Source organism: Sesamum indicum, linkage group LG7 (genome assembly GCF_026168435.1).
Source record: "Sesamum indicum cultivar Baizhima isolate 11 linkage group LG7, ASM2616843v1, whole genome shotgun sequence".
In the NCBI taxonomy this organism is placed as follows: domain Eukaryota; kingdom Viridiplantae; phylum Streptophyta; class Magnoliopsida; order Lamiales; family Pedaliaceae; genus Sesamum; species Sesamum indicum.
The window spans coordinates 9,592,271-9,653,218 of NC_142663.1; the positions used below are offsets into that span (position 1 = coordinate 9,592,271).

Below are 60,948 nucleotides of genomic sequence, written 5' to 3' on the forward strand. Positions count from 1 at the left end.
ATGAGAGAAAAAGGACCAGAGGACCTGACAAGACAGCTCTCTGGTTGGAGCCAGTATCAGAGCCACAGGGCAGGCAATGCCGCTTGCAGCACTATGGTTGACAATCCTTTTCCTTCTCTGCATATCCATCACGCCATTGATGATGGGAAAGCAGAAGGCCGCCGTTTTCCCGGACCCCGTTTGCGCGCATGCCATCAAGTCCCTCCCCGCCATGGCCACGGGAATGGCGTAGCTCTGTATAGGGGTGGGCTTCACGTACTTGCACCTCCTTATGTTATCAGTCAAGGCGTTTGTAGAGAAACCCATCTCCTCAAATGACGTCACATGAGAGGGAATGTCGAACCCAGTCGCCTGCACGGGGACGTCTTCGTAGGCGGCCGCGACATTGTTCGTCTTATGAGATTCTTGATACTCCCTTTCTTCTCCATGTGGGATGACACCCAGCAGCCCGTCGGTTTCCTTCGAGATGCGAGGAACAAAGGAGGATCTGTTGGGAAGAGTTTGAAGGGTCGTGCGGCTTCTGGAATCAGTGAACCAGGGACACGACATGGTGGAGAGAGAGAGAGAGAGAGAGGAAAGGAAACAGGTCTTGTTTAAAGTGGTTTAGCGAGTAGCAGGAAAGCAGAACAAGAGGGGTGTGAAATTCTTACAGATGTGCATGTGAGCATATGGATTTGCAAGATTGGTAATATTTTATAGTTTGAGTTTGTTTTGGTGCCATTAATTAACAGAGAGAGAGAGAGAGAGAATTGGAATTTGGGAGGGAATTTGATTGATAGTAAAGAAGAAAGAGGAGATGGGTATATGAGGAAAAGGGAAGGAGAGTAATTGTGAAAAGAAGTTTTTACTTTTTATCTTTCGTGGTTATGATGAGAAGAAGATGGAAGGCCAAAGGTCTGCTCATCGCTGCTCTTCCTGCCATGCTTCCATCATCCTTTGCCTCCTTTGCTTTTCAAACTCCATTAATCTTTCCCAAATTACATCCAACTTTCTTCTAATTTCATATGCCCATAAATATATCTCATTATTTGAATAATTATTGATTGGGATAATTATACATTATTTGAAAAATTACATTTAATACTTTTAAGATTTGCTTCCGTCTAACAATAAATTTCTCCATTAGTTGAATTTTACTGATATTAACAAAAGAATGGAAAAAAATTCTATATGTACCCTCAATTGACTTATTATTGACTTATATACGTCAAATAAGTCTTTTTATAACTAAATTACTCTCATACGCCAACACACAATAATGCATTTGAGGAGGTATATCTTCACTGTTATAAGGGTAGTTTAGTTCAAAAAAATTGTTTGACCTGCAATAAGTAAGTTAGTTTAGCGTAAATATCAATTTTCATTTAGATTTTTTGTTGATATCAACAAATTCAGTTAATTTTGACTAACGAAATGACTTATTTGTTAGATGGAAGCAAACCTCAAGAGTGTTAAATGTAATTTCTAAAACCGCATATGGTCTATATATAATTATTCCAAACATCAAAGAAGGAAGGTCTAATTATCCCTTATTGATAATTATAGTCGTCCAATAATTGATTTAAATCGTTAATTTATGTTGGGGTTTTATTAAAATTTGGATGTTGAATTGTAGATTTTAAAAAGTTAGAACTTAGAACTTCAACATGCGATCACAGAGTGCACCCAAAAGATAATGAGAGAAATGAAGAACTCTTTTACTGTTTCCAAAAATGGCTCAAATAAATAAAAGAGCCCAAAAGGATATTTATTCTGTTGCCTTAATTAGACCACCATGATTTGTGCCATATTTGAATCTTCTATTTCATTTGCTAGATATACGCACTATTTATAAAGATTATATTATTTATTTCATTTTTAAAAAAATATACACATAACATATATATATATATATATATTAAATGGTAGTCCTAACCTATTCGTAGGTGATATACACAATTGTCGATATTTAGTCCAATCAAACGTGATTTTGTGGACCATGTTGTCATTCCTCCAACCGGTATTTTAACCTGAAAAGTAGTCCAAGTGCAATATGCTAAAAGATGTTTTTAGGCTGAACCTATTTGAGTTGTTTTTAGAGTGCAATGTGTACAGTATTGGTAATTATACAAACATTGTATTAAAGCTATGCAAGGAAAATAGTATTTTTGGTTACATATATTAGAATCATTTTAATTTTAGTTTTATTTATTATGGGATTAGTATTTTTAGTTCCGTATGTTATAAAAATTATTTATTACCTTTGATCCCTATCTAAATTTCAATTTACAGTTTAACAACGTAGGTCTTGTGCAAGTTAAGTACTTCTGGATGGAGAGAGAATTGATGCATTTTCCATCTTGGGATCATTTTGAAGGGAAATATAACTACGGACATTTGGGGGGGGGGGGGGGACAAATCCTTAATAAATTAGGGTAAAGGAAGGGGGATTTATCTCTTATCTACAAAAATTGAAGCCCGCGCTTTACATATTACTGTAAGTTGAAGGAATCATGTGTTCCATTAAATGAATCAAGTAGGTCAAATGAAACATTCATATGTTACTGTGATAAGAAGGGTCAATTTTTTCTACAATCAAAATAATACCAACCACGTGTTGGGTAGGTGGCTTACACCGTTAAATTGTAAACAGAAAAGTAGATGGGGACCAAAAGTGTTAATATTTGTATGTTACGAGACTAAAAATGATAATCACGTAATGAATGAAACCTAAAACAGACCTGACTTATAAGATTAAAAGTGATATTTCCCCGAGTATATGACTAATAAGTTTGATTAATAAAACTTTAGTATGCATGAACGAATTTAGGTGGAAATGGAATGAACTTATGAATGGAGTAAGAGTAGAATATGAATTATTTTAGTATATTGTTCCCATATTTAATAAAATAGAGGAATACGAAAATGAATTTAATCAAAAATATTTTAATGAGTTGTTTATATATGTGGTGAATAATAATGAAATTTAAAGGGAAAAATATACACAGACAAGTTCGTTACATAAAAAATATTTTTTGAAATATTAAAAATCATAAATGTATAATATTTATATATTATTGAAAATTGGTGAATGATAATTAAAAAAATAAAATTAATTAATATTTTAACATTGATAAAATTAAATCGTGACAAGTGATTGATTACGATGTTGCATAACAAACTCGTGACATATGAATGATAGTTAATAGCGCCCAATTCTCATAAAATCATGTGAAACAACACGTCCATTTGTGTGAAATGATATTTTCCTTTAGGTGAAATTATGTGTTCATTGGAATGAAAAGTCATAATCTTTTAATCATATATTTTCTGATTGGACATGTCCATTCAACAATACATTTCCAATTAAATCACCTAGATACCAGGGATATGATACGATGTAGAAACATTTTCAATGGATATTCCCACAAGTTAAGTACACCAACTATACGGGTATATAATGTTATTCATAATATACTTGATCTCTTTTTACGATATAAATATTTGAATTGTATATCTCACGGAAGACTGCTCGTTAATTTACACTATAAACAGCTCCCCTCTCCAGCCTGACGTTACTATCAATACTCAGAGCCGCATTATCGGGGTACTCTCGAGGTTTGGGGCTCAGCTCAAGCCCCACACGTGTTTGCGACGGAGCATTGTGATGCATATTTTGGCACAACAGTAGTGAGTGCATAGTTCTCAGAGAGGCGATCGAGATCCCCCCATTGTCATTTCGGATTCCCATCCCCCTTCCGTATAGTTACATATCCATGTTGGTAATTGAGATGCAACAGGACGTGTGGCGTATGTGGTGGATGGTGCGCCGATGAAGCAGAACATGCCATCAGCACCTTGCCGAAGCCTATACATGGGCTTGGCTGTCGTCGATATTGGAATATAGATCGATTTCATCAATCATTTTGAGGGTACAATCAGACAATGAACGCTACAATACCATTAAAGGGAATAGTACCACTCGATCACGCCACCCACTTGAACCACGACAAGGCCACCGTGATGGTTTTTAGGCATATACTTGAATGCATATGTTACAAACTCACAAAACCAAGGGATGATGAGGACATGAGTTTGTGATGATTAAATGTTTGTCAATATGCGTTTGAGCTAAGCTTATATTTGTAAATAACTTATTTTTGATTGATAGTAATTTACCGTCCATCTTAGATGTATCCATTCTTTTTATGCATATTATTTTTGTATTTAAAATATGTTATTATTTTAACCATTTAACCAAATTTACTCCAAATGCTCACATGGAATAATTTAGAATTTAGACAAAACTTTTCAATATAAAAGTATTTAAATAAATTTGTTAAATATATTATTGAAATAGTTTGAATTGAGCGTCCATAAAAAATCTTATCTGGTTACCAATGTGCATAAAAATATTTATTAAATATATACTTATTCTTTATGAAATAAAAAAAATAAAACCAAACATACAACAATTATTTTATGCTATCTTAAATTATTTTAAAAAATAAATTTTAATATACATACTATTTCTAACATATATATATATTTATTTTGTCTCTATTTCGACAAAACAAAACAAACACTTCAAAAATAAAAGCAAATACAGTATATTGTAAATGGTTATTATATCCATATCAGTGAGATTCGTTGGGCCTAAACATAACCAATCAAACAAGACACCCTCTGTTCGCTCCTTTGACTACGTAGATTTCTACTCTTGCGTTCCAAATTTTGGGTTCTGACAGTCCTTTCCTTTCCTTTTTTTTCTTTCTTTTTTTTCGTTTTTTTGAATCAAAATTAAATATGCCTTTTGCTTCATTCTTGGTCTTTTCTTGAGCAGACTCTTGTGCTTGGTAGGTTGTTTCGAATGGGCCCGATTTTCCACTGAAGGTGTTGAGTAATGGTGTGAAAGAGAGAATATATGAGAAGTGAAACGAGAATTGAGAGGAAGAGCGGTCTCCATCTGACTTGATATCTCTCTCCATTGCTTTTTCATTTTTGCCCATTTCTTGCTGGCTCGCATTTTGGGGGCTTAGGGTTTCCTTTTCGAGGATTAGACACTTTGTGGGGTTTGCATTTTCTATTTACTATTCATTCTGCGAAGTTTCTGTATCTGGGTTTTTGATTTTTTACATAGCTTTGCTCGGTGGATCAGTTTATTCTTTCAGTTGATGTTTCGATTTGGGTGGGCTCACTGCATACCTCTCCGATATAAATTGATGTAAGAATTTATGTTTTATTGTTGCTTTTCTGTGAAATTATGTGTGTTAGATTGCTAGATGGTGGATTTCAAACTTCGACTTATTCTTTGCTCTTTGTCAATTCTGGTAGCATGTAATGTGGCAGCACGTAATGTAGCGTGCAGGGTGAAGGTTTGAAGATGAGAGTATATTACCCCAATTGAGCTTTGAAGCTGCGCATGCTGTTAATTTGGAGGAATTTGGTATTGGCAAGTGGTTACATACTCAAATGGATAGAGTGATTCAGCCTCCCTTGGTAAATATGTGGATGTTTTCACTACTGCTATTTTACTAAATTTGGTGTGGATTTCTGTGTTTTACTGTCCTTCAGCCTCCTTCGGTTCGTTCTAGGTTTCTTTTACAAATTCTTGTGTTTTGCTGTATCTATAAGTTTTATGGTTTAATTCTTACTCCAAAGCACTGCAAATTCTGAATTATATTGAGCATCCACTAAATAGAAACCATTTCAGTTCTATTAGCAGGTTATAGCTCTTATTAAGCTGCTAATTTATCTCAAGATTTAACAATGTAAGCTTTACTGTATGGTAAATACGAATTGATTACATCACTGTCCCCTGTTACTATGGATGATTGAACATTTTCCATTACTAAGGTTCTAGAGTTGCTGGGTGACAGGGGGTGAGGGGCGTCTTAACTGTATTGTTTTCTAATGCAAAAAGAAAGAGGTTTCTGTTATCTTCACCAATATGGTTTTTATAAATGAGTTGGTTCCTTAGCAATTAACAGAAAATGTGAAGGTGGTATCTATGAAAACCTAAGTAATGATCAAGCAATAATAAGATTTGAGAAAGACAAAACATGCACTTTTTGAGCTGTACATTAATTTTAGAATGTGAATATTTTAAGATAAGACATCGAGCACGAGAGGAAATATCATTGAATTCATTATTATGAAACAAAATCTAAGTTCAATGTGAAAGTAATATATTTTATCATGTTAAAACTATTACCAAAATAAAAACTTAAGATAACAGTAATAATAGTAATAATACTAATCTACATCTTTATCCTTAAAAATAATAACATCACAGGGATAATTTTGTCTAACAAAAAATTCAAAAATAATACTGATGCGTTTATAATAGAATAGATACAATGCCAAACTTTATACGACAAACATTTCCAGACTGATCTGTTCCGTACTTTTAAGAAAATGGCATGGAGCTTAGTCTTTAATGAGTTGCTTTTCTTTACTTTATTAGGCTAAACCCTCTATCTAGAGAGTGTAGCATCCAAAATGGTTTTTTAGAGTTGAAACAAAGCAGGAAGAAGGTGTGTTTTATAGGAATGTGAAACCCAGAAGTGAGGCCTAGTCTAACAATTGAGCTACTGAAAAGAAAAGTAATCTGACATGAAATCTACAATTAATAAGTTCTGCACCAAATCTTATGCCAAGTCTTAGCAAAAGAACCCATTGATCCTACTCACTCTATAGTAAAAGCTAAGTATGATTTGTGGGCAGCTGGACCCCCTCTTGTGAAATAACAATTGTTTTGGTTACAGGTGGATACAACAGCATGTCTTTGTAGGGTTGATGCAGGCCTCAAAACTATTGCTGGGGCTAAAAAGTATGTACCAGGGACAAAGCTGTGTCTTCAGCCCGACATTAAACCTTCAATTCACCCCACCAGACAGAAGGCGCCACGTGACAGGAATAGGAGTCAGTCCCCTCTGCTACCTGGACTTCCAGATGATCTTGCAATCGCTTGCTTAATCCGTGTACCAAGAATTGAGCATTTCAAGCTCCGTCTTGTCTGCAAAAGATGGTATCGCCTTTTGGCTGGTAATTTCTTTTACTCGCTTAGGAAGAATCTTGGAATTGCAGAGGAGTGGATATACATCATGAAGAGAGACCGAGATGGAAAATTATCATGGCATGCGTTTGACCCAATGCATCAGGTTTGGCAACCTCTACCTCCTGTACCAAGAGAATACTGTGAAGCTCGTGATTTTGGATGTGCAGTTCTCAGTGGTTGTCATCTCTACTTGGTTGGCGGGAAAGATCCAGTTAAAGGCTCCATGAGAAGAGTTGTCTTCTACAGTGCTAGGACTAACAGATGGCACCGTGCTCCAGATATGCTCCGGAGACGACATTTTTTTGGTTGTTGTGTCATAAACAACTGCTTGTATGTGGCTGGTGGGGAGAACGAGGGGACTCATCGGTCATTGAAATCAGCTGAAGTTTATGATCCCAACAAAAATAGATGGTCCTTCATTTCTGATATGAGCACTGCAATGGTACCTTTCATAGGGGTTGTTTATGGAGGAAAGTGGTTCTTAAAGGGGCTAGGTTCTCAGAGGCAGGTTGTTTGCGAGGTGTATCAACCTGAAACTGATAGCTGGAGCCCTGTTTATGATGGAATGGTTGCAGGTTGGAGGCATCCATGCACTACAATTAATGGGCATCTCTATGCTTTAGATTGTAAAGATGGCTGCAAACTTAGAATATATGACGAAACAAGTGGTTCTTGGAGCAAACGTATTGATAGTAAAATGCACTTGGGCAACTCGAAGGCTTTAGAGGCAGCAGCAATCCTTCCTCTTAATGGAAAATTGTGCATTATAAGAAATAACATGAGTATATCTCTCGTCCATGTCTCAAAATCCGACCATGGATCCACTGCTACTACTGATCATTTAGGGGAAACTATACCTGGGAAAGGACACTTGAAAACTTTAGTCACAAGTTTTTTGTCAAACCTTGCAGGTAGAAATCGCCACAAAAACCGCATAGTTCAATGTCAGGTTCTTCAAGCTTGAGGAGGGGTTGTAGTTCTGGTCTTTGCTTTTCAAGATACAGGTAATATAAGTAGTTCACATGTTTGTTATTAAATGATTGTACCCATTGCCCTTTCCTGGCCGTCGTATGTACTCACAGGCATTAGATAGGTAACAAGTGTTTGTTTTTTCCTCCTTAGATACTAGACATGTTTTATGCCAGACATTGTTCATGCCCCTTAATGAAGAGCACAGGCAATTGTTGCGCGATCCCCATGTTTTCGCTGATCAAGTTTCTCTTGGGAGATTAAACCTTTGTGATCCTCTAATTATAAGAAGTGCTACTTGTATTTTTCCCTATGTTTTATTATCATTACAGTAATATCTTCTGCAAATGTTCCAAATATAGAAAGTACTTTTCTACATGAACAGTATTAGGGATTTTCTTTTCTTTTTTGTTTGTCCTCCAAATATGCCATTTAGTCATATTTGGTCATCTTGGAACACATCAATTAATCTAATGTGGTTCCTGCCGTTGGACTACCGTTGTACACCAACAGTGGGAATTGGCACAAACAATAGCTATTTTCTTCCTTTCTTCACACGAATGGCCAGAAATATCGATATAGGCTTTTCTAATAAAACTTGCGTTTTCTAAAGGTATGATGTTCCCGTATATATTGTGAGCACCTTTTGAGATTTCTTAGACAAATAAGAACTCGAAAAAGGAGTTTCTAGACATGTATAAAGTATTGGGTAATTTTTCAAGAAATTCTTTATAAGGATAGGTCCCAAATTTTAACAAACACAAATCCAATTTGTTGCCATCCGCAATCATTCTCAAACTGTTGGCAAAGAAAAAGTAAGTTGGATGATGAAATTGATGCATTGACGTGAAACACAAAAAAGTGAAAGCTAAATGGTTGGTATACATCATTGTCATTTGCATCTTGATCACACAGTGATTGCTCTCAAATATAACTTTAAACCTTTTTTAATCAACAAATTTTTTGACTGATGTTAGGTACAAAAACACATCTTTGATAAACTTTGTACCTGAAATACTTTCAATTGCCATTGTGCCTTTTTCTTTGACTGCGATGTACTCTCCGTTGCCAATCTTCACTTTGGAAACTATAAAGTATCTAATTCCCTGAAGAGATCACAATCAGATGTCATATGATTAGTGCAACCACTGTCAATCAACCACTTCTCACTTGAATTTGAGATTTCAAAGCAAGTGGCTACAAAAAGCTCCCCCTCCTCTTCATTAGCAATTTGAGCAGCATTTCTTTTATTGTACATCCTCTTGCATGACTATCTGCTGCTGCTTATTACTTCTGCAAATTCTTTGATGATGCCCCATTTTCAAGCATTTTTCACATTGTTGGTCTGGATTTCTCCAAAACTTCAAAGGTGGATGATTTTCTCTTCCACAATATTTATAAGAAGAGAAATTTGATTTTGTTTCAATATACGTATTTTGAGAGAATCAAAACCTGAACTTCCCTTTTTAGAACTTTCAAATTTCTTGCCCTTTCCCCCCATAACTCGAGCTTGCCTCTGCAGCTAATGCACCTTCAACAAATCTTACAGACCTCATGAGTCTTCTCTATTCTTGTGCCTGTAGAGCATTCATCAATGCTGCCAAACTAATTTTTGACAAATCTTTAGAGTTTTCTAATGAAGAAATGTAGCTTCAAACCTTTCAGGAATGGTAACAAGGATTTTTTCAACTAACCTAGAATAAGGAAATGCAGATCCAAGTAATCTTACTTTGTTTGCTATTTTGAGCAGTTTGTCAAAATATCTCTTCACTATGACATTTTCATCTTTTGGAGCTCAAACTCCCTAATCAGATTTAGGATTTTCATTCCTTGATCCTTTCATCTCCTTCATATTCCTTTTCAGGAAATTCCAAATTTCAAAGGCTAATTTCATAGTCATGATTCTGCGAAAGATCTCAGAAGAGACAACAACAAATAACGAAGTCCTCGCCTTTGATTTCCTCTCCTTGTGATTCTTGATTTGCGCCATTATTGGATTTGCAGGTAATGGAGGAACTTCATAGTCCTCTTCCACAGTTTCTCAAAGATCCTTTGCCTCCAGATGAGCCTCCATCCTTGTTGCCCAAACATGATAACCGTCATCGTAAAAAACCAATGGTGCGAGTGCCGTGACTGATATTTCCGAATCAATTGATTGAGATGACAAATATAAAATTCCAGTCACAGGTCCCTTAAGAAAAGGGCTCCCATACCACTTTGTTGGAGTTTTTGAGAAAATGAAAGATTAAGAAGTAGATAAGAACATAAATTGCTGTGTGAAGTCCAACTTTTTATTGCACTCATGAAAACTTTAAATACAATTGAAACTCAAAACAGAAAAATGTAAAAACAACAACCATACATGAAATACGATTTCATGTTTAATAACTTCCTAAAAATCTGAAACTACTGCTGATTAGGTTATTTGAATCAGTCAGACAACTCTAACTAAGAAATTAAATTAATTTCAAATAAAAGAAATAGAAGAAGCTAAGAAATTCTAGCATGGAAAAAATCTACAGCAACTGAAGTACAACTTCAATAGAATTGTTCATGTATGCTGGAGTTACACAAGCTAGAACAATTACTACATCTTTGCCCACAGGAATTAAGTTCACAACTAAAGCAGGTAATGCTTTAGCTCATCCAGAATCTTGGTTGATAGTTTCAGATCATCCATAGACAAGCTTGTGCTCTTTTGTCTGATTATTACATTGATACCAACGTTTTGGTTATATCATGGTTCAAGGTATTGACCGATGATGTTCGATGATATCAACCAATCCAGATATCTGTGCAGATTCGATAAAAACGTTCGATACCCTATATTATAATAAATGATTTGGTATCGTTGATTATATTCAATGTTAACAATGATAGAGGAGTCAGTCTATATTTTGATAGTCCTTGGCTGCAAAAATAATAGAAAAGGTATTCCAACATACAATTGTGGAAGCAGAATCAATAAATATTCGCAATTGTTACTTATAAATCATACTTGGACTGTACTCATAAAATACCCGTTAGGATCTTCTCTGTGTTATACCTAAAATAATTGAGTTCGATTTGGGTCTTACCCATCGTAAAATGAATGAAATAGTTTTACGTGTTGTTTTTATAATAATATTACGAGAACATATTACTAAATTAATTTATTAAATATATTTTATGAACTTATGATGATTAAAGAAATTAAAAGCTATTCAAAATTTTAATATATGAAAAGTGAACATCATTAGAATATAAATAATGATCTTGACTTTGTTCAATAATAGACCGTTTATTAATTAATTTACATTGGAATACAGATACAAACAAAAATTGTAGAACCGGTAGGATAAAAAACAAGTATGAAAATTATATTTTAACTTGGCAACAAAAACTTCTATTCATTTGAAAAATTGCATTCAACTTTCATTTGACAAAGGTTTTTACAATTCAAATTCAAACAAATTTTATCAGTTTTATATATTAGTCTAGCTTAACTAATTTAAATTTCTTATGTATTTTTTTGTTTTCTAAACTATCACACCACGTTCAAAATGATTTTATTTGAAACTTTTTTTGGAGCTATTACTACGAAAATAAAGATGAAAAATCATGGCAATTTTTTTTCAAATGTCAAACACACACACACAAAAAAGAAAACCTATGTACAAAAATTAAGAATTTTAGATGAGAAATAAATCGAGAGAATTAATTTATCAAAAGTTTTACAAATTCAATGTTAATGGATAAATTTACCTATTTAATACCCATACCCCTGTGAGTTTTAGGATCTGAACCCTCTATTCATATCAGAAATGCTTATTGCAATAGATATGAATTCACATTTGGATCTAACATAAAATTATTAGGTCTGAATTTGGGTATTAGTTATTAATATTATAATGAGTCGAAAATCTGGATATTGCCTCCATTAACAAGTCTATAACGCATGTTCAAATTATGAGCAGTATTGAAATGTTAAAATGCTTAACTCACTCAAGTTCGAGTACACATTCAGAAACAAACGGATACAATCCTTCACAATTAAAGAAATGCAATCCACTTTACTCTATGCCAAGAACTAATAATGAATTTTACGACGCTGTTTCTTTTCTGTACAGACAGTTGCTACATGAGTTTTCTGTATGTTCGAAACTATTTGCACTCAGTTATTCCATCCTAATTCTGGTTGAAGAGTTACTGATCTTACACGAGTTATATCCAATCAAATTCCATCCGACAACTGTGACATCTCTAATTCAAACCCAAAAATCTAGTTATTTGTATTTTCGATCATTTCCCTCAATAGAATAAAGTGAAAAGACAATACAATGCGGAGTCATAAACAGTTTTTGCCATCAAAGATTCATACTTGAGGTTTAAACATAGTCACCGCCCAAGGAGTGATAAATCAATCCATGCTTTGCATAGAATTATTGTATATTGTTCAAGTCCATTCTTTGAACTGCTTATGAACATAAAAATCAGGGGTCAGAATTTGTAAACCATGTCTTCGGTGTATCCAAGTTCCTTGAGTATGCCAGTCAGCTGCAAGAAGGCAACAAAGGAATAGGGAAGAAAATGAAAAGAACCAGAAGAGATTAAAAAAACAGCGAGTGGGAAAACAATTTTAGATGATTTGTATGGTTGAAATTTTGAAAATACGCACCTGTCCTTGCGACCGGTCCTTTGCCTTGTCGCCAGATATATGCTTCATTAATCCAGGGGGACCACAAACCTGGAAAAACAACAGAAGCTCATAAGAAGCATATTAAGATTTATCTAATTGCTCCTGGTGGAAGAGTGAAACAATCACATAGTCTAGTGTTTCAGCACGGGTTAGATCATGAGAAAAGAGATACTATCAGTTGAATCCATCTGAAAATTAGAAATTAAATCCACCATCCGTGCAGATGGATTTGCGGCCAAAATTTTGATAAATATATCTGAGATGATAATGGAAAAGAACTTACAAGGATAAGTGTATCATCGCTGGGGCTGGGCAAGCCTTTCACTACCATGTCCTTTGATATATAACCTTTACCTCCCAGCCAATCCTTTGTTGGATTATCAACAGTATAGAATATCTAAAAAGTGATAAAGATGTGAGATGATTTAAAATAGTATCACAAGGGATAAACGTTATGCTGGTTCATTTAGCACCTTTAAGTTAGGGTTGCTGGCAGCAAGCACGTCAAGCTTCTTTTTGAGAAGTATGTCATCAGGGGATACATTAGCATATAGCAGTGAGACCTACAAAGAGCCAAAGTTCATTATCTAAGTCCAAAGACTATATTGACTACTTGTTTCTTGTCAATTCAAAAAACCCCAAAGAATACATTTAGGCACCTGGGTATTATCATCAGGATTCTTAAGGATAGCATCTATTATCTGAAGCATTGGAGTAATTCCAGTTCCTCCTGCAATCTGAATACAGAATTCAGTACTTAAGCAAGTTAATAAACTTGAGCAAGGTTGAACCAATCTATCCTCAAGCAATATGACCACATTCGCTACTTAAAATAAAGGATTCGGATATGCTTTTTCTCTCTCTTTTTTTTCTCATGTTTAAGGTTTCTAGACCTAAGAAATAGAGGTTCCTGGAATAGTTTAAACAAACTCAATAGGATTCAATCGTGCTCCTTTTCTAAAGAATTCCCAGTATATAAAGTCAATTTTGTCAAGCTAAGAAAAAACAGCACAGGTGGACCACATAGTTGACATCACAACCTCATTAGGCTAATGGTGGAACAAGATATTGCTCGGGGTGTCGTTTTACAAGATTATCTTTGATGGAGTAATAGCTAATGAGCAGGCAAGGAATCCCTTTTTGGACATTCTAATTTTGTGGATTTGCTGCATCACACCTGCTTTCAATCTTCTTTGGCGAATAAATAGCATAAATATCTAATTCAATTTTCTCAAGATCACAAAAAGCAGCACCAGGTTATCCTACACCAGAGACCTTGCAAGATTGGAGTGCCTGACAAATTCATGACAGTGGTCAAAACGTCTAAAAACAGCCACTGTCAACCAGACACGAAACATGCGACTTTCTACAAGTCTTCGCATTATGGGGTGCAGTAGGTAGTAGGAATTTCTGAAAATGTTCTTTCACATTTGTATGATCAGGCATGCCATGAGTGGTTGACACACTAAGGGCAGTCAAACCTTTTCAATCCTACAAATTTATTCAATCTTTTATGAAGCATTCCGGAATTTACAGGCTAAAAGTCCCACGCCCATACTTTATTCCACACTTTTTCCTGATCTACGTTGTTATTTATATATGTACAAAAGCAACTCTTAATGATGGTCTTACCATGCCAATGTGTTTCTTCATATTTGGACTGTATCTGAGTTTTTCAATCGGCCTGGGTGAACAAAGCATATTATTAGGCTAATAGCTTACATAAGAGTTGATGCAAGGTTAATCCTGCATTACTCACCCTTTCACTTCTACAACATCTCCTGGTTTCAAGCTAGCAAAATGCTGACTCATTTTACCTTCTGGATACACCTGAAAATGTTCAAATAAGTCAAAGATTGTTCATAAGATAAAAGCTCAAGGTCTGACTAGAATGGCAGGCATATATATATGAGAGAAATAAATGATGAACGACTACCTTAATTAGCAAATCGAAGTATCCCTTGGCATTTGGATCTGATATAGGAGTGTAACTGCAGAATAATGAGTTTTATAAGAATTTCCCCACTACTGGTTGATGTCAGATCTCCAATAACTTGGAAATAAATGATGCATCCTATGAAATACTGATATCTAGCAAGTTTCTGAATGCAATAGGCTAAGTTTTATGTTCAATTTCAGAATTGTCTTAAGAATGTATAGGCTCTTGCTCAATTTCAAGTGTTGCTCGGACTCTGATTTTCCTATTCATAATTTTACAATAACAAGTGCTGCAGAAATATCTAAATCAAACTGATAGAATGTTAGATGTGAAATATATGCTACTTTCTTCCTTTCTTAATACCATAACATTCAGTGAGAATGAAACAGGAGATACACAATAGATTAACATTCGGGGAAACCAGAGAGGAGATACTTGACGAAAGATACCAACTTGGTATACCTAAGTTAAATGTGTAAAATAAACATGTATGGTATCACAAATTAAATGAAATGACTTACGGGCGAATCACATATTTCGTTTTGCCTTCAGCATTTTGTCCCATAGGAGCTCTACAAGAAAATCAATTTTGTCAATTACATGAAAATGAAAATTGTCTACCAGGTTACTATGTAGGAAGGGAATTCAAATCCTTACATACATAGAGAAGAATGCACAAAAGTCAACTTTCTGAGGAAGTACCTTGTAATAATGCAGGATGCAACATCCAGGCCTAACTTTGCACTGGGATCAAATGAAAACCTACCATATTTTAACAGAAAACTGGGTCAACTTCACCACCAATATCAGAGGACAATGAGCATAAGATTATCTAATTTTCAACAAAACTTCTGCAATCAAGCAATTCAAGCCCTTCAAATTAATCTATAACTGCATCTGCTCCAGAAAGTCTACTCTTCTGTGTGGGCATGGCAACCAAATCTACTCTTTACTTGCTCAAAAAGTTAAGAGGCACACTCATCCAACCTCATATGTTACAACTACAAACAAAATTATTTTGATAAAAGGACAAATTGAGGAATAACAAGTAAAGAAACCGACTGAGGAGTTATATGATAATAAACCAACCTAAATAACTGGGAATTGTGGCTGGCCTGCACCTTGTCTTGCAGCTTGAATTCAATCCATTTATCAGGATTTAGGGCTGAAAAGCAAGAAAAGGATTTAATTTACATTAAAGGAAAAATTGTTATTACAGGTCAACAATGAACGACATTCAGCAACACATATAAGCATACAAATTATTATCTTAGATAAACTGCAGGTGCAGCATGTCATCTTAAGTGGGATCAGAGGAAATTATCTTGATTAAATTCAATAAAATTGTGAAGATTAAAGATTAGGTAAATTATCTGGTTTGATTTCCAATATGTCCCATTGAACTATAAGCATCAACTTCTAGTAACAATGCAGTTAAGTAGGGTGTAGGGTTCACACTGAATTCCAAAGGTTATGATTTATAGGTTCAGCAGTAAGATGCCAAGAGATTAAAAAGTACCATATCCAAAGTTCATATCATGCATAATTTGCATAGAAGTACTCAATATCAAATCCGGAATCGAGGTCATGTGGACCAAACTGTTATTAATGTAAATTTTTCTAACAATCTTTGCATTTATTTTAATAGTAACTAAAGATAAGTACTACATACAATAAAAGCTACATTTTTTATTATATCAAAACATGTGAGCAATTATGGACACAAATTTACTGATACTCTGCCGTCTTTTCTTTCATAAATTTCATCTAAAACTGACTCAATATCAAATTTTTCTATAGTTCTTCTCCCGATTGTAAGTATCAGAAAATCACACAGTATTCATATCAGTTGTAGTTGGCTTACCAGATTTTCTTTGCATATAGTCATGTGATATATTAAATAAATATAAAATAACAAAATTAGAATCAAATAAGGAAAAGCACACAAGAATACATATTAAAGTTCCTAAAATTCTTGAATATATATTATGACAAGTTTGAATAGCTCGGATGCATATCTATTGTATCGAGAGTATTATTTGAGAGCTTTCATATATCAACTTCCAATATTATCTAGTAACTAAAATATGAGGACATTTTTTGAAAATGCCCTCATATTCTACTTGAATTCATTATCCCAATTTAACATCTTAAAATACCAAGTATTTTGAGCGATTGCCTTTCTTAAATATATTCATTAAGAGGACCTATTATTTAATAGTATAGTTCACCACAAATCTATCTATAATATATTAAAACCAAGAGAACAGAAAATCAAAACGTAAAAATCAAATTAATCCCAATTTTCATCAATATAATAATTACTAATCCAAAAGAAATATGAAGTACAATTTGATAATATTTTTATCATCGCATGCAGACTTTATATCAAACAAAGACCAACTCTTATCAAAGAGGGGTGGTATGTTAAACTTCAAATCAGTATCCTTTAACTTACTTATTCTTGTCCCTTTGTGTTTCAATATCCATAATCTGTGTAAATGAGTAATTTTGAGAAGTCCTCCAACGGTTCCAGCAAGCAAAAAGGCCCATGAAGCACATGATATTTTCAATTCCTTCCAATTACTTTGAGCAACCATTAATGCACTCCAACATCTAAAATGTTCCCTTAAAAACTTTCATGAAATAAGACTGTTTAAGGGGCTAGCCCATATAAAAGAGTGAAAAGTATACATAGTGCCCCTAATAAAAGTCCAAACCTTGGCAGATCCCCGCCTCTCCGTTCTCCTGAAACCCATTTACTAAAGTACTTGGAATAAGCCTCAACGGCAATTTAGGTTCACTTTTGTTGTTTGTGGTTCTGTTTATCTCATTTATATCTTATAATTGCTTTAGACTAATAAAACAACCGAGGGCAAATTGATTGTTTTCTTTCTATAGATATATTCAGTAAAAGATAAATTCGTACCGTAGTATTCTAACTAAACTAACTGATCTAATGCTCAATGCACAGGTATTTCGATAGTTAAATTTTTTCTTGTAAACTAATCTTCACTTGTGCATCTGAACATTACTCCTCATCTACCTCCTTCGAATAGAAAAACAACTACAAGTTTACATCAATGCTTTAAGCAACAAGGCATCTAGAAAAACAACAAACCATCTCGCATAGTGGATGTTTAAAATGGAAGAGTCGTGGCTTTCTTCAAGGTGAGACAGCAGGAAATATCTGAACTAAATGCTCAAGATTTAGTTCAGAGGGGAAGGAAAATTCATCCAATGGGCAGCCCTATGTCTTCCAACATGAGGACAAGGTCTAGCAATAAAGATTGTACACAGACCATCATAGTGTATTAGATATTAGCTAATACCTAAGCAATAGAACTGTGTAATCCTCTTCATTAGGCAGGTGTTCTAGGCTAAAAATGTCAAATTTCAAAGGAGGTGAGTGAAAAAATTAGGCACTCTACTCCATATCTCATATACTTGTCATGTTATCTGAATCAAGATGCTAATATTCTTAACATTATGCTTACTATATATAGATATATATATACACACACATATAAAGTTTTAAATGTGGTGATATCAAGCATCTGAAAGACCTCAATCTGTCAAGAGTTTTCTTAAATAAACAAAGTCATTGGGGTGGTTGGTGTTTCTTTTAACAGTTGAAGGGACCTGCTTTTGATGATATTATGAGCATCATAGGATATTGGTCCTTAATCTATTTTAATTGGCTAGTAACTATTGGTCTAACTCCATAATTGAATAATAAATTTAATAATAAGACAAAGAAATGTGATGCTAGATAATCTCTCTCTTACAAGTAAGCCCCAGAAACCCACTAACTTCATATTTTGTTTCCGGTCTCGCATTTTCTCATTCGGAGGTGACAGTGCATTTAGCATCAGAACCTATTCCTCCAACTCTATTATTGCATTCTTTTGATTGTCGTTCTGGATCAGCAATCCATGGTGTATAAAAAACTTCAACAGTGCAATTCTTAACAGATCCCGCATCAGAATCATGTTGCATCTTATTTGTGCAAATACTGGGCTCTACACAGATTGAGTCCATGTAGAACAGCTAAATTCTAGTCCTCAACTGTTCCTCATGTCGTGTTCACCTGCTTAAACTTGAAAAGTCAGGCTTCAATAGCATGCTAAAATACAAGCTTATATTTTATGATGCAAATCGACGCAGATATTGCATTTGAGTGGAACATGCATCAGCCAAAAATGTAAAATGAAAAAAAAACAATCAAAAGGAATATCATAAACCTCCAGCTCTATTTGTATAGCAAATAATAAGTGCCCTTACAGCTAGATAATCCTGAGATTGCATTTGTATAATCATCGCCTGGAACCTCTTGGTACACTTGAAGGTTATAGAATCAGCCATGCTTCCTATCTAGCGCAAACATTTATGTTCTTCTTACTTATTTCTTTTTCTTAATTATATGTGAGCAGAAATGTATTTTAAAGTCTCCCAGATTTTTCCCCAAAAAGAATTCTTCGATCTAAGTTCAAAGATAAAAGGAAAAAATTGAGGGGAGCACGTCAACTTAAATAACTCTTAACCACATGACTTCACTTCGGAGGAAAAGTATAAACCCAATCAACCAGGTAACTGTATCACTATTCTTACAACTACAGGTTGTCAGAGGTGTTATAGTCTCAACCGATCACTATGATAGACAATCTTATGGTTATGTCTTATTCTCAGGGATAGAAACCACAAAATCTGTCCAAGATGTTTAATTTGATGAGATGTAGAAAACAACCAAAAGAAATTATTGAGACCAAGTTTAATTAGTTAATAGATACGAACAGAGGAAAAATAACCTACCAACTTTTGGTGCACCATCTTCATTGGGTTGATCCAGATAAACCTGAGTTACAAATAAGAAGGTTATCTACCAAGAAGACTTGCAGACATAGTTCACCAAGTATTTACATATGTGGTTAAACAAACAAACATATAAAGAAATCGTTTATTGCCAAAACTTGCATGTATTTGCTATCAAAGTGGGACGTCTTCCAATCATTTACAAGAGATAATCAATAAATGTTTCTTCAACAACTAGGTTAACTCTATTTAAAAGATGGTTCAAAGACAAAACAATCACAAACACAACTGACCTGTATTCTAAATAGATTATTAGCAATGGACCTGGTAGGTTAGGCAAGCAGGTTTCGGATCTAAGACTGGTTAAGAATGAGTAGGTGATAAAAAGCATGGAGTCTAAAAGGGTGAAAGATCAGGCACGACTCCCCCTTTTCAGCATTTTCTATGTTCCCTGCCACCCAACGAGTGTGAAGGAAAGAGGTAGCTTTAGGGGGTGATTTTGCAAGTGATACACAGTGTCGAGTTATTTTGTCTTTCCATTTTCCTTGGCAGAATACACTTTCAAAACTACCGTTTGCATTCCTTCTCAGTGTTTTCACTTCCCAATTTTTCCTTTTCTGGAACTGAAGTTAGATCGCTGTTGGCATTGGAGATGTATTCAGGAAATCTCACTAGTTAGGTTCTCCAAATAAGGTGGAGTTAAAAAATGTGTTACTAAAGGATGAGGTGGTTGGGGCAGATAGGGGTTTGCCAGAGACACCCACAGAATTGATGTTGAAGAAGGCGACAAAAGGAGAAGGCAAAGTCCAAGTTGAAATTAGTCCAGTTGGAGAAGTGGTTTTGAGGAAGACAACTGAAAATGATGGAGATGGAAGACGAGAGAACCAGAGGTGGCAGTTGGGATGAGATATGAATAGGGTGGGTGGCATGCAAAATTAGAAGTCGAAGCAGAAAAAAGAAAATCAAATGACAATTATGGTGCTCATAAGGAGACCTGTCCTATCGTACGGTTAACAGGGAAAGCTCGGGACAACTTCCTAACAAGTTACCAGTAATCTGGATTTATTTCAATTAGTAGACTGTGGTATAAAAAAATCCAAAAGATTTCATACAAATCAGAACATACTTCAATTCGTTTTTATTTCTAAACAAAGAAAAGAGTTTCTTTGTTAATATATTAATGTTGAATGTATCGCAGACCTATGCAATATCTAAATTTCAAATTTATTCATCATTAAACAGCAATCAAGTAAGGTTCCGAGTTCTACTTTGAGGACTCCTCCTCCAGAACACACAGAAGCAAAGTCTGCTTCCAGAACACAATTCTCATTCCAGTATCTGGTATTTTCTCTTTATGCAAGTTACCGATTTCACAGTCCCAAATCCCATCCAGTACTAGAAACTCACAGGAAAGCAAGATTACACATTTCTAAATTAGTGATTCAAAACTGATCAACATATTCAGTTCCATAATGCACGCATTATATTTTACTTCTCTATGACAATTAAATGTATATACACAAACACACGTTAAAATCCAATCACTAGCATCACCACACTAAAATAACACTGGTTGACACTGTAAGTCCATTCCCAGTCGTCGGAACTCCAAACCCTTATTTTGGGAAGAAAGAGAAACACAGAATATCAGGCTTAGCATGTAAACTAATTCAACACAGTAGCATTCGCAAAGAGAAAAGAAACAACATTTTCATATTAATTCAAGGCACAAATCATCGTTTGTTGTTCTGATTCTATCAGATATCTCCACACGCAAGTACAATTGAATCAATCTCCCTACATTATAAAATCGAAACAAGAAATTACCAAATTCGACGAGGAAAAAACGTAACAAGTGGAGACTCCACCAGAAATGGCGGCAAGGGCTCCGTAGCGGATGCGAGAGTCGGACTTCATTCGGTCTCCGAAGGAGATCCATGCATCCTTTGCCAGTCTTCTGAAGAACATTGCTTTGTCAACTTACAACTCCGAATCACAGTGATGGAAAGGGAAAATCCTACAGAGTGACTGAGCAGTGAGTTTGCGCCGAGGATTTATAGAGTGTTGAATTGATCAACTCAAGAAACCAGCCCCCGCTCCTTCTCCACCAAATTCATTTAAATAATGTGAAATTTCACAAAATAATATGGTGAAATTCATTTTAGACCCTTAGATTCGATTTCGATTTCAAATTAGTCCCTCAGTTAGGTAACTTTTTTATATTAATCTTATAAAATATCTCTTTTTTACAAAAAAAATTATTTTAGTTCCTCATTTCTTATATTTTATTTTTAATTTGGTTCCTGACACATAAATTTAAAAAAATATAATCATTTTAATAAAAGAATTTATCATAAAACAATTATTTATATAATAACTTAATCAATGATCAATAAATATAATTATTGTGAATTTAATGAACTTGATCTTAAAAAAAACTTGAATAAATAAGTTCGAAAAATTAAAATAAAAAAAAATAGAGCAAAAATATTTTTTAAAAAATCTTATGAAATAGAACATACTCGAAAGTGTTTTAATTATAAAAAAATTGCTCTATTTTTTATTTAAATTTTTTCTCCAACTTTATTAGGATAATAATATTTTTTTTCCATAACTTATACCTATTTTACTTTTGGTCCTCTTCGTGATGGGATTAACTCTTTTAGTCTTGTAATTTATAAAAATTAATATTTTTTTCCTCATTTACTTTATGGTCTACCATTTTACGATGTAGGTCATGTACTTAGCACATGACTATTAAGTCTTTTTAGTTAGAGAAAAAATTAGTGCTTTTTCCAGTTTAGAACCACTTTTGGAGAAAATATAATTGCATTCGAGGACGAAAAATCAATCTTGAAGTAAATTAGGGCAAAGAAAAGGGGATTTATCTTTTCTCCCTTCTATATTTCTCTAAGTTGAAATCAAGTAGAACCAACACAAATAATCATGTGTTCTGTAAGTGAATTAAGTAGGCTAAGTGGAGCATCGATATGCTAATTTGGGAAGAAAAATGAATTTTTTCTACAACTAAAAATACTTAATGACCACATATAGGCTAGCTACCTTGCTCATAAACCAACAGGACAAACCTGCCAGGCTAATCAGTGGGAGCCCACTTTTATTTTTTTTAATTTTAGACTTTAAAAAAAATGATTGAAATATTAACAAAAAGCAGTCCTTAAGCAAAAGTATAAATGCCTTTTCATAAAAGAATTAAAATTTGTTTTTAAAGAAATAAAAAAACATAGAGAAATTTTATTTTAATATAAATAATTAAGCGAATCAGATTTTATTAGATAGTTTTTTTTTTCTATTTAAACTTTATTTTATAAAAATTTTGTATTTATATTATTGAAAAGAATGTTAAGTAGAGAGGGTAAAATACCTTTCTATGATATGAACACACACTATTAGCATTCACACTTATATATATATCAAAAGATATAGAAATATATTATTTGATTTTAGTTAATCAAAATATTATTTATTCTGAAATTATATTTAGGTAGCTCAGAAGAATTAGAACAAGCTAAAATGGTTTTCTTTTTTATCTGAATTTTGTGTCTTCATAATTAATTTTTATCTATTATTAAAAAAAATACTTAAATAAGGATATAAATGTCTTTTGCAATAGAACAAACTATAATGAGTTTTTTACTTTTCTATATATAGTATATACATATAGATGTAGATATGCATAGATTATTTTATGTTAGTTTCAATATTTTTCATTTGTTCATTAATTCCACATAACAATTGATATTTTTTTTTAATTTATTTTTAAGGCAAAAGTCTATTATCTCTCGAACATTGAGTGGATTGACCTGGCCTGGAGAAGGATTAGGGTTGGTTTTCTTTAGGACTTTAGTTTGTAAAAAGGCTCGAAAGATCTACTTGACGAATTTTCTTACGAGTTAGTTCGTATGTAGCATACAGAACTAAAGGAACCGTTCAGCTATTGAAAGAAAAAAAACAACTTTGCTCGTAGGCTCTATAGACTCACTCTCTTCACAACAAGAGGAGTTTACCTCGAATTACATCCACTCTCGTTTAGCCTTATTATCTCCATCTTATGTGATAATATCTAAGTTAAATACATTTTGCATCGCTAAACTGTGAAGTGCATTTACACCCTTAAATTATAAAATATAATAAAATGCTCCCTCGTGATATGGAATAATATTTTACAATCCTTGTATTTTTTACACAATTGATAAAAAAATTTACATAATTTTTGCTTGTGTTGGTATATATATTATACACTGTAAAATATGCGAACCTATAATATAATTAATATAAAGTACTCTACAATTATGTGGACATGTAATTGAATAAACAGTTTTAAATTATAAAACAAACTTTTTTTTATAAAATTATATGCATTATGTATTTACACATATTTACTTATCATAAATTATTTACTTTGTAAAAACATATTTGCATATGTTGAGGTAAAATTTTTTGTAATACATAATTTATAAAAAGTTACAAATCTTAAATAATAATTTTCAAATAAATTTGAATAAAATTTTAAATCACTATAAGTAGCTTAGGGAGAATTTTTTTAATAAAACATATTTTAAGAAGTAAAATAAAAAAATATGGGGCATAAATAATAAGGACATTTTTATGCTATCAATGGCAAATTATTTATTGGGGGTGTTTTTCTTATATTTCATACTTTAGGAGGTAAATGTGACTACATACAGTATTTAGGGGGTGTTTTCCTCATGAATGCAAAATGTATTTAAACCTAATATCTATTAAAGCTTCGCTTAACATTCAATAACTAAGAGTTTATTTGGTTCAAGTCAGTAAAATAGAAGTGAAAGGGAGAAGGAAGGGAAAGAATAATAATTTTTTTTTAAGTTGTTTGATTTGATTGAAAATGGAGTGAATTCAAATACTTCCACTTGTTTGGTATGAAGAAAACAGAATGAGAAAAAAAAATTAGTTTTTTTTGTAATTTTATTGAATAACCCTTATTTTTATTTTGTATTAGAAAATAAATAAATTAATATTATACTAATATAATTTTAGCAAATCAAAAATTTAAAAATCTTATTAATAAAAATATTTATCAGACAAGAACAAGCTTTTTTTTATTAATAAAAATATTCATAGTTGACTATGTTAGTTTTTCAACGATTCATTTACTTTTTCTCTAACGACTAGGTACAATATTATTAGCGAAGAAGAAGAAAAATAGAAAAACATTATATAATATATATATATATATATATTATGCAATGGAGTAAATAAAAATAATATATACTTTTTTGTCTTTTTGACCTTATACTATCACTTTTCCGTCCAATTTTGAATGTAAACAAAATTGAAGTTCGAAAGAGTTTCATATACATCAACTTGTACTTTACCTCTATTTATTCCTTTAACCAAACGCCAAATTATCTCATATACATCCCTTTTTACCTCCACTTCTATTATACTCCCATTTTTTAATCCAACCAAACATTCTATGTGCTTGTGAATTGTTAATACCTATGTTTCTCAAAACATTTATTCTTTTAGCTTCTTACATGAAACTTATCTGCAAAGATTCACTGACCAAAGCTACTGATGAAAAGAGAACCATCCACTTTATGGTCACAAAGATGAGACAGTGAAAACATTAGAGGGGTTCAAAGAATGGAAAATAGAAAAGTAATTGAATGACAGCCTTCTCAAGTAACCAAGAAACTGAAATGGTTGTATGGAATGATAATCATCATTTCAGGAGCCAAGCAATATTTTCAAAAAATGAAGGTCTAAACTCAAATCACACCTAGTGCAACATATACATACAATAAAGCCATAGGAAGTGTTGGCTGACACTGAGCAGATCACACAATTAGTAAACAGCTTATATATCACACGGATAACTCTGCAATTTATAATGATACTCGAGACTTCACTATGAACACACAGTACGACGCATGAAATACATATACTGAAACTTGAGGAACTATAGGTCCCTATGCACCGATGAGCAGCATACAAACGGTACCCAATACGACTTTCCCTTCTTCTTCTTTTCTTTCTTAACCTCAATGGGGTATCTTGCCGGAGAATTCCACTCTTCCATGTCCTTATTTGTATCTGGACCTGTAACAGAAGTAACAGTAGTCACAACAGCACCTCTGTCTTTTGGTTCAGTCTTGTCTTTCTCATTTGCAGAAGGAACTTGTTTAGTGTTTGGTGATTTGACCTCATTCAGAAGATTTTTCAGAGGACCGTGCTGCTTCACAGGGCTCCAGTTTGTTATTTTGGCTATTACTTCCTCATTGTTCTTTCTACCTTCAGATTCATTTACTACATTAGTTATAGAAGGGAACCAGCCAGCCTGCAGAGCATCAGATTTTAGCTTATGATTGTTCTGCACCGTCTCAATCTCTGAAGCAGCAGAAACCCGAACCCCTTCGCCTCCAGATTGAACCAAAGTCATGAAAGAAGGGGGCTCAAAAACATCTGATTTGTCGGAATGGGCTTCCTCAGTTGAGGTATTATGCTTATGGGAATTGTTTTCTAATGTGTCCAGTGATTGGGAGTTTGTCTCTGCAACAGCCACATTGGATTGAGAGGAAAGTGCTGTTTATCAAAAGAAGTAGGTGATAAAATGAGAACAGAATACATGGAGTATAAAGCAAAAGGTGCACTCTTGTGATGTGTGTTTAATCGAATGATATCTAGGCGAAGAATAAAATGCGTTGACCATAGGTAGCCCAAAATGAACCAACAAACAAATTAGAAGAGAGCCAATTTTGCTTGCGGAGACTTGGAACTCAGATCAAATACTATTACCATGTCAATTAGTAAAGAGTAAGATTTTTAAGCAACGTATATAATTTTGTATTCTGATCAAGTTAGAGATTAGAGACTAGAGAGTTTACCTGAAATTGATCCACAATTCCCTTCCAAACTATCACATCTGCTACTTGAACTACCCGATAGATCCACTGCAGAAACACCATCCTCCTGCTTAGCCAGCTTGTCATCACCTTTATCATGGAAGCACTTGGAATTGACACTAGTTACAATTTCAACATTAATGATATTCTTATCATCAGCAGTAGCAGAAGTTTCACATAAATCTTCGGAATCTAAAGTTGATGGTACTGGCTCTGTTAAACTTGGGGTGGCAGAACATTTATCTGATGCGAGAACATTACCATCAGAAGCCGGTTCTGCACTCAAGGCAATGCCAACAGATTTTGATGTGTCAACATCTTCACTTGTATAGGTCTCTTTAACATCAGCCGAGGTTTCATACGAAAATTTCTTACTGGTTAAATCTTCTTGCAGCCTCGGAGCAGGGCTCTCTAAATTTTCACTCAATTCAACAACACCACCACCATGATTCTGTTCAGTACTCACTTCAGCAGCATCAGCAATGCAGCTATTGTCATTAGCAGTCTTTTCCCTCAGCAATTCTGAATCAGTGAATAGAGATGCGGACTCTTCTGAAATTGGCAGTTCAGAAGTTCTTTCTGATGCTACAACCTCAATATTATCTTTTAACTCCATTCCTGTTCCATCAGTATCCACCGACCCTACTCTAACAACATTGCTAGTCATATGAATATTGTTAGGCAGTTCTGAAACAACTGGTGGTACAGGATCTTCCAAGGAGGCAGTTGTTTGGGACTTCTCATCGTTATTCTCAGCATCTAAGCATTTCTCAAAACCATTATCCCAGGATACCAGTTCAGTTTTCAATGATTCTTCCAAATTTATTGCATCACTATCTGCTTCACATGGACTTGGATCATCAGTTAAGTTATTCGAGTTCTTCGTAGAATCAAGTATCACTTGTAATTCAGCAGAAGCTCCTTCACCCTTTACATTGCCAGCTTCAAAAAGCATACTGTTAGATGTTTCTTCACAATGATCCACATCTTTCTTGAGATCTTTTGTAGCTTGATCATATTCAGGTGTAGAAGTGTTGTCTGCAGGTCTAGGAGCTGATATTGTCTCAGCTGAAAACTTGTCTTTTTCTTCCAGGTTCCCATTCAGTTTTCCATCCTTATCACACTCCTCTCCCTTGCTTGCATCTAAGTTACCAGCAGTCTCACCTTCAGACAAGATGGTTTTTTGGCTGACTTCTTTGCCAGCAGGAGAGTAAAAAGAATCAGAGTGCTCGGTGGCCTTTGGTTCGATGTTCCCATTCTGATTTCCACCCTTATCACACTGCTCTCCCTTGCTGGCATCAAAATTACCAGCATTCTCATCTCCAGCCAAGATGGTATTTTGGTCGATTTCTTTATCAACAGGAGAGACCAAAGAGACAGCATCAGAGTGCTTGGTTGCCTTTACTTCCAGTTTCCCATTCTGATTTCCATCCTTATCACACTCCTCTCCCTTGCTTGCATCAAAGTTACCAGCATTCTCACCTCCAGCCAAGATGGTATTTTGGCTGACTTCTTGGTCAACAGGGGAGACCAACGAAACCGTGGCATCCAAATTTTGTGTGCTCATATCAGGCTTAACTGAAGGCGTTGTCAGCAGACTTTTCTCAGGTAAAGTATTTTCACCAACAGGTCCAACGTTTCCATGAGTCACCTCGGCAAGAGCAATTTCACCAACAGTGTTGGCTGAGCAACTATTTTCAGCAGAATCAGCAACATCTCTTGATTCTGCAGGAGCATCTAAGTTTTGAAGAGTTTCACTTTTAGGGGGCAGATATTCTAGGACCACTCCAGAAACCAACTTGTCATGTGACGCTTCCTTTGTTTCCACTGCCTTTATTCCAGGACCTGAAATTTTACCTTCAGAGTCCAAAGTTACAGAAGCCAAGTTATCTTCTTCCCCTTGGATATCCGCATTGTGTCCACTTTGACCTTTTAGAATACCTCCATCACCATATTCATTTGTATTGTTTACATCTGTGGGGGTCTCAGATTTTATCAGGTCAGGCTGTAAACCATTTATGAGCTCAACAGAAACTGCTTCAGCACTAGAATCAGTTACTGGTAAAACATTTGCTGACTGGTTGTTTGCAATTGACGCAACAACACGGTTGCTCATTTCCTCACACCTTGTTGGATCCTCCAATTGTTCTGTTTTATCTGCATTAACCGATTTTATATCATAAGATGGCAGAAAACATAGAAAATTGAAGGCGCCAGTTATCTGCAAACAAACTTCCAATAGAAGAATGATTCTGAAGTATATAGCTTAGCCTGAAAGGCTCCCTTCTTTGTCTCTCATGGTGAAGATGTAAATAAATTCTGCATCCTAACCAATGAAATTGAAAGAACAGATCTTTTCTATGATAAGCAGAACAGCATTAGGCAGCAACTTTCTGAGCCAGAAAGCTTTAATAATATCATGATGCTGGCACACGATGCCATGCAGAATTTAGTAACAACTAAGACTTTCGAAGTCAGAGCAATATATGGCTTATGGTTCAGAAAAGGTTGGACAGAGATGAGATAGACAATGGCAATGTTTGATATTCTGATGATTATAAAGCAAAATTTCCTTCTCAAATTTCAAAATTCTTCTTTCAGAAAAATCAATTTCCCAATAGAAAACTGGTACCACTAAAAATTGGATTGCAACACTGAAGCCACAGTTCTAGATTTAAATTGGTTCAGAAGTAATGTCTCCAGAGTTGACTTGCCTACTATGTTATTAAATCAGATTTGCATCTTCATCTGCATGAAGACTCATAATTCTTCTAAGCCCTTTCTCAATATTACTTGAGCATATAGACAGGAGAATACAAAATTGTACACTTAACCTCTTAACATAGAATTCTGCTTCAATAACATTATGTGTCCGCCATGAGTACAATTCTGAGCACATATACTAATCAGCTGCTCCTCATCTTGTTTCACTATAATCAGAACCATACACTTGCTTGAATCCTATCTATGTGAATGACATAAACTAGGGAGATGCTTTAGCAGACGCATAAGATTCATTTTTCTTTCCTTCACTCATCCAGTATATTTTCCAGCAAATATTATTAACGAAAAGATAAGTTAGAAAATGGACTCAATTACAGTAACAAACAAGTTATATCTACTACTTTCCTACAAATGATATAACCCTCCTTCGATGCTTACCCACAGTTTCATCAACCTTCAAGGATTCAGTCCTATAAAGATCACCCTCCACACTCTTCTGCTCCATCCTCTTGTCCAGTCCCCTCACACTTTCAAAGCGCTCCTCCAATCGGGGACTGATTCCACTATCCGAAAATTCGGTGACTGCATCAGAAAACACATCATCTTCTGATCTATTCGACTTTTCACCAGCTCCGCTGCTACTACGAAACTCCTCAGAATTTTTCTTCACCAGCTGAGGAACTTCCATGAAAAAAAATTTCCCACAGAAATAAACAAATTGTTAAGAAAATTAGTCAAATAAAACTCCACAGCTCTAATATAGGCCAAATATGTACATCAAAACCAGAGGTCTCACTCACCTGGTGTATGCTCATCATCATCCGAAGCATGCTCATCATCTGAAACAGCCAAATGGTCATCATGTTCTTCTGAATGAATGATTTTATAGCCTTCAATTGTTCCACAAACCCTCTTGTGGGCTCTTCTGTGTTTAGCACTAGGATGTGCATTCGGGAAAGGCCATCCACATCTGTGGCATAGGTGCACCCCATGACCCTCATGCCCTTCAAGAATTCAAGAGACAGGAAAAAGTTAAACAATTACCACTTGCAAAATAGAAATTACCATTACTAGTTCTAAGAAGATAAAAGACAGAATTAACAAAAGTAAATAATAAAGTACAATCAAGAAACTAATACACACAAGCATCACAAAAAGATCGTCAGATTACATCCACACACAAAAAGTGTTCATCTTTTTGTAAGAAACTACCAGTCTTCATTAACCTGCTTATAGCGTTAATCAATGTGTTCAGCTTTTGTGTGCCTATGTTAATGTGACAGAGAGACACAGATACAAGAAACCCGGAGAGAATACCAAGCAAGATAAGAAAAACCCACAAGAAATCTTGAAGAAAACTACAAAAACATGATGAAGTACCGCAGTTTTCAGTCTAAGTAAGCATAATAACAAGATTTTCTTGGAGGAAGAAAGAAGAAATCTAAAACCTGTAGCGGTCATCTTGTGATCTTGACTATCCATGTACACTCTAAATCACTATAGTGTGTGCAGCGCGTGAGAGACGATGAGAAGATCAACAAAACAATGGCAGCTCAGAGAGAGAGAGAGAGAGAGAGACGGAAAGAGAAGACGGGAAGACTTTGGTTTAGATAGAGAGAAAAAGAAGGGACGGAGCAGTGAGAGACAGAGTGATGATTGCGAGAAAAAGATTAATGCAGTGCACCATGTGCGCATGTTATCACCAGTGCCAGACTTTTCTATGCATGGCTGACTGACGGACTCACATTCTCTGCGGTAAGGTTCATGAGACTGCTATGGGGACATGCTAGTGGACTGCTTGTACCTTGCTTCAATTTCAACGCTTAATGAACATATATAGCATGTACATGAAATTATGGTCAATAAAATTGAACTACCTTTCATAAAACATAGTTAATTACATTTAGATCCCTCTAAAAATATAAAATTATATTTTTTTTAAAAAAAGTTTTTAATATTACACATACATTTTCTTAAAAAATTTACTGTTTACACTTGATCCCTTTTCGTTAAAATATGGATGAAAAATGCTGACACTAACAAAAAATTATATAACTTTAAATTTTACCCATCATTTAATATTCCCACGTAATAATTTTGTACTTATAAAGAAAAAAAATATAATAATATTAACCTCACTCCATATATATAATATATATATATATTACATTTATCCCTTTCTAAGTAAAATAAAATATATATGAAAATATTGAATAATGAACAAAATTAAAATTTGATGTAAATTTTTTTGCTCACATCAGCATTTTTTGTCCAAATCCTAATAAAAAGAGGTCAGATGTAAATGAATAATTCTTTGAGGGAGTGTAAGTGTAATTTAAAATTTTTTAAAAAAGTGTAATTTCATATTTTTAGAAGGTTTAGCTGTAATTAACCCAATAAATATGGTCAATATTCTTCTAAAATTGATTGATGGACATATATAGCATGTATATTAAAATGCCAAGTTCTAATCATTTTATTAAAAAAGTATTTAATTAAGTGAAACATAATATAATTATCAATTTTCTTTGACTGTGGTTTAATGCTCGATACAGCAGACAAAAATGTCTACTTTTATATTTTCATCTTTAGAAAATAGTGATTGATAATTAATATATAATCTCATACATTAATAACTAATATTTTATAAAATAAAGTCCAATAATTTTGGGATGTAAGCAAAAATAAAATATGCATTAATTACTAATATTTTATAAAATAAAGCCCTATAATTAAATGAACAGATAATACAATAATAATTTCTCTTTCACTATTGTTAATATTCGGTATTAAATTAATTCTCACTCACAATTGTCAGTTTTTTATTATACTTTCAAATACCAATGTAATTATTTATTTATTTCAAATGGTCAACATCATCTTTTAACTGTCGATATACTATTACATTTATCGTACACTTTCATCCATATTCATCACATACTCCACTTTTAGTTATATATTAATTTTTTTAGGATAATTACACCGTCCTCCTCTGAGGTTTTGGTGTAAGTAAATCCTCTGTGGTTTGAAAATTACATCTAGTACAGTACCCCTGACGTTTAAAATAGTTTTCACCCTGAGAAGGATAATTTTAAAATCTATGTCAAATATATCTGATTATATGTGTGCAAATATTGCGTGTCATGATAGCTAGTATTTAATAAGATAAAGTCATATTTTGGTGTGTATACCAAAAATAAAGTTATAAGCAACATATTTGGAATAGAGCATTATAAATACTCAAAATTGCATATTATAACCAAATAAGGAGGGGCAAAATATTGTTTTAATCCCATAAAATAAAGGTATAATTCTTTTTGGTACTACAACTTTGATCGGTGATGCTTTTAGTCCCATAAAACTCAAAATAATGTCTTTTTAGTCCCAAAAATATAATTTTGAGACTTTTTAGTCCCAAAAAATGTAACTCTGAGACTTTTTAGTTTTAAAATTACAATGCTTTTTTAGTTCTAAGTGATGCCCTTTTAGTCCCAAAACCACAACGCAGACGACTTTTTAGAATTAAAAATGTGTGATTATAAGTTTTATGGAATTAAAAGCAGCACCTACCATAGTTGTGGTATCAAAATAAATTCTATCTTTATTGTACGAGGCTAAAAAGGCATTTTGTCCAAATAAGAAGGTAGTCAACTGGAGCCAATATATTGTTCAAGAAGATTAAGTAACTAATTTCATTGGAATGAAATATATAATAGTACAAGAAAAAGATCCCCTATAGCAAGAATTTTCGAGATTTAATTTACATAACATGCAATTAAGTACTAAAATAAGTAATGATTTGATTATTGCGTGGAGATTTAATTATTCTTTTATGTATTGTTTCGTGTCAATATGACTAGCTAGGACCCTTTTTTTCTTTTAATGTAAATTTTATTAATGTAAATCAGATTGTACAAATACAATATCAAGTCAAAAGTCTCACACCAGTTCTAATTTTCACGATAACAAGGATGTGTTCCTGGCCGTGTAATTCACGGGATTCAGAACATCGGTGTGTATATAGTTATGGTAATAATATATCCAAACTATTTTTCAAATCTTGTAAGTGGCGACTGAAGCTTAACTTGACGTTTGCATATTCGCAAGCACTCCATAGAATATGCGCAATCGAAGAACAAATGCTGGTGAATTTCATCAAATTTCGATCCACAAAGAACATAATGCCTATGGAAGTGTTGCAACCAAGGTTTGTCCAAAGCGGATAATTGTTCTTGGATAGCAAGCCATGGAATAAAGAAATTCTATTATATTATAGTCGGTCGCTCCATCAAATTATGTCAATTAATAATAGTGCTTTCCAGAATGTAGAGTTAAAGTGCAGAGATGCGGAGAAAGTACCACTATCAAATTTTCAAACTGACGAGTCGAGTTCTGACCGCAATATTGGAATGAACTCTTATTTTTTATCCCAAAACTTTAAAAAAATAATATTTTTTGTTCTTGCACTTAACGGTCGCGTAATTTTATCATTAAACATTTAACAAAAACATATCATCTAAAATTATTATACTTTTAACATTACGAAACCAAAAATAAAAAACTTGTAATTAATAAAATAAAAAATAGAATTAGTATTTGAACACTTAAAGTAGAACAATCACTGCAGCAGCATTTCTTTAATATTTATCCATTTACTCCCACAACAACTGGACCGTGTTACACGCCTCTGCTTTTGTTGACTTTAATGCATTCCTTAAATCAAATCTTGCCCAGCTTTTGCCATGTTTCGCCGTTGTCACGGACCAATCAAAATAGCATCTTGACTTGTAATCCACGTCACAACTGCTTGATAAGCCAATAGCGTTTCACCGTGACATTGGTAGGTCACCTACCCCGTAGTCCATCATCGGAACATCGTAGAGAGAATCCAAGGGACAAAGATGTGAAAGATGATTAAAATAATGATTGCAACCTCTTTATTAGTATATATAAATTTGCATAACTAAAAATTGGTTTGTCCTTATTCACACAAACCCACCCAACAAAAGTTGTTTCTTGGTGTTAGGCCAACCAACATTTTCTTTTATTTTTTTATTAACAAGAATTAAATAGTAATGAGATAATTACGCTCACCTTTCTTTAAAATTTAATATAATTATACGTAAATTTTGTGTATTTTAAAAAGTAAATTTAGTACTCATAAAGTTTGCTTTCGTCTAAAATATAATCAAAATTCATCGAATTTTATATTATTAATTAAAAAAATCAGATAAAGATTACAGGTCAAATAAGTATTTTTATGATTAAATTACCCTTATACATCTTCATAGTTAATGCATGTGAGTAGGTATATCCTTACCATTATAAGGGTTAATTTAGTAGCAAAAGATTTGTTTGACATGGAGTAAGTCAATAATTATAAGTCAATCAAGGGTAAATGTCGATTTTCATTCAGTATTTTTTTTATTAATATCGATAAATTCATTAAATTTTGACTAACAAGAAAATATATTTGTTAGACAAAAGTAAATTTTAGAAGTAATAAATATAATTTATAGATTATAGAAAATATAAGTGTAATTACTTCCAATATCAAGAAAAGAAATTATAATTATGTCAATATTAATTAATGCTTTGAATTTCACATATAAAAATTGGTTAGCATTAAATGACTTGTGTTTTCTCCTTGACTAAAAATTGTGGGCCATAACATTTGACATTTTGTGGAAATTAGATCTTTGGACTATGTGTTTTTATTTAGATAAAATTAAGCCAAAAATTTGAAATTTCGTGACACTTTTATCTAATAATATTGCAAATAGGCAAATTATTCTTTTTGAAAAAAATAGTAATTGCTCCCATGTGTTTCTAAAATAAAGCAATTTATCCCCCTAAACAGTTGTTTCATTTTAAAAAATATAGGGAGTAAATTGTCGATTTTTTTTTCATAAGGAGGTAATTTGCACATTTTCAATATTATGGGAGAATAAATTGCATTTTTTTCATTTGTATATGGTGCGTAATAGATTTTTGGTTAGTAATATATATGGCGTGTACTCTTTTGATTTGATTTCTGTTTTAAAATATATTTTGCTGAAAATAGGTCTTGCTACAGAGAATGGGACTTTGTGGTTTATATAATTGACAAATTTCTCATCTTCATTCGGTATAAGATGATAATACGCTCTTACTCATTATTATTTTTGTCATTTTCACAATGAACAAAATAAAAATTAATCTAGACAATTATTTATATATTTTTTTTAATTGAAAATTTGATATTATGCTTACGGATGTCGAGTAGCAGCATTCAATATCGAACAATTTTTGTTGTATTTTAAGATTATCGAAGAACTAATATGTAAAATAAAAATTAGTATTATAATGTTTAACTCGGTAATTGTCTTAGTGAAGAAACAAAGTAAAAATACTAAGGGTTCGTTTGGTTCAAATGAGAAGAAAAGAGAAGTGAAAGGAGAAGGGGAGGGAGAATAATAGTTTTTTTTCTCAAATTGTTTGGTGTGATTCGAAGGGAAGTAAATCTCAAATACTTCTACTTATTTGGTAAGAGGAAAACGGATTGAAAAGAAAAGACTATTTTTTATAATTTTACTGAATAACCATTCTCTTCATTTTGTATTAAAAAATAAATAAATTAATATTATACTAATATAACTTTAGTATATCAAAAACTTAAAAATTTTATTAGTAAAAATATTTATCAAACAAGAACAAGAATATTTTTTATTAATAAAATATTCAACATTGAGTACGGTAGTTTTTCAGCGATTTATTTATCTTTTCTCTGGCGATTATGTACAGTATTATCAGCATGGAAGGAAAAAGAAATGGAGAAAAATTATATATATACGAGCAATAGAGTAAATAAAAGTAAAATATATATTTTTTTGTCTTTTTGGCCTTATACTTTCACTTTTCCACTCAATTTTGGAGGGGAACAAAATTGGACTCCGGAGGGATTCCATATATATCAAGTTTTATTTTCTCTGCATCTCTTATCCCTAACCAAATATCAAATTTTTCTCTTATATATTCATTTTTACTTCAATTTCTCTTATACTCCTACTTTTCACCCCAATCAAACATACTTTAAAAAAGATACGAAAATTAGCAAGATTGAAGTTGAAAGTGAAGTTACATTGCTTGACCTACTTAGACCACTATTTATAGGAGCATGATGAGAGAAACGAGGATGCGATTGAGGGTGGTTTGGATACCTCTGAATTCCTTAGGATGTCTATTTTACGAGATATGATTGATTTAATTGTACACCAATTATCATCTATGTCTTACGCATGTATAAATAGAATTTGTCACATCAGTAGAAAAGTAGCTTAGTAGGGGGGGTGGGGGGACTCTACATGTTGGCTTATTTACCAAGCTCTAGTTGACAGGATTATCTTTGCTAACATACCTTTGTAGTAACATGTCATCCGAAGTGTGAAATATTGTTGACATGTCAGCTTAGCTAATCGAGTCACCGGCAGATTGAAATTGGCCCTGGGCTAGTTGTGTTTAATATTTTGTTGCCTGCTGATATTATTTTAATGGAACCTAAATTTTTAGATCGATTGGACTGGACAACTCCACTGGACGTTAAAAAATCGTTACCCTCGTTAACCCATTTAATTCTTTTGATAAAATTGAAAACTTCTGAAAACAATATTTACTTTTACAAGAAAAACCCCAAAAGAAGTGTTTTTCATCATTTAAACCTTTGCACCTTGTTGTCTATGTAATATTTGAGACGGAAATAAAGGCGCATTTAAAGAAAAGTTGTTGAACGCGTCTTTACTTGAAATGGTTGTCTTGTGGCGCCCTATACAATAATTGTCATGCTTCCGTGGGGACTCATGCCATACACCATACCCCTAAAATCAATATCTCTAGTAATATGAACACCATGACACAGAAAATATAATATAATTAGAACACGACACTGATACGATTATATATAATATATATTTTTATTATATTTATTATCAATTTATCATAAAATTAACATATGCAATAAGAATAATATTAAGATGAAATATAAAATAAGCATGTCTTACATTTATATTTTTTTAATCATATTTGACTTAAAAATATACATAATAAGTTTATTTTAAAAAGTATGTAATAAATTTTTTTTAATATTTGAATTAATTATTAGTAATTTCTTCTCAAAACTTTTAATTTGAGATGAGGTGATTTAATGCTTTTTATTTTTTACTAAGCTCATTTTTTTTTTTAAAAAAAAGCTCAAAATTCTTTGGAATTAAAAAAAAGACAAAATGTGTCTAAAATGTGTTGGACACGCTTGATGTTGTGTCCTTTTTTATTCTTTTTTTTTTAAAAAAAAAATCGGACACACGATCCTGTTCGAGTCGTGTCCGTGTCCGATACTGCATCATGTAATTTTTCAACGTGTCCGTGTATTACAGGAAATAATCTACACATAAATTAATAATCTCTCACATTATATAATTATCAACTTTTGCAAGCATTTATTTAGTGCTCTCATTTAAAATATATGGGTAAATTATATGACACCATATGAGGTTAAAATACATAAATTTCTCTACTTTTTGTAAAGTTACAGCTATACCTGTTAAGGTTATAATTGTAATTACAACTACACTTCATACTCAATGAAAAATATTACACTAACACCCTTTAGGGGGTGTAGCTGTAATTTTGTAAAACTCAATGAAAAATATACACTAACACCCCTTAGGGGATGTAGCTATAATTTTATAAAATACTGAGAGTATTTGTGTAATTTAACCTAATTTTAAGGGATGTCAACATAAATTTCCATATATATATATATATATATATCTTATAGCATTTTTTTACTGTTATATTTGGATTTAAAAGAAGAATTTAAAAAAAATATTTCAATTGACTTAATACGAAAAGAATTTGAAATTCATCAATATTTAACAAAATATAAATCAAATTTAAAATCGTTTAATCCAAAATTATTCAAACAAATTCAAAAAATTTGTCAATAAAGATTTGAAATTCTTGAAATTGGTCTGTTGGGGAGTTATTTCACTTCTATATTTTAATTTGTAAGCATATTTCTTCTTTTCTTCAATAAACACAGCACGAGAAGTTCTTGTTCTCAAATTTGAAACAAATTCAAAACAATCAGATAGTAAATTAATTACATTTAAAATGTCAATTAATAGAAAAAGAATAATTAATCATAAATTAATGTAATAATATTTATCATACGATTCCATTGGATTGGAGATAAACAAGTCTAAGCACAAATAAACACAAATACGACAAACAGAAATGATTACGGATGTTCACGGTGCGGTTTTGATTTTTTAAAATTTATTTTCAAATTAAATTGTCATTGGCAGTTTTATAAAATAATTTTTTAAATTGCTTTTAAAACCAAAATCAAATGTGCGGTTGCGGGTGGTTTGCGGTTTTTAATATTTATAACAAAAATGAGATGTTGAGACTAACAAAAATCAAGAGATGAAATAAATCTTTATATGTAGCAAGCAAGAAAACCTACATTATGCACCACATAGTACAATCACTCCCCACAACTTTAAATAGATCAAAATATAACAACATATATATATCAATCCAACAATGTACACTTAATCCAACAAAGTCCAATAGTCGGATTTAGATATAAAATAAAAAATTTGAGAAATTTGTAAAATAGTTTAAATTTTAACGACACGATATAAAAAAGACATAATTTAAATTTAATAGAACTAATTCCGTTACTAGTCAAAATCACGGTAAACAAAAAAAAAGAAAAAGAAAAAGAATGTGATCCTTTTTAATGGGAATAAAAAAATATTTAGCCCTCCGTATTTGGTATTATGTTGAAAAATCCGTTGAAGTTTGTTGGAATTTAGAATACATTGAAATAACTTCATCTTGCATTTTCTTCTTTCTAAATAAATGTTGATTTTTCAAAATAAGTGCTCAAATTACATAATTGTATTTCCAATTATGCTGCACAAGATTTCTCTTTTGTATTTTTCTTTCTAGAACCAAACATGGAAGAAAGGTATTTTTCTCATTATTGTACTTTATTTTTTCTGGGCGTACTTTGCATTTTTCTTTTTTGGCTTTATTACCACCAAAACTTTGAGATTCCAAATATAACAGAAGTATAAGATTCGGATATTTCACCCAAAATCGGGTTTACATTCCGAATTTGGTTTTAAGACCGAAAGAAGTTGCAGCACACTGAAGAGTTCAAATTGTGCTTAAATTTCTAGCCATCAGTAACCTGAAAGGCATGAAAACTAAATATGAATCAAAAAAGATCAAATCAAGCACAAGCTTCTGTACTCGTTTCACATTTTTTCTTAAATTTCTACGTCAACAATTGCTTCCTTTAAAGGTAGTTTACGAAGAAAGTATCTCCAAGCAAGTGAAAATTACAACCTAACAACACAACTCTGGTCATATACATGATCCATTTATAAGTTTGACAGAGTAACCACCTAAAGTAACAAGCGTATTATATTTATCACCTAACTAATGAAGTATTGCCACGACATTCATGTCAAAGTTTCTCCGGAATTGGAGAATATATTTTCATATGTTGCACCCAGTATACTAACAGTGAAGCTTATGCATTCTCAATCAAAGATCCAGTACACTGAGGTTTCTATCTCATATTAGACTCATACAAGCCTCTCACACATGTTCCCTCAGTCTGGAGCTGGGGAAAGAGAGCGGCGAATGCCATGAAGGATACAAGTATGTAATTAGGATTATTAGTACGTGTAGAGGTATAAGAGTTACGAACGTAATGGCCTCAGAATAACTCTCTAAAGCGGGTAAAGTATTGAATTCAAGAAAGCATATCTGAAAACTATACTTAAACTTCATCCTCTTCCATCAAGCATTTAGTAAATAATTCTATTTCTTCTAGTAATTCTTTCTTTCTACTCTGAGACCTCCCGAGGTAAAAATGAGGATATGAATGAGATGACACAAGGCTGAAGAGAAAGGTACGGGTTTTCCCTACATGATCTAGATTAACAGCTACATGCTGCATGTGATCCTCTATGCTGCTATCCTGAATGTCATTGGTGTACACTTGTCGTCTACATGCCTACAAGAGCTCATAGAATGTTAGATGAAGAATGATAACATTAATAGTGATAGCATATAAAAGTTCCGTATGTACTTCTAGGATCCTAATAAACTGAGCATTGCTCATCGTATTTGATAGAAAATTAATGAACTCCTCGATTCATATTCTTTACCTCTTCTCTAGGGTTCGGGTAAGGAAAATTCGATTATAAGATAAATGCAGTTTTACCTGGAACACTCTATTGAGGTCAGCAATATGTGAAGGATTCAGACGCCCAGAAACCAGAAGTTGTCGAAACAAAATCACTAATTCAATGTTCACATCACTCGGGGATATGTTCTGAATAATACCTCGTATAGAAGAATCATCAAACACTTTAGTCATCCAGGAAGGTATTTTGCTCAGTTTTAGCAATGAAACTGCGACATTAGCAGCGGGCTTGTGATGAATCATAAGGGATTTTGTCGTGAGACTTGGAGCAGACAAAGACATGACCAGCTCCTCTACTATCAATCTACACCAGTGGTCCTTTTCCGAAATCATAGGTTCAACTTGAAGCTCTCTCCATGTTGTGAGAGACGAGAAACATAGGGAACAATTCAGTGCGACTCTGACGTCATTAAAAAATATCAGGCCTTCTAGTACAGCTGCTAATGACGACAGGTAGCCTTCTCTTAATTTCAGATCAACAAGAGTTCTACTTGTATAATCTGATATTCCACTAAATAGCTCCACAAGACAAAATGAAGCAATTAGTTTTACTGGAGCAGATCCAAAGTGCATCAACTTGCACAAGTCATGGCATCGGATGCTGACATAGGATAATGGCTGCATATTGCGTCCCTCATCAAGCAAAATTTGGAAGTCAATAATACCTGGTAGGATAGCTCGTATGCTGTGAAACCAATGAAATCAGCATGGAATAAGAAAAAAAACAATAATATATCTCTCCTGCATCACTCATAATATGGTTACCTTCTCAGGGAGAAGAAGAGTAGCAAAAGCACAAATATGAGAACATCCCCTATTCTGGTTCCTTCGTCATGGTCAGAAAGAGCAGGTCCCTTCGAACAAGCTTCAGAGATTATGTTATTAATTGATGAGACCAAAGAAACATTCAAAATTATGAGTTTAGAAGCTTCCATAAGTGCCTCCTTTGTTGAGTGGTGCAAAATCAGAGAAAGAATGCCAACTATTGTGAGAACTTCTTCAGTCCATCCGTCTGAAGCCACAGCCAAGAACATGTAGTCCATCAACTATATAGAGGAATATCTAAATTAACTTTCTGGAGTTACATAAGAAAAGTGACAAGAATAGTAAATTTCATACCTTAACTGTAATCCCTACCCAAGCTTCACCATCAGAGATCGATTCAGACTGTACTGATTGTAAAGTACTAAAAACAAGTTGAGATGTGGCCATGAATAATTCTGGGAAATCATATATTGGATAATTATAAATACTTTGTAGCACACCATCCATCCCATGCATGCAGAAATGATCTGAAGCAACTGGAGCAATTTCAATCATTTCTTTACATGTTTTTAATACTGAAATGATGTCACACTCTTGGCAGGAATTTTCCACAAGCTCTCCCAATAAGCATACGAAAACCATTGCTCCAAAGTTGTCCCCAGATGTTATCAACTCAGCAAATGCATGTAAATTGACTTCTTGGCTAGTTTCATGATAATTGTTACCAATTGAGCCGTTGCATCTGCAGAATTTTAGTATCTGATCAGACAATGGCTTGCAGAGTTTCTCTTGTTGGAACAGCCATCTCAGTGATGTCAAGTGGATCTTGGTAGAAAGAGAATCCCAATCCTTGTCAGCCAATAGCTGAAATAGGATTCTTTCAGCTTCTGGGCTGTAAGGTATTTGGTAGCTCAGCTTTGCATATCCCCTGTAAAGCCCATAAAGATTTACTAGTAATTCTATGGTCACTGACTCAGAAGCTCCACAGAGGAAATCACTGCTGTTGAGTAAAATAAATTGCTCCAGAGAAGCTAGTACCAGCTTGTCATCTGCAATCCTAACCAATGAAAGAAAGACACACTAGTTAATTTTCTGGAGAGATGTGGGAGTAGAATGTAGATGAGAATCTTGTTACCTGTCATTATAAAGAGAGCTAACATACAATACCAGTAGAACTGCAGATTGACAAGAAAGCAACTCAGGATTATGGATACTCTTCTGACCAAGAAGGAATAACAAATCTGTAGGGTCGGATGGCAAATGGAGAGCAGCATCTCTGATAGGTTGCCCAAAATCAACTCCTAGAAGTACATCAACAATTGAACTGAAGATCAGATAAACCCTCCATTTCATCTTTTCTGAGGGAAACAGGCCCAAGCATCCAAATAATGCACTGAACCATGAAGATGAAACTAGACACTCTGCAAAATTCTTGGTGTCATCATTAGGATCCTGAAGCAGTATGGAATGAAGAGTTTCAATCACTCCCAAGATAATAGCTTCTTCCATGTCATTGATCGCCGTCATGAACCAAGGTAACATTTGCAATTTAAGAATGTCTATAATACAAACCCTTAGTCCCACATTAGATGAGATAGGGAAACTATCTTCCTGAGCAAATGCGTATGCTTCCTTCAGTAGGTAAAGTAAGTGCAAAATTTGATCAGTGTCTGTTTGAACATTGTCCAGACAAATTGAAACAGCAGATTGTGATGCATTTTTTACTGATGCTGCCAAGCTTTCATTTCCGCGAGAAGATGAGCATTTCATGATGGCAACAAGTATTGAGCATGACAAACTGAATGTCTCTGGAAGCATGTCAATATGTTTAATCAACATTGCTACCAAGATACTAGCTATTTCTTCAGCACTGCACGCTGATACTATTCCAGGACAGTTTAAAATACAGTCTAACATAAGCTTCAGCAATCGGTATTGTACAGGTTGAAAAGGAATTTCTGCTACATATCGCAGAATGGGAACCAATGTTGAGAACCCAATCGCGAGCCTTTGTCTGAAGGCTACATCAGCATTTGACAAAAGATCAAGAACCTGAATTGAAGAGTTGACAATTGGATCTTTGCTTCCTAGAAAATAACCAGAACACAGAAAAGATAAAAATGAAAAAGTTTGTTGAACTTTAAACTGTTAGCCTTTTGAACTTAATATTAATATTATCATATTTTGGCAAAAAGGACTAATTGGGAAAGAACTGATAGCTCAGGATGTTGTGGTGTCAAGTAAAATGGCATAAGGACGTGTCAGTTTAGGATATAAGTATTTCTCAGATACTAAAACTTCGCCAATAATCAAGAAATGAACAGGATTTTACTGATGAACAAATGATATAATGCAATAATGGATTATTATCAATTATTTGTTGATAAACTGCTACAGTTGTATACATGAAGTATCTGGCACATTATGTTCCATCAAACATTTACCTGATAATCTCAGTATTTCAAATATATAATCTGCTATATTCTGTTCTACAAATACTTGGCATTCTTTCCCGGAGACATCTGCAGATGAAAGATACCTAAAGATCAAATCCAATGTGGCAATCTGAACTTGGCTATCTGAAGAAAGCAGGGGGCCTTTTACTGCCTCAGAAAACAAGACTTCCAGAGGTGGCCCATCTATGACATGCTCAGTTTTTTGCATGAAGTTATCAGCAACGAAGGTATCCATGCTCCAAACATGATCTAAGCATGCACTCTGAAAAAAACCCCTCTGAGCTAACACTGTCAAAAAGGCTAGAGTAGGAAGAAGTGGTTATGATATACAAGACAATATATATATATATATATATTATCATGTACCACCCTATATTTTGCTATCATAGTGCACGTAAAATTTAGTTGCAACAAGGATTCCAGAAATAATTACAAGCAAAGATTCTCGGGTATGTTAATTGCTGTAACCGTGTCTTCTATACTTGTTCTGTAGACTGGAACCTTCAAGCATAGTCATTACTAGTTGATAGCCACTGACTCAGCCATTTACGTGAGAGATGTGATGCTTCAGTCATTCCATGAAAATAAACTAAGTTCATGCATGAATCACGAAAGCCAGTTAGAAAAATTGCTTTTTCATATAATCTTCTTCAGCCACTGAAATTTCTTGCCAAAAACTTGATAGTAATTGTATTTATGATAGAAAAAGTTCAAGCACGAAAACTCCAAAGCCAGTTAGAAAAATTGCTGTCATATAATCTTGTTTAGCAACTGAAATTTCATACGAAAACTTGATAGCAACTGTGTTTATGATTGAAAAAGAAATGTAAATTTAGAAAGAGATGCAGATAACTTGCAAACAAGGAGCATCAGGAAGAAACTAACCTACACAGTTTAGTCGAACATCATCACTTTGACTTTTCATGAGGATGTCAAGTGATATGTGCAAAATCTTGGGGCAGTAGGCCAGTAAAATATCAGCTCCATCATCACCCATATATGTGTAATGCAGGATGGATGATTTATATAGAACAAACATAATCTCCCCTTGGATTTCATCACTATATATAAGAAGGAAGAGAAATGTTTCAGGAATAAGTTCATGCAAGGTAAAGAGAAATGACTTGCTCCTGCATTGGTTCACTCACTTAGACAACTGAAGACCTGAGACAAGGTTGAAAATGAGGGTATCTTTGTTTCTAATGCAGCCATACAAATTACAATCCTGATTATCCAGGAGAACACCAAAGCAGTGAAGCTGCACTTAAAGAATAAATTTATTACAAAAAAGCACTAGGAAGATTTAGCATGGAGATAATATGTGCTTGAGAACCATTCTTCTAAAGATTAAATCTCAGCAGAAATGTTACAAAATTTTGAGGTTATTCTACGGGCACATAAAACACACATGTGAGTGGAGAAAAAAGGAATACACAGGCTTAAATATATAAAAATCAAGTTTCAGGCATACATATATTAGACGTTTTAGTCTTAGAAACAACCTTTTTTCTTTTTATTTTTTTGGTTACAAGTCTTAGAAACATTTAAGCCAGCTAACAGAGATCAAATCATACCAATACAAAACTCAGATTCCAAATAAACATGGACAGATGTATCTTGGCTTCTGCAACCGTACCTCCGTGAGAGCAAAAAGTATGCAATTGATCATGGACAACAAACAGCATTGGGAAAGTAACTTCTTTAGATCGCCAATAACAAGTAGTCTAATGCCATTTCTTTGTACAACTACTGAAAACTCTTATGAAGTACGACCAGATATTGGTATCATAACCTGGCTTTCATATTTCTAAGTTTCTCATAATGTTAAAAGATGCCAATAGCCATCGTGATAGTTCATTAATGGCCCAAACATTTAAAAATCATTAAGAACGGACAACAGAAAAAGGCTATGTCTCCAGTAAGAAGGGGTGTGGTATTGTTTGCATGTTACCTTCCACAATTTTGTCCTTGCTGATCAAGCATAAATGTCAAGTTACCCATAGCATCCATCACTTAACAACCAAAAGATTTTCATAAACATAATCATCAAAACTCCAATTCACTACTACAACCGGCTGAGACTCCCGCATTTAGATATTCTCCTTGTACTTTTAGCTCCATAGTTGACCAATAGGTACATTTAATTGAAAACCTTTCAATTTGTAGGCTGTTCCATTTTTAGTTCCACTGCTGGGTTCCAGATAAATGCATGCAAACACAAACATGGCAAAATTCTTCAAAACTCATCAATCGAGGGGGATAATAAGAAAAGAATGACCCGCTTATTACCATATACAATTGGCGACGGCTCCATGCCAACGATCCACTTGATAGCCAATCCGACACCCTAGCGACGAATTCCCCGCGCACCTCCTCATTGCCATTTCCGCTGCTACTGGAACCATCACACAATCTCTGGATCAAATGGATGGTTTGTTTGGCAATGGGCTCATCGTCGAAGTTGGATAAGACGGAAACGAGAGGGGAAATTAGGAAGTGAGAGTGGTAGGTAAGAAGAGAGTGGAAGAAGTGAGGCTGAGAGAGAGCTTGAGAAAGCTGAGAAAGGGCGTAGGAGAGGTGAAGCGTGGGCGATTTGGGATTGGAGAGAAGATTGGAGAGGCAGAGGAGGCAGATGGAGCCGCCCTCGGCTGTTGGGAGGATGAGTGAGGAACGGTGGCCTTGAGCGCAGGTTTCCGGCGGCAGAGCGGTGGTTGTGGCATACATAATTGAGAGAGTTGAAAAGGGAGGCGGGAAAAGGGAGCTTTATTATACAGTATATGGTTAATTGACAAGCACTTGAGTTTGTAGGATAAAACTCACATAGCCTATGGCCCCATTCATCATATCATAATAATCATTAGCCATTTATGCAATATTAATATTGTATGCGGGGCATACTTTTTTATGAGCGTGAGAGCAAGGGATGTCAAATTGAGTTACTTGACGCATGATCATTTTCAGTTGATCATTTTGACAACATGGGTGTTGAGCCCATGTCCATACTGGCGTTTCGTGATGTTCGAGACGGATTTTTGAAAGTGATGATATTCCATGACCGTATGCTCAACAGATTTTTCTTGTCAACGTGTGAATATCTTGTATGCAAAATCCATCAATAGTTGATTGGGCCAATTCCAAACAGATAATATAATCGTTTGTTCCTAACAGCACCATATGGTGCGATATGGAACTGTAAGCATAACTTCACCCGAACAGTACAAACAACTGTCCAGGTCATAAGAAATATATTGTATGAGATTTAGTCTGATCAGGTATCTTATATCAAACCATTACGTACATCTATACGAATATTAAATGCACGTTAACTTACATCGTGTCATTTATTGCAGTTTATCTGGCAGCCATATGATATGGATTGAAATGTCATTATGATTTACGCAGCTGATTTTAACCCTCAACTATGGAGATTAACATGTTCTTTAATATATGCAATAGTGGAGATGCATCATCACAGACGGGTCTTTCGCCAATTCAGATGAGGCAAAATAATTCAGAAGCGCTAGATTCTCGGGACATGAGCCTACATAAGATCTCTCGTTCCAATCGAACGAGCACAAATTGAAACCTGCAACACATATAATATATCATTAGATGACAAAGACAATATGACACGACCGTACAAAGGCCATCCATTTCCAACAAAAGATATAGAACGAGGGTATTAAAAATGGTACAACAACATAACACGTGTGGATATCATATCAACCTGATGTTGCATCTATGTTTCAAAGGTATGTTATATAATATCATATCCTTTATTTTAAACACTTTTTTTACATTAAAATTCATTATTTTTCTATAATCTTCAAACAGAAAGAGGTAAATGTTTTTGAAGCAATTTGCCAATTTAGACCACTAAATATTAAAGGGTACGATCAATTGGTGGACCAACTCGCGCATGGAATACAAAATAGGCAAAAAACCCTAATACATTAACCAACACAAATTGCAATGTCATCTGATAATGCTCTCTCCACATCCCACATGCAAAGAAGAAGTTACAGTCGAATGTCTATTAATTCAGTTGAACTTGATGACGTTGGGATGGATATAATTGATCCTTCTACAGTATATGCACTTTAAGATTAATACGTTTATCAACCGTTTCAAGATTACTACGTGCCTCAACCTACAGTATATGCACTTTAAGATTAATACATTTCTCAACCGTCTCAAGATTACTACGTGCCTCAACTGCCATAAAACGATTGGTTCCAATTGGTTCCATATGTCAAACCATGCAGAAGCTTATTCTTCATATGTAGATCTTAACTTTAATCTTGACATTAATCAAACATATGCACCAAGCTATACCATTTCACCAATTCCGTTCCCATATTTAGTACGTAATAATATGGAATCCAATTCTATAGCATCATCAAGTTAGTTGCATATTAATTCCAATGGTAATGATTATAATGAACAAAATGAGCCAATACAAAATGTGTACAAAAAAATAAAAAGACTTCACTATTAACGCCACAGATGCAATTGTGAAACATACATTTTTTATATTTTTATTGTAATATTTGTAACAAATTATTATAATTATAATATTTAAATTTATCATTAATAATTATAGTGCAACGAGGGATGTCATCATTAATAATTTGCCTCGATCGTAGATGACATCCACGAGGCCGAGTCGTGGACTTCGCCTTTATTTTAGAAAAAGAAAAAACACTCGCCTTTATTTTAAAAAAAGAAAAAACAAATTTGCGCAGTCAAGTTGTGGACGCTGTCCACGACCCAACTGTTGATTTCTTAAAGAAACAAATTATGTGTTGAGTTGGGGACGTTGTCACAAGTTTGTTAATACATTTAAAAAATAATATTATTTTTATAATTTTTTATTTTTTATAGTAAAAAATAATTGGGCGACTTATAACGTCTACAAAAATAAATACAATATAAATTAATGGCACAACAATCATCTAATGATTCATGCAAAGTAAATGAAATATTAAATTATCATCTTACCCAAATATCTCAATATTAATCTTGAAAGTTGAAACTAACAATGCCCCTTGAATCCCATAAAAAAAAAAAACAGTAAAGGAACCCTCAAAAGAACAAACGAATTGTTTAGCTAAAGACAGATATTTAAAGAGAAAATTATCAATCAATGAAACAAAAAAAAAAAAAAAAAATCAACGGGGAAGTAAAAGAATAATTGAAAAAATATAAAATTGAAAAAACATTAAAGTAAATTACTCAGGAATTCATAATAAGAGCAAATAGAGAAAAGATAAAGACTATAAAAATAGAAAAAAATAAGGTAAACATAAAAATAGAAAAGTCCTGCAGATATTATTCATAGAAACTGTGACAACGAAATTAACTGAAAAGATAAAAACAAAAGAATAGTAATAAATGGTCGTTTTGAACAAAGAACCAACACCCCAACATAATGCGCGTAGCTGGTTAAAGGAAAAATGAGTAATCAAATACTCAAATCTCCAGCCTTAATATATGATTTGATTAATGAAGCAATGGTTATATTGGACATTAGAAAAGATGAGAAGTGTAAAAGTATAAATTAACCTTTCTATCATGTGATTTTATGGGAACTTTTTCAGGACGGTTCATTAAGATTAGCTAATTTGTAACTATAAATTGATTTCAAGTGAGAGATTTGATTTTGTTAGTTGAAATTCAGAATCATAACAAATATCCCACCAATTAGAATTTTTGAATTTTGTTAAAATACTTAAAAGTAATAAAATTAAATAAAAAATAAAGGAGAAGAAGTATGTTGATGAAGACTTATATTGTGAAAATAGGATTAGAACTTAAACTTACTTTGTGGTATATACGTATGTATGTCTGAAACAATGAATGAGAGATTAAAAACAATATGGTTTAAATAAAAATCGGAGATCCGGCCGCACCAAGCCGATTCTCGGCGTTCCAGCAATCAGAATCGAACATAAAAGCAGCCTTTGAGAACCGGCCTCCTTTACCGTTCAGGTGCGGCCGCCAATCGGCAACGATCCAGAGAACCATGTCAGAAGAAAATAAAAGGTCTCAAGCTTAAGAAATTTTAGCTGATCGGTTCATATTCGCTCGTTGCTCATCTTTCCCTGACGAATACGTGCAAAGAAACTAAGAATTTTAAAAAGGACGGCTGGAAAACCAAAGAACCTTCATCGGAGAGGAAAAAGATTCAGAAAAGCCAGCGGAATGGGAGGAATCGGCAGGCAAGGGAGAGAGAGAGAGAGAGAGAGGAAATCCACCCATTGTATTGCTTGCCAAACCTCCCAATTCCTCTAGCTTTTCCGAACTTCCTTCCTTTCCTGTTCCGTTGCAGCGTCCATTGTTAGGTTTTTTCATGTTTTACTTCCACTTGTATTTATAGAGGAGTTCATTGACATTATGGTCCCTATGAGAGTGTAACCCTAGCTTCCGAGTAAAAATTATTTGGATAAATGCATAAAACCCCCAACATTTTAGGGAAATTGCGAAAGACCCCTCTGTGATATAAAATAATCTGAAAGTGTAATCAACTAATAACAAACTATGGAATTAATGTTTAGAGATGGATGGTTCAGATTTAAATTTTCCTTAAAATTTATAGTTTATGTTTATAATTATAAAATAAATAAATGGTAAATATAATGACAACCATTGAATAAAAAAGTTGATAAATTCTTAAGGGTCCATATTATAAAACTTTCCAAGTTATATATAATAAAAAATAAATATAACTATTTTGGAATTTAAGTTTTGTGATGAATATGGTTTGGGTGTTAAGCTGTTTTTAAATTTTATTATGAATATTATTTATGTATAATAAAATAGAAACATAGAAGGGGCTTGGGCACAGGAACATCCAACAGTCGAATCACTCCAACCGTTACTGGGGTTGCGCCTTTCCAACCAATTTTTGGCCATTCACTAATCATTTTAACTTTCCACCCAAACATCTGCATCTCAACATAATTTTTGCCTTCTGTATATTTCTCATCCCCAACTGCTTTTCTTCTTCTTCACCCTTCCACATTTCTCCCCTATAAGATCAAAACCACAGGCACCACCAACCTCAAACTAAAGGAACCTTGGCCATGGCCTCCAACCAACACGGGCATATCATTCATTACACACAACATATATTCTTGCTCATTTACCGAGCACACAGTAGACTTAAACATGATAACTAGTATATCCCTTGGACATGTAACACCTGCGTTCAAGTTAGGCAATTTGAAACATAGATTACATGTATAAATACAGCCGAAGAAACGACATCATGCCTTATTACCGAAGAACCTAGTCTGGCAATACTTGAAACAAAATAAGTGAACTTTGAAAACATTTATTGCCGTCTGCAAGGGTAATAAACTAGTCTGGCATAGATTGGGGTAGAGGGGTTGGGGAACATATCATTGTATTACAAATCAAAATGTAACAAAGAACCTCGAGTCCTAGCTTTCTAACCTCAGCATATTTTTAATTCAAAAACAAAAAATGTCTTATGTTCCACGCAGAGAGACACAATGTAGAATAAGGGGGAAATACTACTAATTATAAACCCTGCCCTCAAAGCAAAAAAAAAATGTCTTTTCTACCTTACAATTATACCCTTTTTTTCCCATACTATTTTAAGTTACAAAGGAATTGAGCTTCCAAATGAAGCAAAAACCTCTCACAGCCCCAAAGCAATAGCTACTGTGTTTCCTTATTGTTCAAAGTGCACAAGGATTTGACTTCATTCTTGCAATTTTAGGACAATAAGGAATCGATTTGCAGAGGGAACAAGAGGCATAACTCACTCCAAGATTTCCATAAAATCCAAGAAAAACCACTTGGGAAATGATATCATAACTGTCTCAGTTTCTCAAGAAGCTTGGACTGCCAGCCTCTGAAGATGATCAATAAATACTTGTAGACTGACGTCATCGGTAAAGATCACATCTGAGCCAGAATTCATCATCTCGTGTGCATTGCTGTATGTGGCTGAAGGGTTCAACTTTGCCAACAGGAATCTTGCCTGTTGAATGCAACCATTAAAAACATATAAGACAACAATAGCAATCTCCAAGGCCATCAAGACCACAGATTAATGATACCAAATCCAACTCACCAGCATTGAGGAGTTCTAGAATGAAACTAAAAGGCATATTATTTAAGAAATGAGCGAGCAATTTACAAATTTATCTAAAAAAAAAGAAATTAAGCATTTTACAAGTTTGCTGAAAATGGGATAATCACATTCGACTCAATCAGAGCAATTGTTTTCCTAATATTCAATATAAAAAAAAAATAAAATCAGAGGACCGCATTTTTCCGGCTCGAGTTAGAAAAACCAACATAGGACTATTGATTAGCATTAAAAGAAACAGGAAACTTTACCTGAGAGCCATGCTGATCGCAGACGACAAGTCTTGGTACAGGAAACCGGTCGCGAATTATTAATTGCGCATCATCATGTGGAGCTTGTAACAACAGCGCGAAACCCTATGACATGGGAAAAGAAGGTTTATTAGAAGCAAAACTAGCTTATTTACATGCAAAGAAACAATGTATTCTCTGTTTTATAGTGCACATCAGCAATTCAAGGTTCAGAAGCTGTTTTAGTTGTTGCTCATGGGCTAGAAAAGGTATGGACTTTTAATATGTGATGTTTATGAATGGAAGGATGTAAATACTAGAGACTATAGGAAAGAAACTATGCATAGCACTCCAAGGGAGTTCTACCAAGTACTTGGATTTGCATTATCCAATACAAAAGAAGCTGAAACTGGAAAGTTCTTTTATCTGGGAAGTTGTAAACCACTTTTAGTTGCATTGCCCTCCTGCCTGTTTTACAATAATACTACGAGATAATCGAATCTTTCTAATACTTATCCCTTCTGAGTTAACTTCCAGACAATTACCAAAGAAAAGATAAATATTTAAACTTCTACCCATAATGGAGCTGGGAAGATTTTAGAGTCTATATCTTGAGATATAATTTACATTATTGCTTAGAAGCTTCAGGCATGAAGTTTCTAAGACACCCCTAGAGTCTAGACTGTGTTAGTAGAAAAGAGACTCATAAGGCTAAGGAATTAATTCAGCCACAAATACAACTCATCTTGTATTTCGCCTCTTATAGTTCTCTACACTCTTTCATCTTCTCTCTTCTACATCTTAGTCGTGCTGAAAGACCCCAAGAGAATAAGATTGGAACCTAAAATCTAAAGAAATAGTTGAGGCTGAAGTGAAGTGATTTCTTTATACTCCATACTGAAACCGAATAAATAAAAACTTCCTCTTTTAAGCAACCACCTTTGTTAGAAACAAAACAAACACTTTTAAGTGAAAAATCACCCCTCCCCCTTAGAAGAATTTACAGATAATATAGGTCTACCGCCACCAATGGAAGATCAGCACCAACAGATGCAAACCTGATGTTCTGGCTGATTCTGGTAGCCCATGTTCCTCCATTGAGCTATTGTCATTCCATGAAAAATAACTACACTAAAGTACGAGTCCAGTAAGAGAATGCGATCAGCTGCAATAGATTGAACATCGAGTAAAGCCGGTGCAGGCAATGAATTAAAAGCATATGATATTAGTGATGGCTGAATCATGACTGCAGCATTGCTTATAGTCTCCCGGTTCAACAAAATGCGGAAATAGGCCGTCTCATCCGGACTATTATTAAACACCTAAAAGAACAAGGTAAGAGTCAAAAAATGATATAACATTACTATCAATAATGAAAGTGAGGGAAATACAGCAGTTTACCTGGACAAACTGTGACCTCCGCAGATTAAACATGAATTGTGGGAACAAGGAAAAACAGGGATTTAACGTGAATGAGGCTGGATCATCTTTCCGATAATCACCAAATTTGGAACATAGACGAATCAGGTTCCTGTCTAACCACCTTGTTGCATCAAAACCTTCCTGCAAATAGGCAGACATCAACAAAACTTGTGTATGCTCAATTAATAGAAAAAAGGAGATTATATTTTATTTTATTTCTTTGGCACAATACGAAGATCCAAATCTCCAACTCTACCCTTATTTATTTGGCACAATACAAAGATCCAACCTCCAACTCTAGTAGGGTAGTTCTTTCTAGGGTGGTCATGATTCAACACAAAGTCATGACCAACTATATCAGTATATAATGTTGTCAATTGTTTAGAGAGAATAGATATGTAAGCTGGTGTGCCGTTTCAGCTATCCCATCCAACTTCACATGCAGATTAGCATCTTTTGGCCATTTATAGTGTTTTTCCAACTTTACATACTTTTAAAATTTGCATATAATCATTGCAGGCTTCACTCAAACAACCCAGCAGAAGAAAATAATAATTCCAGAAAGAAAAAAACAGAACCAATTGCCAGGCAATTCAGCAAGAACTAGGTTTAGCTTAGTATTAATAGGAAAAGCTAACAGCAATTCCAGAGGGAATTAGAGTCAACCTCCCCATTTTTCTTAGTTCTATTGTAATATTTACCTCCATCTCCATTTTATAAGAAGCTAGTCTAGCCATTACTACAGCGGCAACTTCTTGATCAAATCCTTGAATTAAATCCTGCGGGCACAGAGCAAATTAAGAATGATTACCGCTAATTCAATTTTCAAAAAACTTGCAAGGGCAAACTCAGAGAGAAAGCTTTCAAACTTGGAAAGTAAATTGAAAAAAAATAAATACCAAGCATCTCCACAACAGTAAATATAAAAGAATAAGAAATTCCAAATATTTGTTAGAACAAAAGGAAACTCTAATCATTTTAAGGAACCTCAGATGACTAACTTTTTAGGGCGGCACATAAGTTAACAATAAAAAGGTGTGCAACCACAAGCAAATATGTGTCAAAAATCGTCAACCATTTTCTGTTAATATCTATATACTAGTCTATCAAGACGAGAGAGAATGCCTTCTGAGCTTCACAAGGAAATTAAGAATTTTTAATATCCAATATCTTAGAAACAGGCCAGCAGACAAAAAATATTCTTGTTAGCAAAACCTTGCATGGATGAAGTTTGACCATAGATTAGAGTTATTGGCTCACAGACCAGGGAGCATTTGATAATTCTTTTAAAACTTCCCCATTCTGCTTGGGAATGATCTTTCTACAGCTGGATAAGAAGAAAGAATTTCACATGGAACAATGGATAGAGAAAACAAAACATCCTACCTCGTTGCCCAAAGTACTATCCACCCATCGTCTAGTAACAGTTGTGACTCTCAGGCGCATCTGGCCATCAGGGCTCTGGTAACTGTGTCCAAAATTAAAGTTTGGTTTAGAACCCAATTTCTTTTGGCTGGAAAAATATATCAACAACATGACATTTTATCAAGCCAGAAGGAGCAGCAGTCAACATCCTGAAGCCTAGGAGTTTCCCAAGAAATAGGAACCAGCAAAGAGTTGGTTTGACTGTTTGTGCTCATTTATTAACCTTGAAAGGCCTTCATAGTCATTTCTAAGAAGATAGTTGATAACACATTACCTTGTGAGGAATTGTATGTATAATTGGGGATTCGACCCTGCAGGATCAGACTTTTCACTTGAAGAAACATCAAAGAAAACAGTTAAGCAAGTATTTTTGTCAAGGCCACACATCTTCCAAGCTGTAGTATTCCCCTGTCCTATAACTGTGTTAGCAACAGCAGGCCCTTTCTGCATAACAGTTCCTCAGATCAGTATTAAGCAAGATAACAATCTCTTTATAAAAAATCCAGATGAAGTATAATGTTCTAATTACAGCTACAAAGTAGTAACATGCTTCACAAGTCTGTTGGTAAATATTGGATGAACTAACCTTCTCCAATGATGTGCATGGCCCAATGATTCCTTGGACTTTTATATCCTTTGAGCAGTTAATCTCCAGGGTGCCACTAAAAACATGAAATGTTATATTTTCCCTTGATATATTTCCTATAAGAAATAACCAAACCATTGTTTTGATGGACAACAAACTAAAAACACTCATTCCCTCCTTTAATTTTTTATTTGGCATTAGCTTTGTCTCATGATAAATGCCATTAGCGAAACTAGAATCTGTTTCACATTTCTCAAAGTTTACCCACTAAAACAGAGATTTCACTACGAAAAAGATGGTGACTGATAATATCAGTGGAATAAGGATGCCAAAACCGAGGTTTCAGATTTTGGTGATGAGATTCTTAAACATGATGTATTGAAACTTTTGAACCAATCCTATGAAACACACGAAAGGGCACAGGGATAATGATGAACAGAGCTGCTGACACATCTGCATTGGCAGAGATGGTAATGTAGCATGCAGAAAAGATTGTCCAGTCGCATTTCCATGGCAAACTAAAATTTCACCAAGCACGTCCCGTGATAAAGACCCACTCCCAGATTAGCATTGTGTCAGAATAACTACTAAAGTTAGAAAGAAGAGAATCAGAATATAACATATATCAAGATTCCAAATGCATCCAGTAAGCGAACATTTTAATTTAAGACATGAAATAAAAATTCTCCAGTCATTTCATAAAGCACATGCCCAATTCAAATCCGGAGCAGGATGGATCGCAGATCTAAGATGAATAATGAATTTTATATAAAAAGACAATTCCATGTCAATATAATATCAACTCACTTGAAAGAAAGCCCGAGAGACTGTTCACCATCTTCAAAAATGCGCTTGAAAGAATCCTTGAAAACAGAGTGGCCAAAACTTTCAGCCAAAACAACAAGTCCACCAGTTTTTTCAATGGCAACCTTCATCTCAGCAATGCCAACCTGAAGAGTTAAAACTTTAAGTATTGCCATAGGGGGGTCTAACTGAAAGCAAGTAGAGGTTAAATCCCTGTTAGATGCATCAAAAGCCTAAAAGGATCCCAAAGTCATACCCCAAACAACAAAGCAAGGCAGGGTTCACTACATTCATTCAAGCCACAAATATAAGTCAAACAATGTCTTCCTCCATACCATATTTACATGTCTAATCTGGCAAACACACAGTTTTAGATGAGAGTTGAAAATGTAAAAGCATTGTGTATCTACGATTAACCCTAAGTAGAGGTTTAAACTTAGAGTGCCACATATTCAGGACTGGACCCTATTTTGGAATGTTCCAAAGAGAAAATAGAAGCAACAAATTTGAGACAGCGGGAGGGACAAATACTTCTAGAGCGTATGTGTTTGTGCAAGTACAAATGTGATAACATCTACAATATTTTTTTTATAGTTAGGCTTTTTCACGATTATCATACATATCTTTCATGTAGAAAGATGAACAAGTCCATTTATTTAGTTCTACATTCCTTAGACTTATTCTGATATACTCACTTAGATATATAGATGTTTGTATCTCTAGAATCTTCAAATTGAATTACTTAAACAATAACTATGAATTCATAATAATTAGAACTCTTAATTATGGTTAGTATATAATACTAACATGTAATAATAACTGGTACAAAAAGTAAATTGAGGTCTCTTTTTTCATTACAAGTAGAGTGCAACAACATACTTTCACTGCAATAGAAACCACACCAAGATATAAAACAACTTCTGTCAGGTTCACATGGAACCTATTCCTCTATAATTAATCTACAGCATGCATAGCTTGAAAGTGTTTTCCACCCATCAACTTTCTTTGAGTCAATCAAGTTTTACAGTAGCAATAAACACAAGCCATGAAAATTTAATACCAATTCCAATTCACTAACACAAACCTGGTCAAGTGCAGAGGCAAAGACATCCAACACATGGCCCTGGCTAACCAACTGTTTCCCAAGTTCATCAAAGAAATGGACTGCTTTTTTAAAAAATGGTGCTGCATCCTTGTCAAGATCCTTGTGTGAACGGACTGGATCAGACAAATCTTTTGATACGATCTACAAGAAAACAGCAGCCAGATTTATCAGCTAGACAGGCCCAATCAAAACATAAAGAGCTATATGGCAATTTGTCTAGAGTGTTTCAAAGAGCGAAAACAGACTACAGAACATATATGACTGCAGACAAGTTTTTTGTTTCAAAAAAAAAAATGATGACTTATTAATTGATAACAAGACTCTGGGACACAGACATCAATCACAGTTCTTCCTAAAGTTTACAGAAAGGTTATCATAAGTGCAAATATGATAGCAGTAGAGATTCATATGTGCTTGAGAGATCCCTTATTTAGACCAGTTTTCTTGAATTGAAGCATATAACAAAGATTTTGCACAACTCATGATTAGGCACACTTGAAAGCAAGTATCCTATCAAAAGCACAAATTCGTGTGAGAAAAAATCATAGATCGCGTGGTAGCCAATGAACAATGCAAATTTAGAATTACCAACAGCTCCAGAAAGAAAACATAAAGAAATATTTCTCTTTCGGGTGGCACTTGGCAAGAAAGTGATGCTTTTCAGTAGAAAAGAAAAAAGAAAATTAAACAACCAAACCAGCAACTACCCCAATTCTACAATAGCCAATTGGCAGATAAGGGAATATGCATGCAATAAAATGGAGACAGCCAAGAATAAGCAGAAAATTCTTGCTCGTCCATATGCAAGGTATAACAACCTAGGGTTATCAATCTACAAGGGAGTACATGCCATTTGTACGACACAAGTATAAGAAATATGAAGAAGAAATAAAACAAAAAGGAAGGCCTAAGTTATATCATCTGGTCAATAAATCAGTAAAATACAATACCTTTCTATCCGTAGTGAGAGCTATACCCCGTAAGTTAGTCCCCCGAGTAATAATGAGCATAACACTACAAAATTCCTCCATTATGACCCCAATAATACCATGGTAATTCTTTCACAGAAGTTATACTTCATGAAGAAAGAAAAATTGACTACATTGAAAATCATAAATGCATGTCATCCATGCAGAGTTGTAGTAATAACCAAATGCATGTTTTTAGTGCCAATTCTATTGTACTGGAAATTATTTTTTGAGAATACATTTGATTTCAAGAATCTCCCATCAGATGCTCTTTAATGTTTCCAGCTTTAAAAGAAGCATGTGGAGCATGTCTTATACGAATATGAATGCTAAGCCAGAGATTGAAGTCTGGACCAGGTCCCAGTGAAAGATTAATTCCTAGCACTAGCTAGGCTTAGGCATATCCAAGTCTTCCAAAAAGATCAAAATGGCAGCCATTTTGTGGAGTTGTGATTTTTAAAACAAGAAATAAGTACTCTACATGGAAAATAAAATTCAATTTCACAGAAATCCTAGAGCAATCAGCTGTATCCATTTAGAACTGCTGGCCTAAAGATCACAAGAATAATTGTATAGGATTTACATGTTAGCAGGTTTCAGAACAGTGGAAGTGTAATTCTGTAAACACATACGAGGTGCATACCGTGCATTACGAAATTTAATCTGAAATTCATCTCTAGTCATTCAATTACTAAATTCCTGGAGCAGTCACACAGCATAACCTCTAATGTGAGATATACCTTGTTCTAATTATTCATTATATGAATTATTATGGAGCTCAAACAGATTCTAGGTTAGAACAATTTATCAACAGTATAGCAATTCTCAACCACCAACTAAAGGAGTTCAAAGAATCAAATAAGCGATTTGGCAAATGTCACTTGCATTATAACTTGCCAGAGAATCGCAATGTAAAACCTTGTGCCAATTGCCAAGAAAACAACAAAATAAGGAAACACAAGAACCAAAAAGAAGCTATCCATAAATGTTGGAGATTTCTTACTGGGGAAACTATAACAAAAAAGGACAGTAAAAGCATTACATATATTGAAAGCAACAAGCAGGTTTACAAAAAATTCAAGGCATTACCGCTCCAGGACCTTCTGTGCATGGACCCCCCACTAAAGCAATAATCCGTGCACCAGTTCCTGCTGTAGATGCCCCAAGTAAACCAGCTGCAACACTCAGTGCAACTCCTGTACACCTCAATGCCCTGTTCCCTGGTGTCACTGGCCATTGATCTGTGGCTAATTCGTCCAACAACTGCACCACAGGAAAAGAGAAATAAGACAAGGATCAAATACCCAATCTAAAGTTTGACTAACTATTCCAATTGCTGAACAATAAGTCAATTTCCAATTCCAACAACTAAGACAAGTACGTAAATCCACTCTCCAAGTTCATACAGTCAGGAACGATTACTACAGACCAAAAAGAAAATCAATATTCAGATAACAGCTAAATAGTTATTACCGAATTTAGTGTATATTCACATTCAGAAGCTGGTAACAGAAACCGGTTAATCCCTGTATTGGGACCAGCCCCAGCCGTCGGGCTAGGTCCAGCACCACCCTTTTGGATACCCGGACCGGCTCGTCTACCACCAGAAACACCAAGACCCAACTGCTCCAAGACCTGATCTCTTGACAGCTCCTTCGATCCCCTAAAAACATAAACCTTTGACATCTCTGAGAACCCCAATTCATGCACTTGGACCTGTGTACCATACGAAATAAACCCAACCATGGCATTATCGGGAAGCATTCCAATGGCCCGTTTCAGTGCCGATTTAGCAAACTCCAACTCCTCCTCGATCATGCACGTATCTAAAACAAACAAATAAATCGGAGAAGGAGCCACAGCAGGGTTGTAATTCTGCGGATTCTGGTAATTTGGGATTGAGTATTCAATTGAGGGAAAATTAGGGTACAATTCGGCAGGCACATTCGTTTGCGAAATCGATGAATAATGCTGCGGAAAATGGTTTCTTTGAAAGCAGAAGGGACAGATCCATATGAGGGCGGTGAAATCAACGCGGCAAAATGGGTTTAACACAGCCGAGCACGTCTTGCATCGGAGAGGAGGGTAAGGAAGGATCTGCAGATCCACGTGTGGGCGGATCGGCTGAATCGAGGCTGCGATCGGGATCACGCACTTCGAGGCCTCCACCTTGGATCGCGGCCAGTTAAGCCATGTCATCCGGACTCCTTCAATTCCCTCCGGATCGGTTTGAGCTAGCTCCGGCGCGGCCATTGATGAAGCAATTCTCCTTCAATTAGGTTTCTGATTAAGAAAATTGATGGGGTTTTGGGTAAACTCTGCAATTGAGGGTTTCCTTGATAAGGGTTTTTGCGGAAATTTGCGATTGGGCGACCCCAGAGGAGAGTTGAGAGAATGAAAGATAGGGGTCACACCGCGGGGAAGGAGGAAGAAAGAGAGACAAGAGTGCGTGTTGTGTATGTGAAAGAGATTAGCCACAGTAAAAATAGGGAGGATGGACTAATCGATTTCGCGGATGTCCAAATCCTAAAGGCATTGTCTAAGTAAATTTTTTTATTATTCAAGTTCTTAATTATATAATAATAATAATTAATTTTATTTACATAAGAAGTGTTTTTATTAATCTTTAATATTATTTTGAACAACATAATTTTTAAAAAATTAGATGTGATATATGTGTAATGCATCGTTTCACTTATAAAATAATATTCATATCAGATTAAATTAAATATG

General features: G+C 34.2%; 6 protein-coding genes across 15 annotated transcripts in view; 1 reads left to right on the forward strand and 5 right to left on the reverse strand.

The window, feature by feature from the left end:
• Positions 1 to 923, reverse strand: part of LOC105166463 (DEAD-box ATP-dependent RNA helicase 52B) — a 4,461-nt gene extending 3,538 nt beyond the window's left edge. Inside the window, exon 1 of the mRNA XM_011085830.3 lies at positions 25 to 923. Within this exon, the coding sequence (XP_011084132.1) occupies positions 25 to 549 (525 nt within the window). The 5' untranslated portion in view covers positions 550 to 923. The remainder of the gene's footprint in view (positions 1 to 24) is intronic.
• A 3,731-nt stretch (positions 924 to 4,654) lies between these two features.
• Positions 4,655 to 8,231, forward strand: LOC105166464 (F-box/kelch-repeat protein At1g55270). Of its 4 annotated transcripts, XM_011085833.3 has the most exons (4): positions 4,655 to 5,203; positions 5,314 to 5,478; positions 6,747 to 8,043; positions 8,162 to 8,231. In XM_011085833.3, exons 2-3 carry the CDS (start codon positions 5,452 to 5,454, stop codon positions 8,001 to 8,003), a joined length of 1,284 nt encoding a protein of 427 aa, XP_011084135.1. In that variant the 5' UTR covers positions 4,655 to 5,203; positions 5,314 to 5,451; the 3' UTR covers positions 8,004 to 8,043; positions 8,162 to 8,231. The 4 variants fall into 4 exon arrangements, with proteins under 4 accessions (XP_011084135.1, XP_011084134.1, XP_088739074.1 ...); XM_011085832.3 differs by having other exon boundaries at positions 5,341 to 5,478; positions 6,747 to 8,231; XM_088882948.1 differs by having other exon boundaries at positions 5,348 to 5,478; positions 6,747 to 8,231.
• A 4,027-nt stretch (positions 8,232 to 12,258) lies between these two features.
• On the reverse strand, positions 12,259 to 21,554 carry LOC105166466 (FAD/NAD(P)-binding oxidoreductase). Of its 2 annotated transcripts, XM_011085834.3 has the most exons (13): positions 21,265 to 21,554; positions 19,438 to 19,480; positions 15,715 to 15,790; positions 15,328 to 15,387; positions 15,147 to 15,197; positions 14,623 to 14,677; positions 14,446 to 14,516; positions 14,319 to 14,370; positions 13,346 to 13,423; positions 13,160 to 13,249; positions 12,970 to 13,083; positions 12,666 to 12,734; positions 12,259 to 12,544 (listed from the first exon to the last, which is right to left on the reverse strand). In XM_011085834.3, exons 1-13 carry the CDS (start codon positions 21,403 to 21,405, stop codon positions 12,488 to 12,490), a joined length of 957 nt encoding a protein of 318 aa, XP_011084136.1. In that variant the 5' UTR covers positions 21,406 to 21,554; the 3' UTR covers positions 12,259 to 12,487. The 2 variants fall into 2 exon arrangements, with proteins under 2 accessions (XP_011084136.1, XP_011084137.1); XM_011085835.3 differs by lacking the exons at positions 19,438 to 19,480; positions 21,265 to 21,554 and adding an exon at positions 17,084 to 18,148.
• Positions 21,555 to 25,146: 3,592 nt separating this feature from the next.
• LOC105166467 (Pentatricopeptide repeat (PPR) superfamily protein) lies at positions 25,147 to 30,770 on the reverse strand. 2 transcript variants are annotated; one of them, XM_011085838.3, is made up of 5 exons: positions 30,518 to 30,770; positions 29,870 to 30,073; positions 29,508 to 29,750; positions 26,328 to 28,502; positions 25,147 to 25,992 (listed from the first exon to the last, which is right to left on the reverse strand). In XM_011085838.3, the coding sequence occupies exons 1-5, from the start codon at positions 30,549 to 30,551 to the stop codon at positions 25,403 to 25,405; spliced, it is 3,246 nt and encodes a 1,081-aa protein (XP_011084140.1). In that variant the 5' UTR covers positions 30,552 to 30,770; the 3' UTR covers positions 25,147 to 25,402. The 2 variants fall into 2 exon arrangements, with proteins under 2 accessions (XP_011084140.1, XP_011084139.1); XM_011085837.3 differs by having other exon boundaries at positions 25,147 to 26,025; positions 30,518 to 30,769.
• An 8,651-nt stretch (positions 30,771 to 39,421) lies between these two features.
• On the reverse strand, positions 39,422 to 46,339 carry PRD1 (putative recombination initiation defect 1). 5 transcript variants are annotated; one of them, XM_088882438.1, is made up of 10 exons: positions 45,843 to 45,943; positions 45,505 to 45,740; positions 44,702 to 44,811; positions 44,439 to 44,614; positions 43,542 to 43,853; positions 42,233 to 43,184; positions 41,452 to 42,154; positions 41,098 to 41,378; positions 40,351 to 41,017; positions 39,424 to 40,140 (listed from the first exon to the last, which is right to left on the reverse strand). In XM_088882438.1, the coding sequence occupies exons 4-10, from the start codon at positions 44,590 to 44,592 to the stop codon at positions 39,904 to 39,906; spliced, it is 3,306 nt and encodes a 1,101-aa protein (XP_088738564.1). In that variant the 5' UTR covers positions 44,593 to 44,614; positions 44,702 to 44,811; positions 45,505 to 45,740; positions 45,843 to 45,943; the 3' UTR covers positions 39,424 to 39,903. The 5 variants fall into 5 exon arrangements, with proteins under 5 accessions (XP_088738563.1, XP_088738564.1, XP_088738562.1 ...); XM_088882436.1 differs by lacking the exon at positions 45,505 to 45,740 and having other exon boundaries at positions 39,426 to 40,140; positions 43,542 to 43,619; positions 45,843 to 46,339; XM_011085890.3 differs by lacking the exon at positions 45,505 to 45,740 and having other exon boundaries at positions 39,426 to 40,140; positions 45,843 to 46,339.
• A 4,530-nt stretch (positions 46,340 to 50,869) lies between these two features.
• Positions 50,870 to 60,698, reverse strand: LOC105166468 (protein transport protein SEC23 E). The gene is made up of 12 exons (XM_011085839.3): positions 59,689 to 60,698; positions 59,305 to 59,478; positions 57,227 to 57,388; positions 56,146 to 56,288; positions 55,339 to 55,414; positions 55,027 to 55,196; positions 54,714 to 54,795; positions 54,029 to 54,106; positions 53,307 to 53,468; positions 52,964 to 53,227; positions 51,927 to 52,031; positions 50,870 to 51,564 (listed from the first exon to the last, which is right to left on the reverse strand). Exons 1-12 carry the CDS (start codon positions 60,466 to 60,468, stop codon positions 51,412 to 51,414), a joined length of 2,349 nt encoding a protein of 782 aa, XP_011084141.1. The 5' UTR covers positions 60,469 to 60,698; the 3' UTR covers positions 50,870 to 51,411.
• Positions 60,699 to 60,948: the final 250 nt, after the last annotated feature.

What these genes read in the sequence shown, in the direction of transcription:
- LOC105166464 (XM_011085833.3), top strand. Translation starts at nt 5,452, where the DNA reads ATGGATAGAGTGATTCAGCCTCCCTTG. An exon ending in GAGTGATTCAGCCTCCCTTG is followed by an intron (nt 5,479 to 6,746) that starts GTAAATATGTGG and finishes TTTTGGTTACAG; the next exon opens with GTGGATACAACAGCATGTCT.
- LOC105166466 (XM_011085834.3), bottom strand. Translation starts at nt 21,405, where the DNA reads ATGTTCTTCAGAAGACTGGCAAAGGATGCATGGATCTCCTTCGGAGAC. An exon ending in CACAATTCCCAGTTATTTAG is followed by an intron (nt 15,388 to 15,714) that starts GTTGGTTTATTA and finishes AAAATATGGTAG; the next exon opens with GTTTTCATTTGATCCCAGTG. An exon ending in TGAAGAAACACATTGGCATG is followed by an intron (nt 13,424 to 14,318) that starts GTAAGACCATCA and finishes TTCTGTATTCAG; the next exon opens with ATTGCAGGAGGAACTGGAAT.
- LOC105166467 (XM_011085837.3), bottom strand. Translation starts at nt 30,551, where the DNA reads ATGGATAGTCAAGATCACAAGATGACCGCTACAG. An exon ending in TCACAAGATGACCGCTACAG is followed by an intron (nt 30,074 to 30,517) that starts GTTTTAGATTTC and finishes GAATTCTTGAAG; the next exon opens with GGCATGAGGGTCATGGGGTG. An exon ending in TGATGATGAGCATACACCAG is followed by an intron (nt 29,751 to 29,869) that starts GTGAGTGAGACC and finishes TTTTCATGGAAG; the next exon opens with TTCCTCAGCTGGTGAAGAAA.
- PRD1 (XM_011085890.3), bottom strand. Translation starts at nt 46,277, where the DNA reads ATGTATGCCACAACCACCGCTCTGCCGCCGGAAACCTGCGCTCAAGGC. An exon ending in TGTTCGACTAAACTGTGTAG is followed by an intron (nt 43,854 to 44,438) that starts GTTAGTTTCTTC and finishes TTCCTACTCTAG; the next exon opens with CCTTTTTGACAGTGTTAGCT. An exon ending in AGCTCTCTTTATAATGACAG is followed by an intron (nt 42,155 to 42,232) that starts GTAACAAGATTC and finishes TTCATTGGTTAG; the next exon opens with GATTGCAGATGACAAGCTGG.
- LOC105166468 (XM_011085839.3), bottom strand. Translation starts at nt 60,468, where the DNA reads ATGGCCGCGCCGGAGCTAGCTCAAACCGATCCGGAGGGAATTGAAGGA. An exon ending in TCTCTCGGGCTTTCTTTCAA is followed by an intron (nt 55,415 to 56,145) that starts GTGAGTTGATAT and finishes TCATGTTTTTAG; the next exon opens with TGGCACCCTGGAGATTAACT. An exon ending in CATGCACATCATTGGAGAAG is followed by an intron (nt 55,197 to 55,338) that starts GTTAGTTCATCC and finishes ACTGTTATGCAG; the next exon opens with AAAGGGCCTGCTGTTGCTAA.